The following is a 60,948-nucleotide window of genomic DNA, read 5'->3' as shown; positions in this document are numbered from 1 at the left end:
ACATAGACCTGAGCAGCCTGGACATCCTTCTAAGCACAGATTAACAGTCTTCAGCTTTCTGCCTTCCACATAACTGGCTGTGAGTAAGCGGTCGGTGCTTCGAATTCCTCATCTGTTCTCGCTCCAGTTTTGTTCCTGGTCGGGTACATGGCTCTGTGGGGTTAAGAGGAGGGAAAGGCACAAGTCTCCTGCTCAGAGTGGCTGTTTTGGGTGTAGTTGCAACAGGCTGCTTTCTAGTTGTGGTCCTGAAGGTGTAACGGAAGAAGGGTTATGGGTGGAGGTCTGGGGTGCGGTAAATGGGAGAAGAACTTATGTGATGTTGCCAACTGAGATGCTAACTCGTTTGTTTCTCCTCCACCCCCTTGTGCTGGGTTCAGGACCAAGAGAAAAGAAGTGGAAGGTCAGCGTCGGCTCACCTCATGTTATGGAAAGCGAGTGAGAGCGACGAGATTGCAAGCATTTTGGATGCCAGGCAACAGCCGTCCAGCTGGGAGCGGAGCAGCCGCCACTGTCAATGAGATAAGTATCTGTTTTGGTGATTGCTCTGCTCACTGCCCACCTGAATCCAGATACAAACGCCCCATTAGCTGGGACTGGGTTTGTAACAAAATATTCCTGACTAGGTGTGGTTCTGAAGGAGACAAGGTCCCCATTTTCAGGGGCTGCTCATTTCTTTGTTCACAAGCGCTGTGTCCTCTACAGAAAAAGTTGGATCCAGGAGGTTGATTCCAGGTGGCGAGTTGCTTGCCTTCCTCCTGTGTTTTTTTTTTTTCTCTCTCTCTCTCTCTCTCTCTCTCTCTCTCTTCTCCAGTACATTGGCCAACACACACCCTTTCTCTTTCTGTCCTTGCTTTTCCTTGTGCTGTCTCCCTTCGTACGACACGAGCACGTGTGCTCGGTGTGCATCCCCACAGGGTAGGTCTCAGGGGCCATGATGAAGTAGGAGGGGATGAAAATTGTGCAAGGTAGCGGGCGCGGAAGTGGAGGGGTGACTGTCAGTGTTAACTTGGTCTCTGTTCATCAAGTGGGGTAGATGTAGATGGGCTGGAAGAGGGAGGCAGGGATGAGGGCAAGATTTCAAGCATCAATAGAGATGTGTGTAGTTATGGCTCATGCTTGGCTTTTGCAGATCCATTTCCAGAGGAATTTCCCAGGAGCTGTAGCGGGAGGAGAGGTTGGCAGATGTGGACATGAAGAAACTGAACATCCTTCTAAGCAGACACGAACATTCCTAGGCTTTCTGCTTCCCACATAATTGGCTGTGAGTTAGCTGTTGGTGCTTTGAATTCCTCATCTGTTCTTGCTGTACTTTTCTTCACATGCCTTGTGCTTCCTCGTTGGGCATGAGGCTCTTTGGCATTAAGGTGGGGGAAGGGCCAAGAGTCTCCTGAGCAAAGTGACTATTTTGGGTGCAGTTACAATGGGTCCCTTCTAGTTGCAGGTGTAAAATAGTGATGGGAGATGGGTTGAGGGCATAACCGTGGGATACAGGAGCTGTAAAATGAAGACTATGCGACATTGCAGATGGAGATGCTGTTTTCTTTTTTTGCTTTTCTCCCCTCTGCTGGGTTTAGTACCAAGGAAAAAGAAGTCACACGTCAGAGTCTACTGCCCTCATGCGATGGATAGTGAATGAGAGCAGCGAGCCTGTGAACATTGTTCATGCCAGGCAAGAGCCGTCCATCTGGGAGGCGAGCAGAGGCCACTGTCACTGAGAAGTGTCTGGTTTGGTGACTGCTCTGCTCACGGCTCAGCTCCTGGTAGGGACGCCCCATTAGCAAGGTCTGGGTTTGTAAGAAAAGGTTCCTAACTAGTGGTTATGAAGGAGACAAGGTCCCCATTTTCAGGGGCTGGTAATTTCTCTGGCCAGGAGGGGTGTGTCCTTTGCAGCAGAAGGTTGGATCCAGGGGGAAGACTCCAGCTCTTGAGTTTCTTGACTCCCTCCCATGTTTTTTTCTCTCTCTCTCTCTCCTCTAATGTGTTGGGCAACACACACTCTGTCTCTGTCCTTGCTGCTTCTTGTGCTGTCTCCCTTCATAGGACACGGATAGGAGTGCTAGGTGTGCATGCCCACAGGCTAGATCTCGGGAGCTATGAACAAATAGGAGGAGATGAAAATCATGCAGGGTATTGGGCGCTAGAGTGGAGCGGTGTCTGTGGATGTTGACTCAGTCTCTGTTCATGGAGTCGAGCGGATGTAGATGGGATGTGAGAGGGAGGCAGGGATGAGGGCAAGATTAAATGCACCAGTAGTGCTGTGTGTAGTGATTTTTTTTTGCTTGACTTTATTAGTTTGCAGAGGAATCATCCAGGAGCCCTTGCTGGACGAAAATATGCAGAAGTGGACGTGAGCAGCCTGGACATCCTTCTGAGGAGACCTCAACAGTCTTCAGGTTTCTGCCTTCTGCCTAACTGGCTGTGAGTAAGCAGTGAGTGCTTGGAATTCCTCATCTGTACTCACTGTAACTTTCTTCATAGGCCGTTTCCTTCCTTGTTTGGTATAGGGCACTGTGGGATTAAGGCTGGGGAAGAGACCAAAGTCATACTTGCCAACTTTTACTGGGTAGATAAGAACCCTGAATTCACAGTATTCCAAAAATCAAGCTAATCCTATTTCCAATAAGGCCAAAGCAAGCCAATTCCTAAGAACCTCAGCACTCAATGACTAGATCTCTCCTGGCGTGCAGTCTGGGACTGTGGTGGGTCCGCTGTGCACCCCTGACTCTCTCCCCCCTTTGCCCCTGCTTGCCAGAAGCGGCAAGCTACAACGAGCAATAAGCTACAGGCCAAAAACAAGCCCAATTTCTGTGTTTTATTTTCCCCCTTGAGATTTGGTGTGTGTGACCAGAGTCTGCTGTGCAAAGTGACTATTTCGGGTGTCGTTGCAAGGGGTGCTTTCTACTTGTAGTCCTACCGGTGTAATGGGAATAGGGTTGAGGGCGGAGCCCCACTGTGTGCGGGAGGGGAAAATAAGAGCCTACCCAAAGTTGCTGACTGAAAGGGTAACTGATTTGTTTTTCCCCCTTGTGCTGGGTTTAGTAGCAAGAGAAAAGAAGTCACAGGCCAGAGTCTACTGCCCTCGTGCAATGGGAAGAGAGCAAGAGCGATGAGTCTGCAAGCGTTGTTAATGCGAGGCAGAAGGCGTCCATCTGGGAGCGGAACCGCCACCACTCTCAATGAGATAAGTATCGTCTTTGGTGATTGCTCTGCTCAAAGCCCATCTTGCTCCTGGTAGGGACGCCCCGTTAGCTGGGGCTGGGTTTGTAAGAAAAGGTTCCTGACTGACTGTGGTTTTGACAGAGAGAAGATCCCCATTTTTAGGGGCTGCTCATGTCTCTGGCCAGGACCAGTGTGTCCTTGGCAGCATATTAGATCCAGGGGGATGACTCCAGCTGGCGAGTTTCTTGACTCCCTCCCACGTTTCTTTCTCTCTCTCTCTCTCTCTCTCTCCTCTAATGTGTTGGCCAACACACACTCTGTCTGTTTGCCTTTCTCTCTGTCCTTGCCTCCTCTTGTGCTGTCTCCCTTCGTAGGACACGGGCAGGTGTGTTGCCTGTGCATCCCCACAGGCTAGGTCTTATGAGCTATGAACAAGTAGGGGACTGAAATGATGCAGGGCAGTGGGCGCTAGAGTGGAGCGGTGACTGTGGGTATTGACTGAGTCTCTGCTCTAGTGGGGCTGATGTGGATGGGATGGGAGAGGGAGGCAGGGATGGGGGCAAGATTTCACGCACCAATTGAATTTTTTTGTAGTGAGGGCTCTTGGTTGGCTTATTTGCTGCATTTGTAGAGGAATTGTCCAGGAGCAGCAGCCGGAGGAGAAATTGGCAGACGTGGGCCTGAGGAGCCTGGACGTTCTTCTAAGGAGACATGAACAGTCCTCAGCTTTCTACCTCGTGTATAACTGGCTGTGGCTAAGTGGCCAGTGCTTGGAATTCCTCATCTGTACTTGCTGTGATTTTCTTCACACTTTGTTTGCTTCCTTGTTGGGTATGGGGCTCTTTGGGATTAAGGCTGGGGAAGGGACCGGAGTCACAGTTGCTAACTTTCACTGGGGAAATAAGCACCCCCGACTTTGACAATAAGCCAAAAATCAAGATAAACCCATTTGTAAACAAGGCCAAAACAAGCCAATCCCTAAGAACCCCAACACTCAATGACTAGATCTCCCTTGGCGTGCAGTCTGGGACTGTGGTGGGCCCGCTGTGCACTTCAACTAGCCGTCCCCTTTGCTCCTCCTTGTCCGTGCTTGCTGGAAGCAAAAAGCTACAAGACGCAATAAGTTACAAGCCAAAAGGAAGCACAACTTCTATGTGTTTTCCCCACAGGTTTGGTGTGTCTGACCAGAGTCATCTGTGCAGAGTGACTATTCCAGGTGTCGTTGCAAGGGGTGCTTTCTACTTGTAGTCCTAAAGGCGTGATGGGAGGAGGGTTCAGGAAAGAGCCCCACCATGTGGGAGAGGCAAAAAGAAGCGGCTGCCCAACACTGCCAATTGAGATGGTGACTGACTTGTTTTTCAGCTGGATTTAGTACCAAGGGAAAAGAAGTGACAAGTCAGAGTCTACTGCCCTCATGCGATGGAAAGCGAGCTAGAGTGATGGGACTGGGAGAATTATTGGTGCCTTGAAAAAGCCGTCCAACTGGGAATGGAACAGTCATCACTGTCAATGATAAGTGTCTGTTTTGGTGATTGCTCTGCTCATGGGCCACCTTGCTCCTGAAAGGGATGCCCCGTTTGCTGAGGCTGTTTGTAAGAAAAGGTTCCTGACTAGCTGTGGTTTTGAGAGAGAGAGAAGATCCCCATTTTTAGGGGCTGCTCAGTTTTCTGGCCAGGAGCAGTGTGTCCTATGCAGCAGAAGGTTGCATCTAGGAGAATGAGTCCAGGTGGTGAATTGCTTGCCTTTCTCTCGTGTTTCTCTCTCTCTCTCTCTCTTCTCTAGTGTGTTGGCCAACACTTTTACTCAATCTGTCCTTGCCTTTCCTTGTGCTGTCTCCCTTCGTAGGACATGGGCAGGAGTGCTACGTGTGCATCCCCACAGGTCAGGTCTTGGGAGCCATGGAGAAGTTGAAGCAGAGAAAAATCATGAGGGGCAGTTGGTTCTGAAGTGGAGCAGTGACTCTGTTTACCTGTCTCTGTTCATGGAGTGGGGCTCAGGTAGATGGCCTGGGAGGAGGAGGATGGGATGAGGACAGGTTGTCATGCATGAATCGAACTGTTTGTACTGATGGCTCATGTGTGGGTTTTGCAGGTGCACTTCCAGAGGAAGTGTCCAGGAGCCCCAGCCCGAGGAGAAGCTGGCAGAAGTGGATCTGATCAGCCTGAACATCCTTCTAAGCAGACATGAGCAGTCCTCAGCTTTCTGCCTCCCGCATAACTACACTTCATTACTTCAGCGGCACAGCTGAAGCCTAAGATGAATGCAGGGTAGAGGCTTAGCACAGATGGCTGCTTGCCTTTAGGTGGGTTTGGTTTCTCGTAAACCTTTGCTGCTTTGTTCTGGGTGTGGGAGGAGAATTTCCCTATTGTGGGAGTAGCTGTGGGGTTACATCCAGGGGAATAGACAGTAGTCTCCTCTGCACAGTGACTCTCTTGGGTGCAGGTGCAACAGACTGCTTAACATACGAATGTAAGGATGGCAATGCTTGGTCAGACCCATGGTCCATCTAGCCCAGTATCCTGTCTTCTGACTGGCTAATGCCACGTGCTTCAGAGGGAATGAATAGAACAGGGAATCGAGACGTGATCCATCCTGTGTCGCCCATTCCCAGCTTCTGGCAAACAGAGGATAAGGGCACCATCCCTGTATGTCCTGACTAATAGCCATTGATGGACCTGTCCTCCATGAATTTACCTAGTTCCTTTTTTAACCCTGTTATAGTCTTGGCTTTCACAGAAGTCTCTGGCCAGGAATTCCAGAAGTTGAGTGTGCGTTGTGTGCTCTTTAATTTTATCTAGAAAGGTGTAATGGGAGATGAGCGAAGAAGAACCTACACAACACTGCAGATTCTGATGGTAACTTTTGTTTGTCTGTGGTACTAAGCAAAACACAAGAGGGAGAAAGAAGTCAAGGGTAAGAGCCCACCCCCGTTGTGTGATGGAAAGCACGCAAAAGCCGTGAGACAGCCAACATTATTGATGCCAGGCTATGCAGATGCTGTGGAGCTGGAAGTGGAGCAGCTGTCACTATCAGTGAGATAAGTGTCTGGTTTGGTGAGGACTCTGGTAACGGCCCACCCACCTCCAGGCCGGGACTTGTCGTTAGCAGGGGCTTGATTTGTAGGAAAAGATTCCTCAGTAGCTGTGGTTAGGAGGAAGACAAGGTCCCCATTTTCATGAGCTGGTCATTTCTCTGTCCACAAGCAGTGTGTCCTCCGCAGGAGAAGGTTGGATCCAGGGGGATGACACCAACTGGTGAGTTCTTTGCCTTCCTCCTGCGTTTCGCTCTCTTTCTTTGTCTCTCTCTCTCCTTTCTGTACTGTGTTGGTCTCTCTCTCTCTCTCCCCCTCCCCCTCCCCCCTTTCCTCTCCCTGTGCTGTCTCCCTTCCTAGGACATGGGCAGGTGTGCTAGGGGTGCATCCCCACAGGCTCGGTCTCGGGAACAGTGAAGAAGTAGGAAGGGACAGAAATCATGCAGGATAGTGGAGTAGAGTGGTGACTGTCCATGTTCACTCCATCTGTGTTCAAGTGGGGCTGATGTACATGGAATGGGAGAGGGAGGCAGGGATGAGAGCCTTCATAGAGCTCTGTGTAGAGAGAGTTCTTGCTTGGCTTTATTAGTTTGCAGAGTAATCATCCAGGAGGTGTCTCCAGAGGAGAAACTGGCAGAGGTGGACCTGAACTGAACTGCCTGGACATCCTTCTAAGGAGACATGAAGGGTCCTCAGCTTTCTGCCTCTCATGTAAGCTGTCACTGAACCATAGAATCTCAGGGTTGGAAGGGACCTGAGGAGGTCATCTAGTCCAACCTCCTGCTCAAAGCAGGACCAAACGCAACTCGGAATTCCTCATCTGTACTCGATGTAGTTCTCTTCACAGGCCGTGTGCTTCCTCATTGGGTACGGGCTCTGTGGGATTAGGGCTGGAACTCCTCGCCGGAGTATGTTGTGATGGCCAAGACTAAAATCGGGTTCAAAAAAGAACTAGGCAAATTCATGGAGGATCAGTCCCTCAATGTCTGTTAGTCAGGATGAGCAGGGATAGTGTCTCTAGCCCTGCTTTTCAGGCTGCTTAGCTTCTCTCCCCTTGGGTAGGGTTTCCCTCAGTCCTCTGTGCCGGGGGAGTGTCTCTGCTGTGCTTGGGCAGGGTTTCCCTTCCTCTGGGCTGCTTTTTAGCTGTAGTGCTAAAGCTGTAATGGGAGGAGGGTTGAGCCCTGAGGTACGGTAGATGCGAGAAGAAGAACCTATGTACGTTGCAGACTGAGATGGTAACTTCCTTGTTTTTTCCGATTGTCCTGGGTTTAGTACCAAGGGAAAAGAAGTCAGAAGTCAGCGTCTACTGCCCTCATGCGATGGAAAGCAAGCGAGAGCGATGGGAATTATTGATGTCACAAAAAAGCTGTCCAAGTGGGAGCGGAACAGCCACCACTGTCAATGAGGAAAGTGTCTGTTTTGGTGATTGCTCTGCTCACAGCCCACCTTGCTCCTGGTAGGGATGCCCCATTTGCTGGGGCTGGGTTTGTAAGAAAATGTTTTTGAGTAGCTGTGGTTATGAGGGAGACAAGGTTCCCATTTTCAGCGGCTGCTCAGTTCTCTGGCCAATAGCGCAGTGTCTTCTGCAGCAGAAGGTTAGATGCAGGAGGATGACTCCAGGTGGTGAGTTGCTTGCCTTCCTCCTCTGTTTCTCTCTCTGTCTTCTCTACTCTACTCTACTCTACTGTGTTGGCCAACACACATCCTCTCTCTCTCTCTCCCCCTCCCCACTTTCCTCTCTTTGTGCTGTCTCCCTTCACAGGGCATGGGCAGGAGTGCTACGTGTGCATCCCCTCAGGCTAGGTCTCTGGAGCTATGAACAAGTAGGAGGGGATGAAAATCATGCATCGTAGTGGGCGCTAGAGTGGAGGGGTGACTGTGGATGTTGACTGTCTCTCTTCAAGTGGGCCTGATGTAGATAGGATGGGACAGGGAGGCAGGGATGAGGGCAAGATTACCTGCACCAATTGAATTTTGTGTAGTGATGGCTCTTGCTTCGCTCATTTCCTGCGCTTGCAGAGGAATTGTCCAGGAGCAGCAGTTGAAGGAGAAAGTGGCGGACGCGGACCTGAGGAGCCTGGACATCCTTCTAAGCAGACGTGAATGGTCCTCAGATTTCTGCCTCCCGCACAACTGGCTGTGAGTAAGCGGTCAGTGCTTGGAATCCCTCATCTGTACTGGCTCCGGTCTTGTTCAGAGGCTCTGAATTTCCTCATTGGACATGGTGCTTTGTGGGATTCAGACAAGGCAAAGGCACAAGTCTCCTGTGCAGAGTGAGTATTTTGGATGTAGGTGCAGTGGGCTGCTTTTTAGTTGTAGTGCTAAAGCTGTAATGGGAGGAGAGTTGAGGGCAGAGCCCTGAGGTGTGGTAGATGGGAGAAGAAGAACCTATGCATGTTGCAGACTGAGATGCTAACTGATTGACTCTCCACTTGGTACTAAACCCAGCACTAGGGGGAAAAACGAGAGTCCACTCCGGACATGCCATGGAAAGGGAGCGAGAGCTGGGAGATTCTAAGCATTGTTGATGCCAAGGAAGAGCCATCCAGCTGGGAGTGGAGCAAGGACCACTGTCAGTGAGATAAGTGTCTTGTTAGGTGAAGGCTCTTCTGTGGTTATGAGGGAGACAAGGTCCTTATTTTCAGGGGCTGCTCAGTCCTCTGGCCAGTACCGGTGTGTCCTCTGCAGTGGAAGGTTGGATCCAGGAGGATGACTCCAGATGGTGAGTTACTTGCCTTTCTCCTGTGTTTCTCTCTCTCTCGCTGTCTCTTCTCTAGTGTGTTGGCCAACACTCTTTCTCTCTCTGTCTCTGTCCTTGCCTCTCCTTGTGCCATCTCCCTTCATAGAACAGGGGCAGGAGTGCTAGGTGTGTATCCCCACAGGCTTGGTCTCGGGAGCTATGAACAAGTAGGAGGGGATGAAAATCATGCAGGATAGTGGGCGCTAGAGTGGAGCAGTGTCTGTGGATGTTGACTCAGTTTCTGTTCATTGAGTCCCGTGGATGTAGATGGAATGGGAGAGGGAGGCAGGGATGAGGACATTCATAGAGCTCTGTGTAGTGATGGTCCTTGCTTGGCTTTATTAGTTTGCAGAGGAATCATCCAGGAGCCCTCGCCGGAGGAGAATATGCAGAAGTGGATCTGAGAAGCCTGGACATCCTTCTAAGGAGACATGAATAGTCCTCGGGGTTTCTGCATAACTGGCTGTTCCTCATCTGTACTTGCTGTAGTTTTCTTCATAGGCCGTGTGCTTCCTCCTTGGGTATGGGGCTCTGTGGCTGGGGAGGGGCCAGAATCTGCTCTGCAGAGTGACTATGTTGGGTGCCATTAAGAGGGCCAATGTAGACAGGAGAAAAGGGGCCTGAACCCTGATTACAGGGCTGTCACCCTTTCTTTAGTAAAATACGCCTTCTTTAAACTCGGTGTGTGCAGGGGGCGGGGGGAAGTCCCCAATGTGAAAAGATCTGGAAATGAACTGGTAAGGGAGGGATCCTGCTGAGTGTCTCCTTTCCGATCAATCCTCCATCTCTCAGCGACACCCTTCTGGACTTACCTTCCTACCTCACCAAGAAAATAACTTTGTGCTCCCTAATCTTAACCAGAAAAGACCTCTCTTCCTTGTGACGCAGTCCTGTTAGTAGGGTTAGGTGCACCCACGTGCTGGCTCTGAATACCACCGCATGTGCTTACAATACCTGAACATTAACACATTTCAGAAAGGATAGCCACATCAATCCCTTCGGATGTAGCCCTAGGAATCTCCTCTGTCTATCTCCAAAGAGAGACAAGGCCTGGAATTTGGACACAGCTGAGGGAGCTGTCCGAATGTCTACAGTTGAACACTCATCAGTGCGACGGTGTCTTTCTTGTACACAAGAAAACAAAGGGTCAAAGTTGTGGTTGGTTGAGCGGTGTAAATTGGGCAGGGCAAAAGGACTTGAGGAAGGATGAGGTGGAAGTGGGGGTCTGAAAGGAGCCCCCCACTCACCTGTTCATTTCCAGACGGTGTGACATTTGCATGGTTGGGCCATTTCTTGGCTTTTTTGAGAAAAGGGGCAAATTTTCCACGGCCTCCACCATCCTCTTACAGCTGCCCCTTCGCCACACCATGTTGCATCTGACCTGGATAGGTCGCAAGTAAGATTTCACTTCAAATCTCAAAAGTCCAGTAGAAATAATAGTGACAGGAAATTCCCCCACAAAGAGAAACGGAAGCTCAAGCCTTCTCAAGGGGTGGGGTGTCGCTCAGCCACAGGCACAAAAAGGCTCCCCTAGTTTAAGCGTGCGAGGGATAAGACCTTACACCCTGGTTACAGGGCAGTCATTTTGCCGGGAGTGTCAAAGTGACCTGTGGTTTAATTTGCTTGGCAAAAGAGACCCAAACCTTCCTTACAGGGTTGTCCTTAAGCCAGGGGCGTTCGAATGGGGCAGAGAGAAAAGCACTGTAAAGGAGAGACCTCCGTTCCCTCAGGAGCATGTGGTCTCTTTGCCCAGCAAGTGCCAGCGGCCCAAGAGGAGCTAGAAAGGGGAGACCTGCACTCTTCTCACAGGGATTGGTCAGTGGCAAAGAGCATTTTAAAGGCTAGTTCCTAAGGAGCTCAAAGCCACAGAGATCTTGTGGTGATCTGCGTGTAATGTAATATCTCATTGTAAGGTGACGGGGCCAGCAAGAGTTAATTAACTCACAAACTGACCTTGACCCATGGCCGAACTTTAAAGACTGGGTAGGAAGATCTGTAAAGGAATAGAGGTTTGAAATGCAGCCCGTATTGTTAGAGATAGAAGGGTAAATGTTAGCTCGGGTCTTGTCTATTGTTTATAGCTGTGATTCAAAGATCAAAAAACCAATATTAACATTTAGGAAGACACTGGAGTGAAATAGCGTTATTGTCTATATCAGGGGTTGGCAACCTTTCATAAGCGGTGTGCCGAGTCTTCATTTATTCACTCTAAGGTTTCGCTTGCCAGTAATACATTTTAATGTTTTTCAGAAGGTCTCTTTAGTTATATAATATATAGACATAGAAACTAGTGTTGTATTGTAAAATAAACAAGGTTTTCAAAATGTTTAAGTAGCTTTATTTAAAATTTAATTAAAAGGTTGATCTTACATCGCTGGCCTGTTCAACCTGCTGCTGGTCTGGGGTTCTGTTCTACTGGGCCGCCAGCAGGCTGGGTGGGGCAGTGCCCACATAGAGCAGGTAGCTACCTTCTCCCTCATTCTGGCCCATTCTCTTCCTCTCTCTGCACTGAGCTGAGGGTGGGAGGGGACGGAGCACAGGGCTGGGGGTGAAGGGTCTTGCCAGGAGCTAGAATGAGGGAGGGGGCTCAGGGTTGGGGCAGGAGGTCTGGGGGTGGGGGCACTTACCTGGGCAGCTCTCATTTGGTGTGAGGGGTGCAGGTGGGAATGTGAGTGGGGGTGCAGGAGCTCCCGTTTGGTGCTCAGGGTGGGGGTGGGATGTGCAGGGGTGCGAGAGTCAGGGCAGAGGACTGGGGGCATGTGCGGGGGGTGCAGGTGTCAGGGCGGGGGGGCTGGGTATGTGTGGGGGTGCCAGAAGTCAGGGCTGGGGTGGGGTGAAGGAGTCAACAGAGGGCTGGGTGTGTATGAGGGAGGTACAGGGCTCAGGGCAGGGGCCTGGGTGTGTGTGTGTGGGGGGGGGATCAGGGCTTAGGGCAGAGGGCTGGGTGACTGCCCCCCTCCGAACCCCCAACCGCCTCCGCTCCTTCTCCTCTGACTACCCCCTCCTGGGCCCCCTGCCTCTAACTGCCCCCCAGAACCCTATCCCCTAGCTAAGCCTCCCTGTTCTTGTCCCCTGACTGCCCCCCTAGGAGCCTACCCCCTACCTGTCCTCTGACTGCCACACCCCCACCCCCTGACAGGACCCCCAGAACTCCTGAGCCATACAACCCTCCCCCTGTCTCCTGACAGCCCCCCCCAAACTACTGCCTCATCCAGCCCCCGGAGCTCCTTGTCCCCTGCCTACCCCCTGACTGCCCCAACCCTTATCCACACCCTGAGACAGACCCCCGACCTCCCACACCCCATCCAACCACTCCCCACCCCCGACAGGACCCCCAGAAATCCTGAGCCATACAACCGTCCCCCTGCTCCCTGCCTGCCGCAACCCCCTCCACACCCCTGCCTCCTGACAGTCCCCCTCAAAACTTCTGCCTCATCCAACCCCCCCAGCTCCTTGTCCCCTGACCACCTCCTCCAGAGCCACGCCCCCCCCACCCTAACTGCTCCCGACCCCTATCTAGCCCCCACCCCCCAGAATTCCCATGCCCCATCCACCCCCCTATTCCCTGTCTGCTGCCTCCAGCGACCCCCGCCCCTAGCCACTCCCCGGGATCCCACCCCCATCCAACCAACCCTGCTCCCTGTCCCCTGACTGCCCCCCCCCTTACCAAAGCCCCCCGGCCCCAAATCCCCTTACCATGAGCCTCCAAGCAGAGCCAGCCTATGCTGCCCCACAGGAGCGTGCAGCCCCGGCCCCAGAGCTCTGCGTGCGGGGGCAGGGATCCGGGGGAGGGAAGAAGGCAGGGGAGGGGCCGGTGCCTTTCTGCGCTCGGCCCAGTGCTCCAACCCGCGAGCGCGGACCCTGCGGCTTGCCGCGCTGGCAGAATTTTTAATGGCACCCTGGAGTCCCGGCAGGCAGCCGTGTGCCATTGAAAATTGGCTCCCGTGATGTCTTTGGCACGCAGCTGCTGGAGGTTGCTGACCCCGATCTAGTGTCTCTGTGGCTCCATGAGGGAAATAACTAGTGAGACCGTGTGGCCATGTGGGGTAATGCGCAGAGCAGTTCCTGCATGGAGCAACAGTGACACCGAGTGGCCACACATGGTATTGCACAGAGCAGTTTCTGCATGGAGCAACACTGACACCGTGTGGCCACGCAGGGTAATGCACAGAGCAGTTCCTGCCTGGAGCTTCAATGACACTGTGTGGCCACGAAGGGTAATGCACAGAGCATTTCTCACGCAGCAACAGTGACACTGTGTGGCCACGAAAGGTAATGCACAGAGCATTTTGCGCATGGCGCAACAGTGACACCATGTGGCCATGCAGGGTAATGCACAGAGCAGTTTCTGCATGGAGCAACAGTGACACTGTGTGGCCACGCAGGGTATTGCACAGAGCAGTTCCTGCGTGGAGCAACAGTGACACCGTGTGGCCACGCAGGGTGATGCACAATTGCTCCATGAAGGAAATGCTTTGTCCAGTAGTCAGAGTGCCCACCCCAGGGGCGTCTCTAAAATTTCGTCGCCCCAAGCACGGCAGCATGCCACTGGGGGGGCGCGCTGGCGGTCACCGGTCCCACGGCTCCGGTGGAGCATCCGCAGGCACGCCTGCGGGAGTTCCACCGGAGTCGCCTGCTGCCCTCCCAGCGACAGGCAGAGCGCCCCCCCACGGCATGCTGCCCCAAGCACGTGCTTGGCGCGCTGGGGTCTGGAGCCGGCCCTGGCCCACCCGGTGTGTGTCTTGCTCCATGAGATAAATGCTGTCTCCATTCTCCCAAGAGGCCACCCTCTGACTGACACTGCTGCTCCATGAGGGAAATACTTTGTGCATTCACCCCGAGTCGACCCTCATTGTCACTGTCCCTTGATGAGGGGAAATGGTTTGTGAGTTATCTGGATTGGCCCCCAGGTTTCACTCTTGCTCTGGGAGGAAAATACTTAGTGACAACAGGTGGTCACTTGAGGTAATGCACCCAGCATCTCCTTCTGTGCATTCCAGCCTGCCCCCCACCGGGACACATTCAACCTCCTCCAACCTGCTCCGGCATCCCCACATTTGCCAGCACTCCGCTCACCCCACCTCAATCTGCCCCCTGCACGTGGCCCTCCAATCCACCCCATCTGTTCCCCATCTGAGGGCACCCCAACATCCTCCATGACACCCAATCCCTACACCTCAGCCCCAATTGGCTCCAACCTATTTCTCCTTTGCTGGGCCCCACTTCCCCAGCACCGCATTTCCCCATGCCACCCACAGCCAGCCAGGCTTCCCTCTCCAATTCCTGTTACCCTTCCCAGCCACACTGGGGCCTTTCAACCCCCTCCACCCTGCCCTTACTCTCCAAGGTTTATGAATCCCACATTCCCTCAGTACTGCTTGGGAACCCTAAACCCCTCTACCTCACAGTGCAGTCCCCACCCCCAGATATCATAGAACTAAGCCACTGATGCACGGACCCCAAATTCCTACTGAACGTCCATTGATCAGCCCCATGGACTCTCTCCTTTCCTCTCCTTGTGCTGTCTCCCTTCCTAGGACACGGGCAGGTGTGCTAGGTGTGCAGCCCCAAAAGCTGTGTATCGGGAGCTGTGAAGAAGTAGGAGGGGACAAAAATCCTGCAGGGTAGTGGATAGTGGAGTAGAGCGGTGTCTGTTGGCATTGACTCAGTCCCTGTTCATCAAGTGGGGCAGATGTAGATGGGACTGCAGAGGGAGGCAGGGATGAGGGTAAGATTAAACACAGCAATAGAGCTCTGTGTAGTGATAGTTCTTGCTTGGCTTTATTAGTTTGCAGAGGAATCATCCAGGAGCCCTCACCAGTTGAGAATATGGCAGAAGTGGATCTGAGAAGCCTGGACAGCCTTCTAAGGAGACATGAATAGTTCTCAGCTTTCTGCCTCCCGCTTAAGTGGCTATGAGTAAGTGGTCAGTGCTTTCAATTCCTCACCTGTACTTGCTGTAGTTTACTTCACAGACCATGTGGTTCCTTGTTGGGTACGGGGCTCTGTGGGATTAAGGCTGGGAAGGGACCAGAGTCTGCTGTGCAGAGCGACTCTGTCGGGTGTAGTTGCAAGGTGTGCTTTCTACTTGTAGTCCTAAAGGTGTAATGGGAAGAGGGTTGCGGGTGGAGTCCCGCTGTGCAGGAGAGGCAAAAAGAAGAGCCTACGAGACGTTGCCGACTGAGCTGGTAACTTATGTGTGAGAGTCTACAGCCCTCGTGATGGAAAACGAGTAAGAGTGACGAGACGGTGAGCGTTGTTGGTGCCAGGCAGCAGCCGTCCATTTGGGAGCAGAACAGCCGCTACTATCACTGAGATAAGTATCTCTTTTGCTGAGGGTTCTGCTCCTCCAGGTAGGGACACCCCATTAGCTGGGGCTGGGTTTGTAAGAAAAGGTTCCTGAGTAGCTGTCGTTATGAGGGAGACAAGGTCCCCATTTTCAGGGGCTGGTCAGTTCTCTGGCCAGTAGCAGTGTGTCCTCTGCAGTGGAAGTTAGATCTGGGAGGATGACTGAAGGTGGAAAGTTGCTTGCCATCCTCTCATGTTTCTCTCTTTCTTTTCTACTGTGTTGGCCAACATTCTCTTTCTGTCCTTGCCTTTCCTTGTGCTGTCTTCCTTTGTAGCACACAGGCAGGCGTGCTCGGATTGCATCCCCATGGCCTATGTATTAGGAGCCATGAAGAAGTAGAAGGGGATGAAAATAATGCAGAGTAATGGGCACGGGAGCGGAGTGGTGACTGTCGGTGTTAACTCGGTCTCTGTTCATCGAGTGGGGCTGATGTAGATGGGATGGAAGAGGGAGGCGGGGATGAGGGCAAGATTTCAAGCACCAATAGAGATGTGTGTAGTGATGGCTCATGCATGGCTTTTCCAGCTGCTCTTCCAGAGGAATTGTCCAGAAGTCCTTGACGGAGGAGAAGCTGGCAGAGATGGACCTGCTCAGCCTGAACATCCTTCTAAGCAAACATGAACAGTCCTCAGTTTTCTGCCTCCCGCTTCACTGGCTGTGAGTAAGAGGTCAGTGCTTTCAATTCCTTATCTGTACTCGTTGTAGTTTTCTTCACAGGTCTTGTGCTTCCTCATTGGTGTCACGGAGTTTGGGGGAGACAAGGCCCTGCACCCCTGGCTTCCTGCGATTCATGATGACTGTCAGCCAGCCAGTAAAACAGAAGGCTTATTTAGATGACAGGAACACAGTCCAAGTCAGGTGTTGCAAGTACAGATCACAGGACCCTTTCAGTTAGGTCCATCTTGGAGGGGCCCAGGGAGGCCAGAGCCCCGTCTGGGATCCCCTCCATTTTCCCAGCCAGCTCCAATCAGAGACTCTCCAGCCCCTTCTCTCTGGCCTTTATCTCTTTCCCGGGCCAGGAGGTCACTGGATCTCTTTGCAAAGGGGCCAACTGAAGGTGTCAGAGAACAGAGGAGGGGCCCAGGCCGTTAGTTGCCAGGAGAGAGTACCGGCCATTCTCTTTGCAGACAGTATCACAGGGGCCCTCTAAGGCTCTGCAAAAATCATACACCCTGATCCCCCACACCTAGATATTTAAGAAAGGCATAGGGGAAACTGAGGCACCCACACAGTATTCAGAGAAAACATTGCGAACATTCCCACTTGGTCACAGTTGGGTACGAGGCTCTTTGCTCAGTAGACTCTTGTCCCTTCCCCAGCCTTAATCCCAAAGTGACTATTTTGGGTGCAGTTACAATGGGTCCCTTCTAGTTGCAGCTGTAAAGTAGTTGAGGGTGGAGCCATGGGATACGTGAGCTGTGAAATGAAGACTACTCAACATTGCAGACAGAGATGCTAATTTACTTTATTCTTCTCCCCTCTGCTGCATTTAGTGCCAAGGTAAATGAAGTCACATGTCAGATTCTATTGCCCTCATGCGATAGAAAGTGAGTGAGAGCAGCGAGCCTGTGAGCATTGTTCATGCCAGGCAAGAGCCGTCCATCTGGGAGCCAAGCCGACGCCACCGACACTGAGATAAGTTTCTGTTTTGTTGAGGGTTCTGCTCACGCTCCATCTGACTCCACGTAGAGACACACCATCGGCTGGGGCTGGGTTGGTAAGAAAAGGTTCCTGACGAGCTGTGGTTTTGAGGGAGACAAGGTCCGCATTTTCAGGGGCTGCTCATGTCTTTAGCCAGGGCTGGTGTGTCCTCCTCAGCATATTAGATCCAGGAGGATGACTCTAGTTGGTGAGTTTCTTGATTCTATCCCACCGTTTTCTCTCTCTCTCCTCTAATGTGTTGGCCAACACACACTCGGTCTCTGTCTCTGTGTCTCTCTCTCTCTGTTTCTCTATCAGTTCTTGCCTCACCTTGTGCTGTCTCCCTTCAGAAGACATGGGCAGGTGTGGTAGGTGTGCATCCCCACAGGCTAGGTCTTGTGAGCTGTGAACAAGTAGGGGACCGAAATAGTACAGGGCAGTGGGCACTAGAGTGCAGGAGTGACTGTGGGTGTTGACTGAGTCTCTGCCCTTGTGGGGTGATGTAGATGGGGTGAGAGAGGGAGGCGGGGATGAGAGCAAGATTAAATGCACCAATAGAGCTCTGTGTAGTGACAGTACTTGCTTGCCTTTATTAGTTTGCAGAGGAATCATCCAGGAGCCCTCGCCGGACGAGAATATGCAGAACTGGACCTGAGCAGCCTGGACATCCTTCTAAGCAGAGATTAACAGGCCTCAACTTTCTACCTTCCACATAACGGGGTGTGAGTAAGCGGTCAGAGCTTGGAATCCCTCCTCTGTTGTCACTCCAGTTTTGTTCCTCGTTGGGTATGTGGCTCTGTGGCATTCAGATGAGGGAAAGGCACAAGTCTCCTGTTCAGAGTGGCTGTTTTGGGTGTAGTTGCAACAGGCTTCTTTCTAGTTGTGGTCCTGAAGGTGTAACAGAAGAAGGGTTACGGGTGGAGGTCTGGGGTGTGGAAAATGGGAGAAGAGCCTATGTAACGTTGCTGACTGAGATGCTAACCTGTTTGTTTTCCCCCCTTTGTGCTGGGTCAGTACCAATAGAAAAGAAGTGGAGGGTCAGTGTCTGCTTCCCTCCTGCGATGGAAAGCGAGTGAGAGTGATGAGATACCTGGCATCAGTAATGCTTGCTAAGAGCCATCCAGCTGGGAGTGGACCAGCCACCACTCTCAATGAGATAAGTGTCTGTTTTGGTGATTGCTCTGCTCACTGCCCACTTGGCTCCAGGAAATGCTCTCTGCATTGCCCAATGTGGCCACACAGTGTCACTGTTGCTCCGTGAGAAATGCTCTGTGCAATACCCTGCGTGGCCACACGGTGTCACTGTTGCTCCATGCAGGAACTGTTCTGTGCATTACTCTTCATGGCCACATGGTGTCACTGTTCCTCTGAGAGAAATGCTCTGTGCATTACTCTATGTGGCCACACGGTGTCACTCTTGCTCCATGCAGGAAATGCTCTGTGAATTTCCCTCCTCCTCCCCCGGCACCCCCAGCGCGCCTTCCCCCCCCACCCAGCCACAGCCCCCCCATCCCCATAGCATCCCCAGCACCTCCCTCACCCCGGTACCCCCCGCATCCCTCACCCAGCCACAGCTCCCCACCCTCCCAGCGCGCCTTTCCTCCCCCCAGCTCCCACAGCACCCTGCCCAGCCACACCCCCCGCGACCTCCCACGTGCCCCCGCACTGCTGTGAGCTTCCCCAACTCCTCATGGACCACCAACCTTCCCCACACACCTGCAGTGTGCCGCAAGCTTCCCTCCCCCCATGGGCCCCCACGGTGCCTCCAGCACACTGTAAATTTCCCAAGCCCCCTTGGTGCCCCCAGCCCCCCTGCATCCCTAGTGCGCCGCGACCTCCCCCACCCCCAACCTCCCCAGCTCCCCGTGACATTCTCTAAGCCCCCTCAGCCCCCCACAACCTTCCTCTTCCCTCCCACACCCCCCAGCCCGCCCCGACTTTCCTCATCCCCCCTTTAACCCCCAACCTGCTTCCCCAGTCCCCAACCTACCCACACACCCCGCCCCCTATGCCTGCAGCCTTCTCCAATCCTCTAGCCGAAACCAACCCACCCCCGTCTATCCCCCCATCCGTTGGGCCCCTCAGTCCTTTTCTTTCCCTCCAATACCTTCTAGGCCACCCCAACCTGCACCCCATCCCTACTTTCCCCCGTACATGCCTTCTCCCATAGCCCCCTTCGGACCCCTCCCTCCCTCCCCACCACTCGCCAGCCTGCAACAACTTTCCCCAACCTACACACCTGTATCCCCCAGTTCATTCCTCCATTCAAGGGACTCCTCTGACCCCATCTCTCTCCAACATCCTCCCAGCTCACCACAACCTGCGCCTCCACCTGTAGGGACTGATCAGCGCCCCTTCCTCCCCAACAGCCCCCCCAGTTCATTTCCCCCATCCATTGGGCCCCTCAGTCCCCTTTTTTCTTTCCTCCCACCGCAACTTGCACCCCACTCTGTCCCTAGATCTGTGGGCCCCCCAGTGCCCTTTTCTCCTTTGTCCAACATTCCCCAATCTGCACCCCCATTTCTCCCTCCACCCATGGGGCCCCTCAGCCCTTCTCTCTCCTTCCTGCCCAACACTCACCCTTCATAGCACACGGGCAGGCGAGCTAGGGGACGAAACCCGTGGGGAGCAGTGGATTGTAGAGTGGAGCGGTGACTGGTAGTGTGGGCTCAGTCTCTGTTCCTCGACTGGGGCGGCTGGAGATGGGATGGGAGAGGGAGGCAGGGATGAGGGTGTTAATAGAGCTCTGTGTAGTGATAGCTCCTGCTTGTCTTTATTAGTTTGCAGAGGAATTGTCCAGGAGCTGGAGCCGAAGGAGAAACTGGAAGAAGTGAACCTGAGCAGGCTGGACATCCTTGTAAGCAGAGATGAAGAGTCCTCAGCTTTCTGCCTTCTCCATGATTGGCTGTGAGTGAACAATTATGGCCTCTATCCCTCATCCGTACCACTCAAGTTTTCTTCAGAGGCCGTGAGCCTCCTTGTTGGCCATGGGGCTCTGTGGGATTATGACCAAGGGAAGGGACAACAGTCTCCTCTGCTCAGTGACTGTCTTGGATGCAGGTGCAACAGGCTGCTTAACATATGAACGTAAGAATGGCCAGACTGGGTCAGATCAAAGGTCCATCTAGCCTAGTATCCTGTCTACCGACAGTGGCTAATGTCAGGTGCCCCAGAAGGAATGAACAGAACAGGGAATTACCAAGTGATCCATCCACTGTCACCCATTCTCAGCTCCTGGCAAACAGAGGCCAGGGACACGATCCCTGCTCATCGTGACTCATAGCCGTTGATGGATTCATCCTCCATGAATTGACAGTAACTCTCCACTTAACATCCTCTCGCTTAACATTGTTTCAATCTTAGGTCCCTGCTCAATTACAAAACATGCTGTTTTTAAAGTTGTGCAATGCTTCGCTATAACAGCGTTTGGCTGCCTGCTTTGTCCACAGTCGGCAGCCCCCCATCAGCTCTCCTATGCCCCCCCCAGCACTTCCCGCCCGCCAGCAGACCCCGTGGATCAGTGCCTTCCCCCATCGCCTTCTGCCTGTGGCAATCAGCTGGCTTGTGGCGTCCGGGGACGGGGAGTGAAGACTCGTTGTGTAGGCTCCCCCTCCCTCCCCTGCTTCCAAACGCCGCAAGCCAGCTGATTGCTGCGGGCAGGAGCGAGGACGGGGTGTATGAAGTAAAGGGGAAGGAGGGGGGAGGAAGAAGCAGGTTAAGGGTGGGGGCTTGGGGGAAGAGGCGGCGTGGGTGGCCGAGGGTTGAGGCGCCCGACCCTGGTGCTTGCAGAGAGGGGAAGCTGCCGCTGCTCCTGTGCAACGTGCTTCTGCTAGCCTACCGCACCTCCAGCCTCCTTGCCTGCCTCATTGTCGCCAGTGCCAGTGGGCTGTGCCTGTGTGGGGTAAGGCGGGGGAACCCCCCCAACTATAGTACTGTATTGTATGGCAAAAAATAATTCCCTGCAGCGTAACCTCCCATTTACATTCATTCTTATGGGGAAATTGGACTTGCTTAACATCGTTTCACTTAAAGTCACATTCTTCAGGAACATAACGGGAACGTTAAGTGAGGAGTTACTGTACCTAGTTCTTACTTGAACCCCATTATAGTCTTGGCTTTCACAGCATTTTCTGGCCAGGAGCTCCAAAGGCTGAGTGTGTGTTGCGTGCTTTTTAATTGTATCTATAAAGGTGTAATGGGAGAAGAAGAACCTACACAACACTGCAGATTCTGATAACTTCTGTTTTTCCCTCTTGTGTTGTGTTTAGTACCACGGAGAAAGAAGTGAAGGGTAAGAGGCCACCCCAATTGTGAGATGGAAGGCGCCCAAGAGCCGTGAGACAGTGAGCGTTGTTGATTCCAGGCTATGCAGATGCCATGAAGCTGGGAGTGGAGCAGACGTCACCATCAGTGAGATAAGTGTCTGGTTTCGTGAGGACTCTTGTAACGGCCCACCTGCCTCCAGGCCAGGACTTGTCGTTAGTTGGGGCTGAGTTTGTAGGAAAAGGTTCCTGAATAGCTGTAGTTACGAGGGAGACAAGGTCCCCATTTTCAGGGGCTGGTCATTTCTCTGTCCACAAGCAGTGTGTTCTCTGCAGCAGAAGGTTGGATCCAGGGGGATGACTCCAGCTGGTGAGTTTCTTGACTTCCTCCCATGTTTTTCTCTCTCTCTCTCCTCTAATGTGTTGGCCAACACACTCTCTGTCTGTCTGTCTCTCTCTCTCTCTCTGTCCTTGCCTCTCCTTGTCCTGTCTCCTTTCGTAGGACATGGTCAGGTGTGGTAGCTGTGCGTCCGCACAGGCTAGGTCTTATGAGCTATGAACAAGTAGGGGACCAAAATCATGCAGGGTAGTGGGCGCAAGAGTGGAGTGGATACTCTTGATGTTGACTCTCTGTTTGAGTGTGTAATGCTGTCTGATGCATGGCTTTTGCAGCTGCGCTGGCAGAGGAATTGTCCAGGAGCCCTACCCGGAGGAGAGACTCTCAGAAGTGGACCTGATCACCCTGAACATCCTTCTAAGCAGACATGAACAGTCCTCAGCTTTCTCCCTCCTGCATAACTGGCTGTGAGTAAATGGTCAGTGCTTGGAATTCTTTATCTGTACTTGCTGTAATTTTCTTCAGACACCATGTGCATCCTCATTGGGTACAGGGCTCTGTGGGATTAAGGCTGGGGAAGGGACCAGAGTTGCAGTTGCCTGGGCTACTATGGTGATCCGAGGAATGGAAAACCTGTCTTATGAAAGGAGACTCAAAGAGCTTGGCTTGTTGAGCCTAACCAAAAGCAGGTTGAGGGGGGATATGATTGCTCTTTATAAATATATCAGAGGGATAAATATTAGGGAGGGAGAGGAATTATTTAAGCTTAGTACCAATGTGGACTCAAGAACAAATGGATATAAACTGGACACTAGGAAGTTTAGACTTGAAATTAGACGAAGGTTTCTAACCATTAGAGGAGTGAAGTTCTGGAACAGCCTTCAAAGGGGAGTAGTGGGCACAAAAGATAGCTCTGGCTTCAAGACTAAGCTTGATAAGTTTATGGAGGGGATGGTATGATGGGCTAGTCTAATTTTGGCAACTAATTGATCTTTGATTATTAGCAGGTAAATATGCCCAATGGTTTGTGATGCGATGTTAGATGGGGTGGGATCTGAGTGACTACAGAGAATTCTTTCCTGGATGCTGGCTGGTGAGTCTTGCCCACATGCTCAGGGTTTAACTGATCGCCATATTTGTGGTCGGGAAGGAGTTTTCCCCCAGGGCAGATTGGCAGAGGCCCTGGAGGTTTTTTGCCTTCCTCTGCAGCATGGGCCACGGGTCACTTGCTGGAGGATTCTCTGCAACTTGAGGTCTTCAAACCACAATTTGAGGACTTAAGTAACTCAGACATAGGTTAGGGATTTGTTATAGAAGTGGATGGGTGAGCTTCTGTGGCCTGCATTGCGCAGGAGGTCAGACTAGATGATCATAATGGTCCCTTCTGACCTTAAAGTCTATGAGTCTAAGCGAAAAATCAAGCTAATTCCATTTCAGAACATGCCAATCCCTAAGAACCCCAAAGATCTGTGACTAGATCTCGCCTGGTGTGCAGTCTGGGACTGTGGTGGGCCCGCTGTGGACTCTCTTCCCCTCTTTCCTCCTGCTTGCCCCCGATTGCTGGGAGCCGATCAATAAAAAAGGCAAGAAGCTACAATGAGGAACAACCTACAAGCCAAAAACCAGTCAACAAGCAACTCACGAGCCAATTAAGCCAAAAGCAAGCCCAATTGCTGCATATTTTTCTGGGGGTTTGGCATTTCTGTGCAGAGTCTGCAGTGCAGAGTGGCTTTTTCGGTGGTTGTTGCAAGGGGTCCTTTCTACTTTTTGTCCTAAATGTGTAATGGGAAAAGGGTTGAGGACGGAGTCCCACTGTGTGGGAGAGGTGAAAAAAGCCTACCCGACATTGCCGACTGAGAGGGTAACTTAATTATTTACCTCCTTTGTGCTGGTTTTAGTACCAAGAGAAAAGAAGTCACGCGTCAGAGTCTACTGTCCTCATACAATGGAAAGCGAGCAAGAGCGACGAGACCACGAGCATTGTTGATGCGATGCAAAAGCCGTCCATCTGTGAGTGGAACCGCCACCACTCTCAGTGAGATAAGTGTCTGGTTTGGTGGTTGCTCTGCTCACGGCCCACCTCCTGGTAGGGACACCCCTTTAGCTAGGGCTGGGTTTGTAAGAAAAGGTTCCTAACTAGTGGTTACGAGGGAGACAAGGTCCCCATTTTCAGGGGCTGGTCATTTTTCTGACCACAAGCAGTGTCCTCTGCTGCAGAAGGTTGGATCCAGGGGGATGACTCCAGCTCGTGAGTTTCTTGACTCCCTCCCATGTTTTTCTCTCTCTCTCCTCTGTGTTGGCCAACACACGCTCTCTGTCTGTCTGTCTTTCTGTCCTTGCCTCCTCTTCTGCCCGTGTCCTACCAAAGGAGACGGCACGAGTGCTAGGTGTGCATCCCCACAGGCTAGGTCTCAGGAGCTATGTACAAGTAGGAGGGGATGAAAATCCATGCAGGACAGTGGGCGCTAGAGTGGATCGGTGTCTGTCAGTGTTGACTCAGTCTCTGTTTATCGAGTCGGGTGGATGGAGATGGGATGAGAGAGGGAGGCAGGGATGAGGTCAAGATTAAATACACCAATAGAACTCTGTGTAGTGATGGTACTTGCTTGGCTTTATTAGTTTCCAGAGGAATCATCCAGGAGCCCTAGATGGGTGAGAATATGCAGAAGTGGACATGAGCAGCCTGGACATTCTTCTAAGGAGACATGAATAGTCCTGCGCTTCCTGCCTCCCGCTTAACTGGCTGTGATAAGAGGTCAGTGCTTTGAAATCCTCATCTGTACTCACTGTAGTATTCTTCACAGCCCGTGTGCTTCCTCGTTGGGTATGGGGCTCTGTGGTATTAAGGCTGGGGAGGGGCCAGAGTCTGCTGTGCAGAGTGACTATGTTGGGTGCCGTTGCAAGGGGTGCTTTTGGTTGCAATGCTAACGGTATAACGGGAAGAGGGTTGAGGGTAGTGCCGTGCCATGCGGGAGAGTTGAAAGGAAGAGCCTAGAAGACATTATGAACTAAGGTGGTAACTGATCTGTTTTCTCCCCTTGTGCTGGGTTTAGTACCAAGGGAAAATAAGTCATGTGCCAGAATCTACTGCCCTCATGCGATGGAAAGCGAAGGAGAGCGATGACACTGCGAGTATTATCGATACCACGCAAAAGCCATCCAACTGGGAGCGGAACAGCTGCCACTCTCAATGAGATAAGTGTCTGTTTTGGTGATTGCTCTGCTCACGGCCCTCCCTGCTCCTGGTAGGGACGCCACATTAGCTGGGGCTGGGTTTGTAAGAAAATGTTTTTGACTAGCTGTAGTTACGAAGGGCACAAGGTCCCCATTTTCAGAGGCTGCTCAGTTCTCTGGCCAGGAGCGGCAAGTTCTCTGCAGCAGAAGGTTGGATCCAGGAGGATGACTGCAGGTGGTGAGTTGCTTGCCTTCCACCCGTGTTTGTCTCTCTCTCTCTGTCTGTCCTCTAGTATGTTGGCCAACACACACCCTCTGTCTGTCTGTCTGTCTGTCTGTCTCTCTCTCTCTCTCTCTCTGTCCTTACCTTTCCTTGCGCCATTTCCCTTCATAGGACACGGGCAGGGTGCTAGGTGTGCATCCTCACAGGCTAGGTCTTGGGAGCCATGGAGAAGGAAGAGCAGAGAAAAATCATGAGGGGCAGTGGGTGCTGAAGTGGAGTGGTGACTCTGATTACTCATCTCTGTTCATCGAGTCGGGCTCAGGTAGATGACAAGGGAGAGGAAGGCAGGGATGAGGGCAAGATTTCATGCATGAATCGAACTGTTTGTACTGATGGCTCATGGGTGGGTTTTGCAGGTGCACTTCCAGAGGAAGTGTCCAGGAGCCCCAGCCCGAGGAGAAGCTGGCAGAAGTGGATCTGATCAGCCTGAACATCCTTCTAAGCAGACATGAGCAGTCCTCAGCTTTCTGCCTCGCACGTAACACTTCATGACTTGTAGCAGCACGGCTGAAGCTTAAGATAAATGCATGGTAGAGGCTGATTACAGGCGGCTGCTTCACTTTAGGTGGGTTTGGTTTCTTATAAAAGTTTTCCTTCTTGTTCTGGGTGTGGGAGAAGAATTTCCCTATTTTGGGAGTAGCTGTGGAGTTACATCCAGGGGAAGAGACAATAGTCTCTTCTGCATAGTGACTCTCTTGGGTGCAGGTGCAACAGGCTGCTCAACATACAAACATTAGAAGGGCAGTACTTGGTCAGATCAAGGATCCATCTAGCCCAGTGTCCTGTCTTCTGACAGTGGCTAATGCCAGGTGCTTCAGAGGGAAGGAATGGAACAGGGAATCGAGACGTGATCCATCCTGTGTCGCCCATTCCCAATTTCTGGCAAACAGAGGATAATGGCACCATCCCTGCCCATCCTGACCAATAGCCATTGATAGACCGATCCTCCATGAATTTACCTAGTTCTTTTTTGAAACCTGTTATAGCCGTGGCTTTCACAGGGTTCCCTGGCCAGGAATTCCAGAAATTGAATGTGCGTTGCATGCTTTTTAATTGTATCTATAAAGGTGTAATGGGAGATAGGCCGTACCGGGTCAGACCAAAGGTCCATCTAGCCCAGTATCTGTCTACCGACAGTGGCCAATGCCAGGTGCCCCAGAGGGAGTGAATCTAACAGGCAATGATCAAGTGATCTCTCTCCTGCCATCCATCTCCATCCTCTGACCAACAGAGGCTAGGGACACCATTCTTACCCATTCTGGCTAATAGCCATTTATGGACTTAGCCACCATGAATTTATCCAGTCCCCTTTTAAACATTGTTATAGTCCTAGCCTTCACAACCTCCTCAGGTAAGGAGTTCCACAAGTTGACTGTGCGCTGCGTGAAGAAGAACTTCCTTTTATTTGTGTTAAACCTGCTGCCTATTAATTTCATTTGGTGACCCCTAGTTCTTGTATTATGGGAATAAGTAAATAACTTTTCCTTCTCCACTTTCTCAACAGAAGAAGAACATATACAATATTGCAGATTCTGATGATAGCTTTTGTTTTTCCCATCTGTGTTGTGCTTAGTACCACAGACAAAGAAGTCAAGGGTAAGAGCCCACCCCTGTTGTGAGATGGAAAGCGCACAAGAGCCATGTGACAGTGAGCATTGTTATGCCAGGCTATGCAGATGCCGTTGAGCTGGGAGCGGAGCTGCCGTCACCATCAGTGAGATAAGTGTCTGGTTTGGGGAGGACTCTGGTAACAGCCCACCTGCCTCCAGGCTGAGACTTGTCGTTAGCTGAGGCTCGGTTTGTAGGAAAAGATTCCTGAGTAGCTGTGGTTAGGAGGGAGACAAGGTCCCCATTTTCAGGGGCTGCTCATTTCTTTGTCCATAAATGGTGTGTCCTCTCTAGCAGTCAGGGCCGGCTCCAGGCACCAGCTTATCAAGCAGGTGCTTAGGGTGGCAACTCCTGAGCGGGGCGGCACTTTCAGGTATTCGGCGGGAATTCGGCGGAGGGTCCCTCACTCGGAGCGAAGGACCTCCCGCTGAATTGCTGCAGATTGCGATTGTGGCTTTTTTGGGGGGGCTGCTTGGGGTGGCAAGACCCCTGGAACCGGCCCTGCTAGCAGTAGGTTGAATCCAGGGGGATGACTCCAGCTGGTGAGTTTCTTGCCTTCCTCCTGTGTTTTTTCTCTTTCTCTTCTAATGTGTTGGCCAACACTCTCTCCCTGTGTCTATCTCTCTCTGTCCTTTCCTCTCCTTGTGCCGTTTCCCTTCATAGGACACGGGCAGTGGTGCTAGCTGTGCATCCCCACAGGCTAGGTCTCAGGAGCCATGAAGAAGTAGGAGGGGATGAAAATCATGCTGGACAGTGGGTGCGAGAGTGGAGCGGTGACTGTCAGTGTTTACTCGGTCTGTATTCATTGAGTGGATTTCACGCACCAATAGAGCTGTATGTAGTGATGTCTCATGCTTGGCTTTTGCAGCTGCGCTTCTAGAGGAATCATGGAGGAGACGTGGACCTGAGCAGCTTGGGCATTCTTCTAAGCAGAGATTAACAGTCCTCAGCTTTCTGCCTTGCACATAACTGGCTGTGAGTAAGTGATACTGTATTCAAAGCACTGAACTCCTCACTTAAAGTCGCCCTGATTAACGTTACGTTGCTGATCAATTAGGGAACATGCTTGTGTAACATTGCGCAATGCTCCCTTATAATGTTGCTTGGCAGCTGCCTGGTTTATCCAGTCCTTGCAGGAAGAGCAGCCCGTTTCAGCTCGCTGGTGGGGGCTTGGAACCAGGGTGGACCGGCAGCCCCCCATCAGCTCCCCGCCCCGCTAAGTTCCCTGTGCGGCAGCCACCCAGCAGGCTATTAGTTGCTGGCAGTTCAGCTGTCCCTCCCCCCCCACTGCCATGTGCTCCTCCTGCCCTCTGCCTTGGAGTTGCTCCCCGGAGCCTCCTGCTTGCTGTGCAGGGGAGAGGGGAAAGGGGGGCTAATGTCAGGGTGTCCCCCTCCCCCTACTCCTGCCCCCCACTTATCCCTTCTCCATCTAGAACAGGGTGGGGACAGGACAGGGCTCAGGGTGGAGAGAGCCTGCTGCCCGCAGCTGCTGTCTCAACTTCCTGACCTACTTAATAAGGCAATGTCCTTAAAGTGTTGTCAGCGCACTTGAAGGGGCAATGTGCATGTCTCGCTCTCCCCCCCACACACACACAGGGTGTCTCTCTCTCTGCCATGCTGTCTCCCCTCCCTCCCTCCGTTCGTGCTGCCTTGTAGAGTGTGAGGTTGCATTAACAACAATGCGTTAACCCTTGAGGGCTCAGCTGAGTGCTAGTTCATCATTTAGCAGTAAGGCATTCCCTGGGAAATATCCCACCCTCTGACTGCACCACCTCAACCAAGCTTCACAATTATCATTACTGGTTACAGTATTAAATTGTTTGTTTAAAACTTACACTTTTAATTTCTCATCTTTACTTGCTCTAGTACTGTTCACAGGCCGTGTGCTTCCTCGTTGGGTACAGGACTCTGTGGTATTAAGGCTGGGGAGTGGCCAGAGTCTGCTGTTCAGAGTGACTGTCGGATGCTGTTGCAAGGGCTGCTTTTTGGCTGAAATGCTAAAGGTGTCATGGGAAGAGTGAGGGTGGAGCGCCGCCATGTGGGAGAGGTGAAAAGAAGAGCTAATGCGATGTTGCCCGCTTAGATGGTAAGTTATTTTTTCCCCTTGTGCTGGCTTTAGTACCAAGGGAAAAGAAATCAGGCATCAGAGTCTACTCCCTTCATACGTTGGAAAGTGATCGGACCGCGAGAGCTATTGATGCTATGGAAAAGCCGTCCAACTGTGAGTGGGTACAGCTGCTACTGTCAATGATAAGTGTCTGTTTTGGTGATTGCTCTGATCATCGCCCCTTTGCTTCTGGTAGCGATGCTCCGTTAGCTGGGGCTGGGTCTGTAAGAAAAGTTTCCCGACTAGTGGTTATGAGGGAGACAAGGTCCCCATTTTCAGGGGCTGCTCAGTTCTCTGGCCAGGAGCAGTGTGTCCTCTGCAGCAGAAGGTTAGATCCAGGAGAATGGCTGGCTGCAGGTGGAGAGTTGCTTGCCTTCCTCCTGTGTTTCTCTCTCTCTCTCTCTCTCTCTCTCTGTTCTCTAGTATGTTGGCCAACACACACCCTGTCTCTATCCTTACCTTTCCTTATGCTGTCTCCCTTCTTAGGACATGGGCAGGTGTGCTAGGTGTGCATCCCCACAGGTTAGGTCTTGGAAGCCCTGGAGGAGTAGAAGGGGATGAAAACCATGTTGGGCAGTAGGTGCTAAAGTGGAGTGGTGAATGTTGGTGTTAACTCGGTCTCTGTTCGTCGAGTGGGGCCGATGTAGATGGGATGGAAGAGGGAGGCAGGGATGAGGCCAAGATTTCAAGCACCAATAGAGCTGTGTGTAGTTATGGCTCATGCTTGGCTTTTGCAGCTGCGCTTGCAGAGGAATTGTCCAGGAGTCCCAGCCCAAGGAGAAACTGGCAGAAGTTTCTGAGCAGCCTGGACATCCTTCTAAGGAGACATGAACAGTCCTCAGCTTTCTGCCTTCTGAACAACTGCCTGTGAGTAAGCGGTCAGTGCTTTCAATTCCTTATCTGTACTTGCTGTAGTTTTCTTCACAGGCCATGTGCTTCCTCGTTGGGTACCAGGCACAGTGGTATTAAGGCTGTGGAAGGGACAGGAGTCTCCTGAGCAAAGTGACCATTTTGGGTGCAGTTACAATGGGTCCCTTCTAGTTGCAGGTGTAAAGTAGTAACGGGAGATGGTTTGAGGGCAGAGCTGTGGGATACAGGAGATGTGAAATGAAGAGACTATGCGACATTGCAGACCGAGATGCTATTTTTCTTGTCTTTTCCTCCCCTCTGCTGGGTTTAGTACCAAGGAAAAAGAAGTCACGTCAGAGTCTACTGCCCTCGTGCGATGGAAAGTGAGTGAGAGCAGCGAGCCTGTGAGCATTGTTCAGGCCAGACAAGAGCCGTACATCTGGGAGCCGAGGAGATGCTACTGTCACTGAGATAAGTGTCTGTTTTGCTGAGGGTTCTGCTCACGGCCGATCTGACTCCAGGTAGAGACACCCTGTTAGCTGGGGCTGGGTTTGTAAGAAAAGGTTCCTGACTAGCTGTGGATACGAGGGAGACAAGGTCCCCGTTTTCAGGGGCTGCTCATTTTTCTATCCACAAGTAGTGTGTCCTCCGCAAGAGAAGGTTGGATCCAGGGGGATGCCTCGAGCTGGCGAGTTCCTTCCCCTCCTCCTGCGTTTCTCTTTCTCTCTCTTTTCTGTACTGTGTTGGCCAACACACACTCTCTTTCTCTCTGTCTGTGTCCTTGCCTATCCCTGTGCTTTCTCCCTTTATAGGACACGGGTAGGTGTGGATCCCCACAGGCTAGGTTTCGGGAGCCAGGAAGAAGTAGGAGGGGATGAAAATTATGTGGGGTCGTGGGTGCGAGAGTGGAGGCAGGTATTGTAAAATATCTAGCACGGTAGCATGTTGGACAGTGATGGCTCTTGCATAGGTGGTTTGCTGTTCTTGCAGAGGCCCGCTCAAGGCCAATGGAGCCGCCCCAGACAGAGGAGAAGCATCTGGAGGAACCAGACCTGCACAATCTAAATGTTTTTCACTTGGCAGTGGAGCTAAGGAGTGCTCTCGTGATATTCGAGGAGCAGGTGTGTGTTTTTGTGAAATCTCTCTCTATCCAGTATCTGCTGTGATAGACCCAGGCCAGTTGGGAACAGCAGAGTAGTAGAAGGGAGATAAACCTGCCACTGGATAAGTAATTTTCTGTTCCCTGAGTGACCAGAGCAGGGGCTGCTCCAGGCTAATGAGAACACCTGACTCCAATTAACTTGCTAAGAGTCAGGTGAGGCTGTTAAGCATGTGACTCTAATTAAGCAGTCAGTGTTTGGAATCCCTCATCTGTAGTCGCTTCAGTTTTGTTCAGAGGCTGTGAATTTCCTCGTTGAACACGGTGCTCTGTGGGATTCAGATGAGGAAGAGGTACAAGTCTCCTGTGCAGTGTTAGTATTTTGGATGTAGGTGCAGTGGGCTGCTTTTTAGTTGTTGTGCTAAAGCTGTAATTGGAGGAGGGTTGAGGATGGAGCCCTGGGGTGCAGTAGATGCGAGAAGAAGAAACTATGCATGTTGCTGACTGAGATGGTAACTGATTTGTTTTCCCCCCTTGTGCTGGGTTTAGTACCAAGGGAAAAGAAGTGGAGGGTCAGAGTCTGCTCCCCTCATGCGATGGAAAGCAAGTAAGAGCGGAGAGACAGCGAACATTACTGATGCCAGGCAAGAGCCGTCCAGCTTGGAGCCAAGCAGCCGTCACCGTCAGTGAGAGAAGTGTCTTGTTAGGTGAGGGCTCTGCTCACTTCCCACTTGGCTTCAGGTACGGATGCCCAGTTAGCTACGGCTGGGTGTGTAACAAAATGTTCCTGACGAGCTGTGGATATGTGGGAGACAAGGTCCCCATTTTCAGCATCACCTCATTTCTCTGTTCACAAGCGGTGTGTCCTCTGCAGAAAAGCTTGGATCCAGGAGGATGATTCCAGGTGGCGAGTTGCTTGCCTTCCTCCTGTGTTAAGCTCTCTCTCTCTCTCTCTTCTCTAGTGTTGGCCAACACACTCTGTCAGTCTGTCCTTGCCTCTTTTTCTGATGTCTCCCTTCATGGCACACAGGCAGGTGAGCTAGCTGTGTGTCCCCAGAGGCCAGGTCTCGGTAAGCCTGGCGAAGTAGGAGGGGATGAAAATAATGCAGGGCAGTGGGTGTGAGAGTGGAGCGGTGATTGTCGCTGTTAACTCGGTCTCTGTTCATCAAGTGGGGCCGATGCAGACGGAATGGAAGAGGGAGGCAGGAATGAGGGCAAGATTTCAAGCATCAACAGAGCTTTGTGTAGTGATGGCTCATGCTTGGTATTTGCAGCTGCTCTTGCAGAGGAATTGTCCAGGAGCCCTAGCTGGAGGAGGAAGAGGCAGAAGTGGACCTGAGCAGCTTGGACATCCTTTTAAGCAGACACGAACAGTCCTCAGCTTTGTCTCTTGCATAACTGGCTGTGAGTAAGCGGTCTATACTTTGAATTCCTTCTCTGTACTTGCTGTCATAAGGCCATGTGCTTCCTTGTTGGGTACGTGACTATTTTAAGTGTAGGTGCAACGGTCTCCTTTTTCATTGTAGTGCTAAAGGTGTGATGGAAAGAGAGTTGAGGGCGGAGCTCCACCATGTGGGAGAGGGGAAAAGAAGAGCTGACGAGACATTGCCTACTGAGATGGTAACTTACTTGTTTTCCCCCCCCTTATGCTGGGTTTAGTACCAAGTGAAAAGAAGTCAGTCTACTGCCCTCATGCGATGGAAAGCGAGCGAGAGCGACGAGACCTCGAGCATTGTTCATGCCAGGCAAGAGCCGTCCATCTGGGAGCAGAACAGCTGCCACTGTCACTGAGAAGTGTCTGTTTTGCTGAGGGTTCTGCTCACGGCCCACCTGGCTCCAGGTAGGGACACCCCATCAGCTGGGGCTGGATTTATAAGAAAATGTTCCTCACTAGCTTTGGTTATGAGGGAGACAAGGTCCTCATTTCTGTGTCCATTAGCTGTGTTCCCTCCTCAGCAGAAGATTGGATCCAGGAGGATGACACCAGGTGGTGAGTTGCTTGCCTTCCTCCCATGATTCTCATTCTCTCTCTTCTCTAGTGTTGGCCAGCACACACACTCTCTCTCTGTCCTTGCCTCTCCTTCTGCTGTCTCCCTTCATAGCACACAGGCAGGGGTGCTAAGTATGCATCCCCACAGGCTAGGTCTCCTGGATCCATGAAGAAGTAGGAGGGGATGAGAATCATGCTGGATAGTGGATAGTAGAGTGGAGTGATTACTATCGGTGGTAACTGCATCTCTGTTCATCAAGTAGGGCTGATGTTGATGGAATGGGAGAGGGAGGCAGGGATGAGGGCATTCATAGAGCTCTGTGTAGTGATCATTCTTGGTTGGCTTTATTAGTTTACAGAGGAATCGTCCAAGAGCCTTAGCTGGGGAAGGGACAAGAGTCTCCTGAGCAAAGTGACTTCTAGTTGCAGGTGTAAAGTAGTAATGGAGGATGGGTTGAAGGCGGAGCCGTGGGATACGGGAGATATGAAATTAAGAGACTACGTGACATTGCTGACGGAGATGGTAACTTGTTCGTTTTTCCACTTCTGCTGGGTTTAGTACCAAGGAAAAAGAAGTCACATGTCAGAGTCTACTGCCCTCATGCGATGGAAAGTAATCAAGAGCGATTGGACCTGGAGAATTATTGATGGCATGAAAAAGCCATCCATCTGGGAGTGGAATAGCTGCTATTGTCACTGAGATAAGTGTCTGTTTTGCTGAAGGTTCTGCTCACGGCCCATCTGGCTCCAGGTAGTGACTCCGCATCAGCTGGGGCTGGCTTTGTTTAAAAAAAAGAAAAAAGTTCCTGAACAACACAGGTTATGAGGGAGACAAGGTCCCCATTTTCAGGGGGTGCTCATGTCCAGTAGTTTTGTGTCTTCTGCAGCAGAAGGTTAGATCCAGGAGGATGACACCCAGGTGGCAAGTTGCTTGCCTTCCTCCTGTGTTTTTCTCTCTTTTCTAATATGTTGGCCAACACACACCGTCTCTCTGACTCTGTCTGTCTCTCTCTGTCCTTACCTTTCCTTGTGCCATCTCCCTTCATAGGACACAGGCAGGGGTGCTCAGTGTGCATCCCCCCAGGCTAGGTCTTGGGAGCCATGGAGCAGTAGGAGCGGAGAAAAATCATGAGGGGCAGTGAGCGCTAAAGTGGAGCGGTGACTGTCTGCTTTTACCCAGTCTCTGTTCATCGAGTCAGCCTGAGGTAGATGGGATGGGAGACGGACGCAGGGATGAGGGCGTTAATAGAGCTCTGCATAGTGATAGTTCTTGCTTGGCTTTATTAGTTTGCGGCGGAATCGTCCAGGAGCCCTCACCGGAGGAGAAACTGGCAAAGGTTGATCTGAGTTGCCTGGACTTTATTCTAAGGAGACATGAACAGTCCTCAGCTTTCTGCCTCCCATGTAAGCTGTCAGTGCTTGGAATTCCTCATCTGTACTGACTGTATTCACAGCCCGTATGGTTCCTCGTTGGGTACAGGACTCTGTGGTGGTAAGGCTGGGGAGGGGCCAGCATCTGCTGTGCCGTGTGACTGTCGGGTACCGTTGCAAGGGCTGCTTTTTGGTTGTAATGCTAAAGGTGTGATGGGAAGAGTGGTGAGGGCGGAACCCCGCCGTGTTGGAGAGGCGAAAAGAAGAGCCAATGCGACGTTGCCCACTGAGTTGGTAACTTTTTTTCCCCCCTTCTGCTGGTTTTATTACCAAGGGAAAAGAAATCTCGCATCAGAGTCTGCTGTCCTCATGCGATGGAAAGTGAGTGAGAGCGATGGGACTGCAAGAGTTATTGATGCCACGCAAAAGCCGTCCAACCGGGATCAGAACAGCTGCCACTGTCAGTGAGATAAGTGTCTGTTTTGGTGATTGCTGTGCTCATGGCCCACCTTGCTCCTGGTAGGGACGTCCCGTTTGCTGGGGCTGTGTTTGTAAGAAAATGTTTTTGAGTAGCTGTGGTTGAGAGAGACAAGGTCCCCATTTTCAGGGGCTGCTCAGTTTTCTGGCCAGTAGCGGTGTGTCCTCCGCAGCAGAAAGATCTAGGAGGATGACTCAAGGTGGCGAGTTGCTTGCCTTCCTCCTGTGTTTCTGTCTCTGTTCTCTAGTATGTTGGCTAACACACACCCTCTTTCTATCTTTACCTTTCCTTGTGCCGTCTCCCTTCGTAGGACACGGGCAGGTGTTCTAGGTGCACATCTCCATAGATTAGGTCTTGGGACCCCTGAAATAGTAGGAGGGGATGAAAACCATGTGGGGCAGTGGGCGCTAAAGTGAAGCAGTGACTGTCGGTGTTAACTTGGTCTCCGTTCATCGAGTGGGGCCGATCTAGATGGGATGGGAGAGGGAGGCAGGATGAGGGCAAGATTTCAAGCACCATTAGAGCTTTGTGTTGTGATGGCTCATGCTTGGCTTTTGCAGCTGCTCTTGCAGAGGAATTGTCCAGGAGCCCTCGCCGGAGCAGAAACTGGCAGAGGTGCATCTGAGCAGCCTGAACATCCTTCTAAGCAGACACGAACAGTCCTCGGCTTTCTGCTTCCCGCATAACTGGCTGTGAGTAAGAAGTCGGTGCTTTGAATTCCTCATCTGTTCTTGTTGTACTTTTCTTCACATGCCGTGTGTTTCCTCGTTGGGCATGAGGCTCTTTGGCATTAAGGGGGGGCAAGGGCCAAGAGTCTCCTGAGAAAAGTGACTATTTTGGATGCAGTTACAAAGGGTCCATTCTAGTTGCAGGTGTAAAGTAGTGATGGGAGATGGGTTGAGGGCAGAACCGTGGGATACAGGAGCTGTAAAATGAAGAGACTACGCAACATTGCAGACAGAGATGCTATTTTCTTTTTTTGCTTTTCTCCCCTTTGCTGGGTTTAGTACCAAGGAAAAACAAGTCACACGTCGGCGTCTACTGCCCTTGTGCGATGGAAAGTGAGTGAGAGCAGCGAGCCTGTGAGCATTGTTCATGCCAGGCAAGAGCCGTCCATCTGGGAGCTGAGCAGAGGCCACTGTCACTGAGATAAGTGTCTGGTTTGGTGATTGCTCTGCTCACGGCTCAGCTCCTGGTAGGGACGACCCATTAGCAAGGTCTGGGTTTGTAAGAAAAGGTTCCTAACTAGTGGTTATGAAGGAGACAAGGTCCCCATTTTCAGGGGCTGGTAATTTCTCTGGCCACGAGGGTTGTGTCCTCTGCAGCAGAAGGTTGGATCCAGAGGGATGACTCCAGCTCATGAGTTTCTTAACTCCCTCCCGTGTTTTTTTCTCTCTCTCTCTCTCTCTCTCTCTCTCTCTCTCCTCTAATGTGTTGGCCAACACACACACTGTCTGTCTGTCTCTCACTCTGTCTCTGTCCTTGCTTCTTCTTGTGCCGTCTCCCTTCATAGGACACGGATAGGAGTGCTAGGTGTGCATCCTCACAGGCGAGATCTCGGGAGCTATGAACAAATAGGAGGGGATGAAAATCATGCAGGGTATTGGGCGCTAGAGTGGAGCGGTGTCTGTGGATGTTGACTCAGTCTCTGTTCATGGAGTCGAGCGGATGTAGATGGGATGGGAGAGGGAGTCAGGGATGAGGGCAAGATTAAATGCACCAGTAGTGCTGTGTGTAGTGATTTTTTTTTGCTTGACTTTATTAGTTTGCAGAGGAATCATCCAGGAGCCCTTGCTGGACGAAAATATGCAGAAGTGGACGTGAGCAGCCTGGACATCCTTCTGAGGAGACCTCAACAGTCTTCAGGTTTCTGCCTTCTGCCTAACTGGCTGTGAGTAAGCGGTGAGTGCTTGGAATTCCTCATCTGTACTCACTGTAATTTTGTTCATAGGCCGTTTCCTTCCTTGTTTGGTGTGGGGCACTGTGGGATTAAGGCTGGGGAAGAGACCAGAGTCATACTTGCCAACTTTCACTGGGGAGATAACCCTGAATTCACAGTATTCCAAAAATCAAGCTAATCCTATTTCCAATAAGGCCAAAACAAGCCAATTCCTAAGAACCCCATCACTCAATGACTAGATCTCTCTTGGCGTGCAGTCTGGGACTGTGGTGGGTCCGCTGTGCACCCCTGACTCTCTCCCCCCTTTGCCCCTGCTTGCCGGAAGCAGCAAGCTACAACGAGCAATAAGCTACAGGCCAAAAACAAGTCCAATTTCTATGTTTTATTTTCCCCCTTGAGATTTGGTGTGTGTGACCAGAGTCTGCTGTGCAAAGTGACTATTTCGGGTGTCGTTGCAAGGGGTGCTTTCTTCTTGTAGTCCTACCGGTGTAATGGGAATAGGGTTGAGGGCGGAGCCCCACTGTGTGCGGGAGGGGAAAATAAGAGCCTACCCAAAGTTGCTGACTGAAAGGGTAACTGATTTGTTTTTCCCCCTTGTGCTGGGTTTAGTAGCAAGAGAAAAGAAGTCACAGGCCAGAGTCTACTGCCCTCGTGCAATGGAAAGAGCAAGAGCGATGACTCTGCAAGCGTTGTTGATGCGACGCAGAAGGCGTCCATCTGGGAGCGGAACCGCCACCACTCTCAATGAGATAAGTGTCTTCTTTGGTGATTGCTCTGCTCAAAGCTCATCTTGCTCCTGGTAAGGACGCCCCGTTAGCTGGGGCTGGGTTTGTAAGAAAAGGTTCCTGACTAGTTGTGGTTACAAGGGAGACGATGTCCCCATTTTCAGGGGCTGCTCATGTCTCTGGCCAGGACCAGTGTGTCCTCCGCAGCATATTAGATCCAGGGGGATGACTCCAGCTGGTGAGTTTCTTGACTCCTTCCCACGTTTCTCTCTCTCTCTCTCTCTCTCTCTCCTCTAATGTGTTGGCCAACACACACTCTGTCTGTCTGTCTCTCTCTCTCTCTGTCCTTGCCTCCTCTTGTGCTGTCTTCCTTCGTAGGACACGGGCAGGTGTGTTAGGTGTGCATCCCCACAGGCTAGGTCTTGTGAGCTATGAACAAGTAGGGGACCGAAATGATGCAGGGCAGTGGGCGCTAGAGTGAAGCGGTGACTGTGGGTGTTGACTGAGTCTCTGCTCTAGTGGGGCTGATGTGGGAGGCAGGGATGAGGGCAAGATTTAACGCACCTATTGAATTTTTTGTAGTGAGGGCTCTTGGTTGGCTTATTTGCTGCACTTGTAGAGGAATTATCCAGGAGCAGCAGCCGGAGGATAAATTGGCAGACGTGGGCCTGAGGAGCCTGGACATTCTTCTAAGGAGACATGAACAGTCCTCAGCTTTCTGCCTCGTGCATAACTGGCTGTGGGTAAGTGGTCAGTGCTTGGAATTCCTCATCTGTTCTTGCTGTGATTTTCTTCACACTTCATTTGCTTGCTTGTTGGGTGTGGGGCTCTTTGGGATTAAGGCTGGGGAAGGGACCAGAGTCACAATAGCTAACTTTCATGGGGAAATAAGCACCCCGACTTTGACAAAAAGCCAAAAATCAAGATAAACCCATTTGAAAACAAGGCCAAAACAAGCCAATCCCTAAGAACCCCAACTCTCAATGACTAGATCTCCCCTGGCGTGCAGTCTGGGACTGTGGTGGGCCCGCTGTGCACCTCAACTAGCCGTCCCCTTTGCTCCTCCTTGTCCGTGCTTGCTGGAAGCAAAAAGCTACAAGAAGCAATAAGTTACAAGCCAAAAAGAAGCACAGTTTCTACGTGTTTTCCCCACAGGTTCGGTGTGTCTGACCAGAGTTGTCTGTGCAGAGTGACTATTTCAGGTGTCATTGCAAGGGGTGCTTTCTACTTGTAGTCATAAAGGCGTGATGGGAGGAGGGTTCAGGGCAGAATCCCACCATGTGGGAGAGGCAAAAAGAAGCGTCTACCCAACATTGCCAATTGAGATGGTGACTGACTTGTTTTTCCGCTGGATTTAGTACCAAGGGAAAAGAAGTGACAAGTCAGAGTCTACTGCCCTCATGCGATGGAAAGCGAGCGAGAGTGATGGGACTGCGAGAATTATTGATGCCTTGAAAAAGCCGTCCAACTGGGAATGGAAGTGTCATCACTGTCAATGAGATAAGTGTCTGTTTTGGTGATTGCTCTGCTCTCGGCCCACCTTGCTCCTGAAAGGGATGCCCCGTTTGCTGAGGCTGTTTGTAAGAAAAGGTTCCTGACTAGCTGTGGTTTTGAGAGAGAGAAGATCCCCATTTTTAGGGGCTGCTCAGTTTTCTGGCCAGGAGCAGTGTGTCCTACGCAGCAGAAGGTTGCATCTAGGAGAATGAGTCCAGGTGGTGAATTGCTTGCCTTTCTCTCGTGTTTCTCTCTCTCTCTTCTCTAGTGTGTTGGCCAACACTCTTTCTCAATCTGTCCTTGCCTTTCCTTGTGCTGTCTCCCTTCTTAGGATATTGGCAGGCGAGCTAGGTGTGCACCCCCACAGGTTGTGTCTTGGGAGCCATAAAGAAGTAGGAGGGGACAAAAATCATGCAGGGCAGTCGGTGCGAGACTGGAGTGGTGACTGTTGGTGTTGTGGGGCTAAGACAAATCGAAAGCGACGCAGGGAAGAGGGCCTTAATTGGGCTCTATGTAGTGCAGGAGTTCTCAAACGGGTTTAGGTCCCGTCAGGGGGCTGCAAGTTTGTTATTTGGGGGGTTGTGAAATGTCATCCTCCATCCTAAACATCACTTTGCTTCCAGCATTTATAATGGTGTTGAATATACAAAAAGTGTTTTTAATTTATAAGGGGAGGGTCACACTCAGAAGCTTTCTATGTAAAAGGGATCATCAGTACCAAAGGTTGAGAACCACTGGTGTAGTGATAGTTCTTGCTTGCCTTTATTAGTTTGCAGAGGAATTGTCCAGGAGTCTCAGCTGGAGAAGAAGCTGGCAGAAGTGGACCTGAACTGCCTGGACATCCTTCTAAGGAGACATGAACAGTCCTCAGCTTTCTGCATTCTGGATAACTGGCTATGAGTAAGAAGTCAGTCTTTTCAATTACTTATCTGTACTCACTCTTGATTCCTTCATAGGCCATGTGCTTCCTCGTTGGGTACGAGGCTCTTTGCTCAGGAGACTCTTGTCCCTTCCCCAGCCTTAATCCCAAAGTGACTATTTTGGGTGCAGTTAAAATGGGTCCCTTCTAGTTGCAGCTGTAAAGTATTAATGGGAGATGGGTTGAGGGCAGAGCTGTGGGATACAGGAGATGTGAAATGAAGAGACTGTGACATTGCAGACGGAGATGGTAATTTTTTTTTCCCTTTACTACTTCCTTGGTACTAAACCCAGCAGTCACACACAGAGTCTACTGCCCTCATGCGATGCAAAGTGAGTGAGAGCAGCGAGCCTGTGAGCATTGTTCATGCCAGGCAAGAGCCGTCAATGTGGGGGTCGAGCAGACGCCACTGTCAGTGAGATAAGTGTCTGTTTTGCTGAGGGTTCTGCTCGTGGCCCATATCAGTTTCTTGCCTTTCTCTGTGTTTCTCTCTCTCTCTCTCTCTCTCTCACTCTCTTCTCTAGTGTGTTGGCCAACACTTTCTGTCTCTGTCCTTGCCTCTCCTTGTGCTGTCTCCCTTCATAGGACACGGGCAGGAGTGCTAGGTGTGCATCCCCACAGGCTAGGTATCAGGAGCTATGAAGAAGTAGGAGGGGATGAAAATCATGCAGGGTAGTGGGCGCTAGAGTGGAGCGGTGACCGTCAGTGTTGACTCAGTCTCTGTTCATTGAGTCGGGCTGATGTAGATGAGATGGGAGAGGGAGGCAGGGATGAGGGCATTCATAGAGCTCTGTGTAGTGACAGTTCATGCTTGGCTTTATTAGTTTGCAGAGGAATCGTCCAGGAGCCCCAGCCGGATGAGAATGTCAGAAGTGGACCTGAGCAGCCTGGACATCCTTCTAAGGAAACAAGAATAGTCCTCAGGTTTATGCCTTCTGCATAACTGGCTGTGAGTAAGGGCTCAGTGCTTTGAACTCAGTCATCTGTACTCACTGTAGTATTCTTCATAGACGGTGTGGTTTCTTGTTGGGTACAGGGCTCTGTGGGATTAAGGGTGAGGAGGGGCCAGAGTCTGCTGTGCAGAGTGACTCTGTTGGGTGTTGTTGTAAGAGGTGCTTTGTACTTTGAGTCCTAAAGGTGTAATGGGTAGAGGGCGGAACCCCGCTGTGCGTGAGAGGGGAAAAGAAGAGCCTACGAGACATTTCTGACTGAGACAATAGCTTACTTGTTTTATCCCCTGGTTTTAGTACCAAGCAAAAAGACGTCACATGTCAAAGTCTACTGCCCTTATGTGACGAGTGATGAGACTGTGAGCGTTGTTGGTGCCAGGCAGGAGCCGTCCATCTGGGAGCAGAACAGCTGCTACTATCACTGAGATAAGTATCTGTTTTGCTGAGGGTTCTGCTCACGGCCCACCTGGCTACAGGTAGAGACACCCTGTTAGGTGGGGCTGGGTTTGTAAGAAAAGGTTCCTGACTAGCTGTGGTTTTGAGGGAGACACGGTCCCCATTTTCAGGGGCTGATCATTTCTCTGGCCAGGATCGGTGTGTCCTCGGCAGGAGAAGGTTAGATCCATGAGGATGACTCCAGGTGGTGAGTTGCTTGCCTTCCTCCTCTGTTTCTCTCTGTCTTCTCTACTCTACTGTGTTGGCCAACACTCTCTCTCTCTCTCTCTCTCTCTCTCTCTCTCTTTGCTGTCTCCCTTCATAGGGCACGGGCAGGAGTGCTGTGTGCATCCCCTCAGGCTAGGTCTCTGGAGCTATGAACAAGTAGGAGGGGACGAAAATCATGCATCGTAGTGGGCGCTAGAGTGGAGGGGTGACTGTGGATGTTGACTGTCTCTCTTCAAGTGGGCCTGATGTAGATAGGATGGGAGAGGGAGACAGGGATGAGGGCAAGATTACCTGCACCAATTGAATTTGGTGTAGTGATGGCCCTTGCTTCACTCATTTCCTGCGCTTGCAGAGGAATTGTCCAGGAGCAGAAGCTGAAGGAGAAAATGGCAGATGCGGACCTGAGGAGCCTGGACATCCTTCTAAGCAGACATGAATGGTCCTCAGATTTCTGCCTCCCGCACAACTGGCTGTGAGTAAGCGGTCAGTGCTTGGAATCCCTCATCTGTACTGGCTCCGGTTTTGTTCAGAGGCTCTGAATTTCCTCATTGGACACGGTGCTCTGTGGGATTCAGACGAGGCAAAGGCACAAGTCTCCTGTGCAGAGTCAGTATTTTGGATGTAGGTGCAGTGGGCTGCTTTTTAGTTGTAGTGCTAAAGCTGTAATGGGAGGAGGGTTGAGGGTGGAGCCCTGAGGTGTGGTAGATGCGAGAAGAAGAACCTATGCACGTTGCAGACTGAGATGCTAACTGATTTGTTTTTCCCCCTAGTGCTGGGTTTAGTACCAAGTGGAGAGTCAGAGTCCACTCCGCACATGCCATGGAAAGGAAGGCTCTGCTGTGGTTATGAGGGAGACAAGGTCCCTATTTTCAGGGGCTTCTCAGTCCTCTGGCCAGTACCGGTGTGTCCTCTGCAGCGGAAGGTTGGATCCAAGAGGATGACTCCAGGTGACAAGTTGCTTGCCTTCCTCCCATGTTTCTCATTTTCTCGCTCTCTGTCTCTCTAGTGTGTTGGCCAACGCTCTCTCTTAATCTGTCCTTTCCTTTCCTTGTGCCATCTCCCTTCTTAGGACACAGGCAGGCCTGTGAGGTGTGCATCTCCACAGGTTAGGTCTTGAAAGCCCTGGAGTAGTAGGAGGGGACGAAAACCATGCGGGGTAGTGGGTGCGAGAGTGCAGCAGTGACTGTCGGTGTTGAATCGGTCTCTGTTCAAGTGGGGCTGATGTAGATGGGGTGGAAGAGGGAGGCAGGATTGAGGGCAACGTTTCAAGTACCATTAGAGCTGTGTGTAGAGATGGCACATGCTTGGCTTTTGCAGCTGCACTTCCAGAGGAATTGTCCAGGAGCTCGAGCCAGAGGAGAAACTGGCAGAGGTGGATCTGAGCAGCTTGGACATCGTTCTAACCAGACAGGAACAGTCCTCAGCTTTCTGCCTTCTGAACAACTGGCTGTGAGTAAGAGGTCAGTGCTTTCAATTCCTTATCTGTACTCGCTGTAGTTTACTTCACAGGCCTTGTGCTTTCTCGCTGGGTACAGGACACTGTGGTATTAAGGCTGGGGAAGGGACAAGAGTCTCCTGAGCAAAGTGACTATTTTGGGTGCAGTTAAAATGGGTCCCTTCTAGTTGCAGCTGTAAAGTAGTAATGGGAGATGGTTTGATGGTGGAGCCTTGGGATATGGGAGATGTGAGATGAAGAGACTACATGACATTGCAGATGGAGATGCTAGTTTGTTTGTTTTTCTCTCCTCTGCTGGGTTTAGTTCCAAGGAAAAGTAAGTCACATGTCAGAGTCTACTGCCCTCATGCAATGGAAAGTGAGTGAGAGCAGCGAGCCTGTGAGCATTGTTCATGCCAGGCAAGAGCCATTCATTTGGGAGCCTAGCAGATGCCACTGTCAGTGAGATAAGTGTCTGTTTTGCTGAGGGTTCTGTTAACAGCCCATCTGACTCCAGGTACAGACACCCTGTTAGGAAACTCTTCTGACAAACCAGCCCCAGCTGACTAGCTGGGGATACAAGGGAGACAAGGTCCCCATTTTCAGGGGCTTGTCATTTCTCTGTTCACAAGCAGTGTGTCCTCCGCAGGAGAAGGTTGAATCCAGGAGGATGACTCCAGATGGTGAGTTACTTGCCTTTCTCCTGTGTTTCTCTCGCGCGCTCTCTCTCTCTTCTCTAGAGTGTTGGCCAACACTATCTTTCTCTCTCTGTCTCTGTCCTTGCCTCTCCTTGTGCCGTTTCCCTTCATAGAACAGGGGCAGGAGTGCTAGGTGTGCATCCCCACAGGCTTGGTCTCGGGAGCTATGAACAAGTAAGAGGGGATGAAAATCATGCAGGATAGTGGGTGCTAGAGTGGAGCAGTGTCTGTGGATGTTGACTCAGTCTCTGTTAATTGAGTCCGGGGGATGGAGATGGAACGGGAGAGGGAGGCAGGGATGAGGACATTCATAGAGCTCTGTTTAGTGATGGTCCTTGCTTGGCTTTATTAGTTTGCAGAGGAATCGTCCAGGAGCCCTCGCCGGAGGAGAATATGCAGAAGTGGATCTGAGAAGCCTGGACATCCTTCTAAGGAGACATGAATAGTCCTCGGGTTTCTGCATAACTGGCTGTTCCTCATCTGTACTTGCTGTAGTTTTCTTCACAGGCCGTGTGCTTCCTCCTTGGGTACGGGGCTCTGTGGCTGGGGAGGGCCCAGAATCTGCTCTGCAGAGTGACTATGTTGGGTGCCATTAAGAGGGCCAATGTAGACAGGAGAAAAGGGGCCTGAACCCTGATTACAGGGCGGTCACCCTTTCTTTAGTAAAATACGCCTTCTTTAAACTCGGTGTGTGCAGGGGGCGGGGGGAAGTCCCCAATGTCAAAAGATCTGGAAATGAACAGGTAAGGGAGGGATCCTGCTGAGTGTCTCCTTTCTGATCAATCCTCCATCTCTCAGCGACACCCTTCTGGACTTACCTTCCTACCTCACCAAGAAAATAACTTTGTGCCCCCTAACCTTTACCAGAAAAGACCCCTCTTCCTTGTGACGCAGTCCTGTTAGTAGGGTTAGGTGCACCCACGTGCTGGCTCTGAATACCATCTCATGTGCTTACAACACCTGAACATCAACACATTTCAGAAAGGATAGCCACATCAATCCCTTCGGATGTAGCCCTAGGAATCTCCTCTGTCTATCTCCAAAGAGACACAAGGCCTGGAATTTGGACGCAGCTGAGAGAGCTGTCCGAATGTCTACAGTTGAACACTCATCAGTGCAACGGTGTCTTTCTTGTGCACAAGAAAACACAGGGTCAAAGTTGTGGTTGGTTGAGCGGTGTAAATTGGGCAGGGCAAAAGGACTTGAAGGATGAGGTGGAAGTGAGGGTCTGAAAGGAGCCCCCCACCTCACCTGTTCATTTCCAGACTGTGTGACATTTGCATGGTTGGGCCATTTCTTGGCTTTTTTGAGAAAAGGGGCGAATTTTCCACGGCCTCCACCATCTCCTTACAGCTGCCCCTTCGCCACACCATGTTGCATCTGACCTGGATAGGTCGCAAGTAAGATTTCACTTCAAATCTCAAAAAAGCCCAGTAGAAATAATTGTGGGGGAATTTCCTGTCACGAAGAGAAACGGAAGCTCAAGCCTTCTCAAGGGGTGGGGTGTTGCTCAGCCAGAGGCACAAAAAGGCTCCCCTAGTTTAAGCGTGCGAGGGATAAGACCTTACACCCTGGTTACAGGGTAGTCGTTTTGCCGGGCGTGTCAAAGTGACCTGTGGTTTAATTTGCTTGGCAAAGGAGATCCAAACCTTCCTTACAGGGTGGTCCTTAAGCCAGGGGTGTTCGAATGGGGCAGAGAGAAAAGCGCCGTAAAAGAGAGACCTCTGTTCCCTCAGGAGAGCGTGGTCTCATTGCCCAGCAAGTGCCAGTGGCCCAAGAGGAGCTAGAAAGGGGAGACCTGAACCCTTCTCATAGGGATTGGTCAGTGGCAAAGAGCATTTTAAAGGCTAGGTCCTAAGGAGCTCAAAGCCACAGAGACCTTGTGGTGATCTGCGTGTAATGTAATATCTCATTGTAAGGTGATGAGGCCAGCAAGAGTTAATTAACTCACAAACTGATCTTGACCCATGGCCGAACTTTAAAGACTGGTTAGGAAGATATGTAAAGGAATAGAGGTTTGAAATGCATTCTTCATTGTTAGAAGGGTAAATCTCTATGTTAGCTCAGGTCTTGTCTATTTCTATAGCTGTGATTCAAAGATCAAAAAAGCAATATTAACATTTAGGAAGAAACTGGAGTGAGATAGCGTTATTGTCTACATCAGGGGTCGGCAACCTTTCACAAGTGGTGTGCCGAGTCTTCATTTATTCACTCTAAAATGTATTACTGGCACGCGAAACCTTAATGTTTTTCAGAAGGTCTCTTTAGTTATATAATACAGCACTAGTTTCTATGTCTATATATGGTAAAATAAACAAGGTTTTCAAAATGTTTAAGTAGCTTGATTTAATTTTAAATCAACATTTTAATCTTATGCCGCTGGCCTGCTCAACCTGCTGCTGGTCTGGGGTTCTGTTCCACTAGGCCGCCAGCAGTCTGTGCGGGGCCCTGCCCACATACAGCGGGTAGCTACCTTCTCCCTGGTTCTGGCCCATTCTCTTCCTCTCTCTGCACTGAGCTGAGGGTGGGAGTGGACCAAGCACAGGGCTGGGGCTGAAGGGTCTGGCCAGGAGCTAGAATGAGGGAGGGGGCTCAGGGTTGGGGCAGGCGGTCTGGGTGTGGGGGCACTTACCTGGGCAGCTCCCATTTGGTGTGAGGGGTGCAGGTGGGGATGTGCAGGGGTGCAAGAGTTAGGGCAGAGAACTGGGGCCATGTGAGGGGGGTGCAGGTGTCAGGGCAGGGGGGCTGGGTATGCGTGGGGGTGCCAGAGTCAGGGCTGGGGTCGGGGTGGGGGTGAAGGAGTCAACAGAGGGCTGGGTGTGGATGAGGGAGATACAGGGCTCAGGGCAGAGGGCTGGGTGACTGCCCCCCTCAGAACCCCCAACCCCCCTCCGCTCCTTGTCCCCTGCCTACCCCCTCCTGGGACCCCTGCCCCTAACTGCCCCCCAGAACCCTATCTAAGCTTCCCTGCTTCTTGTCCCCTGACTGCCCCAACCCTTATCCACACTCCGAGACAGACCCCCAGACTCCCACTCCCCATTCAACCACTCCCCACCCCTGACAGGACCCCCAGAACTCCCGACCCGTACAACCCCCTCCCCCTGCTTCCTGCCTGCTGTAACCCCCTCCACACCCCTGCCTCCTGACACATCCAACCCCCCCCAGCTCCTTGTCCCTTGACCCCTATCCAGCCCCCACCCCCTGACAGACCCCAGAATTCCCATGCCCCATCCACCCCCCTGTTCCCTGTCTGCCGCCTCGAGAGACCCCCGCCCCTAGCCACCCCCGGGATCCCACCCCCATCCAACCAATCCTGCTCCCTGTCCCCTGACTGCCCCCCCTTACCAAAGCCCCCCAGCCCCAGATCCCCTTACCATGAGCCTCCAAGCAGAGCCAGCCTATGCTGCCCCACAGGAGCGTGCAGCCCCGGCCCCAGAGCTCTGCATGCGGGGGCAGGGATCCGGGGGAGGGGCCGGCGCCTTGCTGCGCTCGGCCTGGTGCTCCAGCCCGGGAGCGCGGACCCTGCGGCTTGCCGCGCTGGCAGGATTTTTAATGGCACCCTGGAGTCCCGGCAGGCAGCCGCCTGCCATTGAAAATTGGCTCCAGTGATGTATTTGGCACACGGCTGCCGGAGGTTGCTGACCCCTGATCTAGTGTCTCTGTGGCTCCATGAGGGAAATAACTAGTGAGACCGTGTGGCCATGTGGGGTAATGCACAGAGCAGTTCCTGCGTGGAGCTACAGTGACACCGTGTGGTCACGCAGGCTAATGCACAGAGAATTTCTCTCAGAGGAACAGTGACATCGTGTGGTCATGCAGGGTAATGCACAGAGAATTTCTCTCAGAGGAACAGTGACACCGTGTGGCCACGCAGGGTATCGCACAGAGCATTTCCTATGTGGAGCAACAGTGACACCGTGTGGCCACGCAGGGTATTGCACAGAGCAGTTCCTGCGTGGAGCAACAGTGACACTGTGTGGCCACGCAGGGTAATGCATAGAGAATTTCTCTCAGAGGAACAGTGACACCGTGTGGCCACGCAGGGTATCGCACAGAGCATTTCCTGCGTGGAGCAACAGTGACACCGTGTGGCCACGCAGGGTATTGCACAGAGCATTTCCTGCATGGAGCAACAGTGATACCGTGTGGCCACGCAGGGTGATGCACAGTTGCTCCATGAAGGAAATGCTTTGTCCAGTAGTCAGAGTGCCCACCCCAGGGGCGGCTCTAACAATTTAGCCACCCCAAGCATGGTGGCATGCCGCGGGGGGCACGCTGGCGGTCACCGGTCCCACAGCTCCGGTGGAGCATCTGCAGGCAAGCCTGCAGGAGGTCCACCGGAGTCGCCTGCTGCCCTCCCAGCAACAGGCAGAGCATCCCCGCGGCATGCTGCCCCAAGCATGCGCTTGGCGCGCTGGGGTCTGGAGCCAGCCCTGGCCCACCCGGTGTGTGTCTTGCTCCATGAGATAAATGCTGTCTCCATTCTCCCAAGAGGCCACCCACTGACACTGCTGCTCCATGAGGGAAATACTTTGTGCATTCACCCCGAGTGGCCCCTTGTTGTCACTGTCCTTTGATGAGGGGAAATGGTTTGTGAGTTATCTGGATTGGCCACCCAGTTTCACTCTTGCTCTGGGAGGAAAATACTTAGTGACACCAGGTGGCCACTCGAGGTAATGCACCCAGCATCTCCTTCAGTGCATTCCAGCCTGCCCCCCACCGGGACCCATTCAACCTCCTCCAACCTGCTCCAGCATCCCCACACTTGCCAGCACTCTGCTCGCCCCACCCCAATCTGCCCCCTGCACGTGGCCCTCCAATCCACCCTATCTGTTCCCCATCTCAGGGCACCCCAACATCCTCCATGACACCCAATCCCTACACCTCAACCCCAATTGGCTCCAACCTATTTCTCCTTTGCTGGGCCCCACTTCCCCAGCACCGCATTTCCCCATGCCACCCACAGCCAGCCAGGCTTCCCTCTCCAATTCCTGTTACCCTTCCCAGCCACACTGGGGCCTTTCAACCCCCTCCACCCTGCCCTTACTCTCCAAGGTTTATGAATCCCACATTCCCTCAGTACAGCTTGGGAACCCTAAACCCCTCTACCTCACAGTGCAGCCCCCACCCCCAGATATCATACAACTAAGCCACTGATGCACAGACCCCAAATTGCCTACTGAACGTGTCCATTGATCAGCCCCATGGACTCTCTCTCTCTCCTTTCCTCTCCTTGTGCTGTCTCCCTTCCTAGGACACGGGCAGGTGTGCTAGGTGTGCAGCCCCAAAAGCTGTGTATCGGGAGCTGTGAAGAAGTAGGAGGGGACAAAAATCCTGCAGGGTAGTGGATAGTTGAGTAGAGTGGTGTCTGTTGGCATTGACTCAGTCTCTGTTCATCGAGGGGGGCAGATGTAGATGGGACTGCAGAGGGAGGCAGGGATGAGGATAAGATTAAACACAGCACTAGCGCTCTGTGTAGTGATAGTTCTTGCTTGGCTTTATTAGTTTGCAGAGGAATCATCCAGGAGCCCTCACCAGTCGAGAATACGGCAGAAGTGGACCTGAGAAGCCTGGACAGCCTTCTAAGGAGACATGAATAGTTCCCAGCTTTCTGCCTCCCGCTTAAGTGGCTATGAGTAAGCGGTCAGTGCTTTCAATTCCTCATCTGTACTTGCTGTAGTTTTCTTCACAGACCATGTGGTTCCTTGTTGGGTACGGGGCTCTGTGGGATTAAGGCTGCTGAGAGGCCAGAGTCTGCTGTGCAGAGCGACTCTGTCGGGTGTAGTTGTAAGGTGTGCTTTCTACTTTTAGTCTTAAAGGTGTAATGGGAAGAGGATTGAGGGTGGAGCCCTGCTGTGCAGGAGAGGCGAAAAGAAGAGCCTACGAGACGTTGCCGACTGAGCTGGTAACTTACTTGTTTTATCCCCTGGTTTTAGTGCGAAGGAAAAAGACTTCATGTGTGAGAGTCTACAGCCCTCGTGATGGAAAACAAGTGAGAGTGACGAGACGGCGAGCGTTGTTGGTGCCAGGCAGCAGCCGTCCATCTGGGAGCAGAACAGCCGCTACTATCACTGAGATAAGTATCTCTTTTGCTGAGGGTTCTGCTCCATCAGGTAGGGACACCCCGTTAGCTGGGGCTGGGTTTGAAAGAAAAGGTTCCTGAGTAGCTGTCGTTATGAGGGAGACAAGGTCCCCATTTTCAGGGGCTGGTCAGTTCTCTGGCCAGTAGCAGTGTGTCCTCTGCAGCGGAAGTTAGATCCGGGAGGATGACTGTAGGTGGAAAGTTGCTTGCCATCCTCTCATGTTTCTCTCTTTCTTTTCTACTGTGTTGGCCAACATTCTGTCTCTCTCTGTCTGTCTGTCCTTGCCTTTCCTTGTGCTGTCTTCCTTCGTAGCACACAGGCAGGCATGCTCGGATTGGATCCCCACGGCCCATCTATTAGGAGCCATGAAGAAGTAGAAGGGGATGAAAATAATGCAGAGTAATGGGCACGGGAGCGGAGTGGTGACTGTCGATGTTAACTCGGTCTCTGTTCATCGAGTGGGGCTGATGTAGATGGGATGGAAGAGGGAGGCAGGGATGAGGGCAAGATTTCAAGCACCAATAGAGCTCTGTGTAGTGATGGTACTTGCTTGCCTTTATTAGTTTGCAGAGGAATCATCCAGGAGCCCTCACCGGACGAGAATATGCAGAACTGGACCTGAGTAGCCTGGACATCCTTCTAAGGAGACTTGAATAGTCCTCAGATTTCTTCCTTCTGCATAACTGGGCTGTGAGTAAGAGGTGAGTGCTTTCAATTCCTCACTTGTATTTGCTGTAGTTTTGTTCACAGGCCGTGTGCTTCCTCGTTTGGTACGAGGCTCTGGGATTAAGGCTGGGAAAGGGACAAGAGTCTCCTGAACAAAGTGACTATTTTGGGACATAGTGTACTTAGGATCTCCCCTCTTTTCCAATGGCTATTTTTTTTACCTAAGGTCCTTCACCAAAGGCTCTTATCAAAGGCTTTCTGGAAATTTTTCATGGATTAAGAACTGGATGAAAGACAGGGAACAAAAGGTAGGAATAAATGGTAAATTTTCAGAATGGAGAGGAGTAACTAGTTGTGTTCCCCAAGGGTCAATCCTAGGACCACTCCTATTCAATTTATTCATAAATAATCTGGAGAAAGGTGAGGTGGCAAAGTTTGCAGATGATACTAAACTGCTCAAGATAGTTAAACCCAAAGAAGACTGTGAAGAACTTCAAAAACATCTCACAAACTAAGTGTTTGGTCAGCAAAATGCCAAATGAAATTTAATGGGATAAATGTAAAGTAATGTATATTGGAAAAAATATCCCCAACTATACCCACAATATGATGGGGGCTAATTTAACTACAGCTAATCAGGAAAGACATATTGGAGTCATCATGGATAGTTTTCTGAAGATGTCCACGCAGTGTGCAGCGGCAGTCAAAAAAGCAGACAGGATGTTTGGAATCATTAAAAAAGTGATAGAGAATAAGGCAGAGAATATCTTATTGCCCTTATATAAATCCATGGCCCACCCACATCTCGAATACTTTGTACAGATGTGGTCTCCTCATCTAAAACAAAGATATACTGATACTAGAAAAAGTTCAGAGATGGAAAACTCAAATGATTAGGAGTTTGGAAAGTTGCCCATATGAGGAGAGCTGAAAGAGGCTAGGACTTTTCATCTTGGGAAAAGAGGAGATTAAGGGGGGATATGATAAAAGTATATAAAATCACTAGCGGTGTGGAGAAAGTGAATTAGGAAAAATGTATTTACTTTGTTCCCATAATATAAGAACTAGGGGCCACCAAATGAAATTTAATGGGCAACTGGTTTAAAATAAATACAAGGAAGTTCTTCACACAGCACACAGTCAACCTGCGGAACTCCTTGCCTGAGGAGGTTGTGAAGGCTAGGACTAACAGCATTTAAGAAAGAACTGGATCAATTCATGCAGGTTAAGTCCATTAGCCTGGATGGGTAAGGAATGGTGTCCCTAGCCTCTGTTTGTCAGAGGGTGGAATGGATGGCAGGAGAGAGATCACTTGATCATATACCTGTTAAGTTCACTCCCTCAGGCACCTGGCATTGGTCACTGTCAGTAGGCAGGATACTGGGCTGGATGGACCTTTGGTCTGACCCACTATGGCCATTCTTACGTTCTCTCTTCTCCATGACTGGCTGTGAGTGAACAGTTACGGCACTCTATTCCTCATCTGTACAACTCTAGATTTCTTCAGAGGTTGTGAGCCTCCTCGTTGGGCACGGGGCTCTGTGGCATTATGACCAGGGAAGGGACAATAGTCTCCTCTGCACAGTGACTCTCTCTTGGATGCAGGTGCAACAGGCTACTTTCTTCAGACAGTGGCTAATGCCAGGTGCCCCAGAGGGAACAAACAGCAGATGGATCACTTGCTTATTCCCTGTTCTGTCACTCATTCCCAGCTCCTGGCAAACAGAGGATAAAGGCACCACCCCTGCCCATCTTTACAAATAGCTGATGGATCTCCATGAACTTCTCTAGTTATTTTTTGAACTCCATTAAGCTTGACCTTCACATAATTCTCTGGCGAGGAGATCCACAGGTTGAGTGTGCTTTTAATTGAATCTGTAAAGGTGTAATGGGAGATGAGAGAAGAAGAACCTACACAACACTGCAGATTCCGATGATAACGTTTGATTTTCCCTCCTGGTTGTGCTTTGTAGCAACGAGAAAGAAGTGAAGGGTAAGAGCCCACCCCCGTTGTGAGATGGAAAGTGCACAAGAACCATGAGACAGTAAGCATTGTTGATGCCAGGCTATGCAGATGATGTCGAGCTGGGAGTGGAGCAGCCGTCACCATCAGTGAGATAAGTGTCTGGTTTGGGGAGGACTCTGGTAACTGCCTACGTGCCTCCAGGCCGGGAATTAACGTTAGCTGGGGCTCGGTTTGTTGGAAAAGAGTCCTGACTAGGGAGACAAGATTTTCAGGGACTGGTTATTTCTGTGGCTAGGAGTGTGTGTCCTCTGCAGCAGAACATTGGATCCAGGGGGATGACTCCAGCTGATGAGTTTCTTGCCTTCCTCCCATGGTTTTTCTCTCTCTTTCTCTGTACTCTAGTGTGTTGGCCAACTCTCTGTCTCTCTCTCCTCTCCTCTCCTTGTGTTGTCTCCCTTCATAGGACACGGGTAGGCATGCTACTTTGCATCCCCACAGGCTGTGTCTCGGGAGCTAGGAAGACGTAGGAGGGGACAAAAATCATGCGGGGCAGTGGGTGCGAGAGTGGAGCGGTGACTGTCAGTGTTAACTTGGTCTCTGTTCATCGAGTGGCGCCGATGTGGATGGGATGGGAGAGGGAGGCAGGGATGAGGGCAAGATTTCAACCACCAATAGAGCTTTGTGTAGTGATGGCTCATGCTTGGCTTTTGCAGCTGCGCTTCCAGAGGAGCTGTCCAGGAGCCCCAGCCCGAGGAGAAAGTTGCAGAAGGGAACCTGAACAGCCTGGACATCCTAAGCAGACATGAACAGTCCTCAGCTTTCTGCCTCCTGCATAACTGGCTGTGAGTAAGGGGTCAGTGTTTGGAATTCCTCATCTCTATTCGCTTCGGTTTTGTTCAGAGTCTGTGAACTTCCTCGTTGAACATGGTGCTGTGTGGGGTTCAGACTAGGGAAAGGCACAAGTCTCCTGTGCAGAGTGAGTATTTTGGATGTAGGTGCAACAGGCTGCTTTTTAGTTGTGGGGTAAAGCTGTAATGGGAGGAACTGTTGAGGGTGGAGCCGTGAGGTGTGGTAGATGCAAGAAGAACCTATGCGTGTTGCAGACTGAGATGGTAACGGATTTGTTTTCCCCCTTGTGCTAGGTTCAGTACCAAGGGAAAAGAAGTGGAGGGTCAGAGTCCGCTCTCCTCCTTTCATAAGATTTGATGCGTCTGGCCAGAGTCTGCTGTGCAGAGTGAGTATTTCAGGTGTTGTTTCAAGGGATGCTTTTTGGTTGTAATGCTAAAGGGTGTGATGGGAGGAGGGTTCAGGGCAGATCACCACTGTGTGGGAGAGGCAGAAAGAAGAGCCTCCCCAACATTGCCAACAGAGATGGTAACTTGTTTGTTTTTTCCCCTTCTGCTGGATTTAGTACCAAGGGAAAAGAGAGCTCGCATCAGTCTACTGCCCTCATGCGATGGAAATCAAGCGAGAGCAATGGGACCACGAGAGTTATTGCTGCCATGAACAAGCCGTGCAACTGGGAGAACAGAAGCGAATCTCAATGAGATAAGTGTCTGTCTTGGTGATTGCTCTGTTTTTTGAGTAGCTGTGCTTATGAGGGAGACAGGGTCCCCATTTTCAGGGTCTGCTCAGTTCTCTGGCCAGTAGCACTGTGTCCTCTGCAGCAGAAGGTTAGATCCAAGATGATGACTGCAGGTGGAGAGTTGCTTGCCTTCTTCCAGTATGTGTGTGTGTGTCTCTCTCTCTCTCTCTCTCTGTTCCCTGCTATATTGGACAACACACACCCGTTCTCTATCTTTGCACTATCTGCCTTTGTAGGACATGGGCAGGCATGCTAGGTGTGCATCGCCACAGGTTAGGTCTTGGGAGCCCTGGAGTAGCAGGAGGGGACGAAAGTCATGTGGGGCTGTGGGTGCAAAAGTGGAGCAATGACTGTTGGTGTTAACTCGGTCTCTGTTCATCGAGTGGGGCCGATGTAGATGGGATGGAAGAGGGAGGAAGGGATGAGTTCAAGATTGCAAGCACCAGTAGTGCTGTGTATAGTGATAGTTCTTGTTTGGCTTCATTAGTTTGCAGAGGACTCGTCTAGGAGACTTAGCTGGATGAGAATATATCAGAAGTGGATCTGAGCAGCTTGGGCATCCTTCTAAAGAGACGTGAATAATCCTCATGTTTCTGACTGGGTAAGAGGCTCTGGTATTAAGGCTGGGGAAGGGACAAGAATCTCCTGAACAAAGTGACTATTTTGCGTGCCGTTACAATGGGTCCCTTGTAGTTGCAGTTCTATAGTAGTAATGGGAGACGGGTTGCGAGCGGATCCGTGGGATATGGGAGACATGAAATGAAAAGACAACAACACATTGCAGGCGGTGATGCTAATTTTTTGGGTTTTTCCCCTTTGTCCTGGGTTTAGTACCAAGAGAAAAGAAGTCAAGTGTCAGTCTACTGCCATGACATGGTGGAAAGTGAGTGAGAGCAGCGAGACTGCGATCATTGTTGATCCCAGACAAGCGCCATTCATCTGGGAGCTGAGTAGAGGCCACTGTCAGTGACATAAGTGTCTGGTTTGGGGAGGGCTCTGCTCACACCCCGCCTGAGTTGAAGTTGGGAAGCCTGGTAATGTAGGGCTGGGTGTGTAGGAAAAGGTTCCCCACTAGCTGTGGGTTACGAGGGAGAAAAGGTCCCATTTTCAGAGGTGGCTCACTTCTCTGATCAGGAACAGTTTCTCCACCGCAGCAGAAGGTTGTATCGAGGAGGATGACTCCAGGTGATGAGTTGCTTGACTTCCTCCCATGTTTCTCTCTCGCTCTCTACTCTAGTGTGTTGGCCAATACACTCTCTCTCTTCGCCCCCTTTCTTGCGTCGTCTCCTTTTATAGAACACTGGCATGTGTGTATTGCATGTCTCGTGAGCCATGGAGTAGTAGGAGGGGATGAAAATCATGGAGGGCTGTCGGTGCGAGTGGAGCGGTGACTGTCAGTGTTAGCTTGGTCTCATCGTGGGGGGCCGATGAAAGTAGGATGGAAGAGGGAGGCAGGGATGAGGGCAAGAGCTTTGTGTAATGATGGCTCATGCTTGGCTTTTGTAGCTGTTCTTACAGAGGAATTGTTGTTCTGGAGCCGTAGCTGGAGGAGAAACTGGATCTGAGCAGCTTGGACATCGTTCTAAGCAGACATGAACAGTCCTCACTTTCTGCCTCCTGCATAAATACACTTCATGACTTCTAGCATCACAGCTGAAGCCTAAGGTAAATGCATGGTAGAGGCTGAGTACAGGCGGCTGCTTCCCTTTAGGTGGGTTTGGTTTCTCATAAAAGTTTTCCTCCTTGTTCTGGGTGTGGGAGGAGAATTTCGCTATTGTGGGAGTAGCTGTGGGATTACGATGAGGGGAAGAGACAATAGTCTCCTTTAGTGTGACTCTATTGCAGGAGTCCCCAATGCGGTGCCTGTGGGTGCCATGGTGCCTGTCGAGACAGCTATGTGCACCTGCCTACTAATTGCCAAACAAGCAGCCGCCGAAATACCACCCAAAACCAGCGTCATCAAGAAGTGTTGTTGCCGAAATGTTGCTGATTTTCGGCGGCGGTGCCTCTCAATAACGCTGGTTCTTGGTGGCTGCTTGTTTGGTGACCACGCTCCTCGGTGGCTAGTTGTCCGGCGCCCGCCACACTAAAAGGTTGGGGACCCCTGCTCTATTGGGTGCAGGTGCAATAGACTGACCAAGCACTGCCATTCTTACGTTCATGTGTTATGCAGACCAAGGGTCCATCTACCCCAGTATGCTATCTTCTGACTGGCTAACGCCAGGTGCTTCAGAGGGAATGAACAGAACAGGGAATAGAGAAGTTCATCCTGTGTCGCCCATTCCCAGCTTCTGGCAAACAGAGGTTAAGGGCACCATCCCTGCCCATCCTCACCAATAGCCATTGATGCACGTGTCCTCCATGAATTTACCTAGTTCTTTTTTGAACCCTGTTATAGTCTTGGCTTTCACAGCATTCTCTGGCAAGGAGCTCCACATTTCGAGTGTCGGTTGTGTGCTTTTTAATTGTATCTATAAAGGTGTAATGGGAGATGAGAGAAGAACCACCTACACAACACTGCAGATTCCGATGATAACTTTTGTTTTTCCCTCTTGTGTTGTGCTTAGTACCACAGAGAGAGAAGTCAAGGTCCCTGTTGTGAGATGGAAAGCACACAAGAGCCGTGAGACAGCGAGCGTTGTTGATGCCAGGCTATGGCGATGCCGTCGAGCTGGGAGCAAAGCAGCCATCACCACCAGTGAGATAAGTGTCTAGTTCGCTGAAGACTCTGGTAACAGCCCACTTGCCTCCAGGGTTGGACTGGTCGTTAGCTGTGGCTCGGTTTGTAGGAAAAGATTCATGACTAGCTGTGGTTACGAGGGAGACAAGGTCCCCATTTTCAGGGGCTGGTCGTTTCTCTGTCCACAAGCAGTGTGTCCTACGCAGCAGAGGGTTGGACCCAGGGGGATGACTCCAGCTAGTGAGTTTCTTGACTTCCTTCCACGTTTTTCTGTCTCTCTCCTCTAATGTGTTGGCCAACACACACTCTGTCTGTCACTCTCTCTCTGTCTTTGCCTTTTCCTTGTGCTGTCTCCTTTCTTAGGACATGGGCAGGTGTGGTAGGTGTGCATCCCCACAGGCTTGGTCTCGGGAGCTATGAACAAGTAGGAAGGGACCGAAATCCTGCAGGGTAGTGGGCACTAGATTGCAACGGTGACTGTGGGCGTTGACTGAATCTCTGCTCTATTGGAGCTGAAGTGGATGGGAGAGGGAGGCAGGGATGAGGGCAAGATTTCGTGCACCAATTGAATTTTGTGTAGTGATGGCTTTTGCTTGGGTTACTTGCTGCATTTGCAGAGGAATCATCCAGGAGCAGCAGCCAGAGGAGAAATTGGCAGACATGGACCTGAGCAGCCTGGACATCCTTCTAAGCAGAGATTAACAGACCTCAACTTTCTACCTTCCACATAACGGGGTGTGAGTAAGCGGTCAGTGCTTGGAATTCCTCCTCTGTTGTCACTCCAGTTTTGTTCCTCGTTGGGTATGTGGCTCTGTGGGATTCAGACAAGGGAAAGGCACAAGTCTCCTGCTCAGAGTGGCTGTTTTGGGTGTAGTTGCAACAGGCTTCTTTCTAGTTGTGGTCCTGAAGGTGTAACGGAAGAAAGGTTATGGGTGGAGGTCTGGGGTGCGGAAAATGAGAGAAGAACCTATGTAATGTTGCTGACTGAGAAGCTAACCTGTTTGTTTCCCCCCTTTGTGCTGGGTTAGTACCAATAGAAAAGAAGTATCAGAGGGGTAGCCGTGTTAGTCTGGTTCTGTAGAAGCAGCAAAGAATCCTGTGGCACCTTATAGACTAACAGACGTTTTGCAGCATGAGCTTTCGTGGGTGAATTTCGTTGCATCTGAAGAAGTGGGTATTCACCCACGAAAGCTCATGCTGCAAAACGTCTGTTAATAGAAAAGAAGTGGAGGGTCAGCGTCCACTTCCCTCATGCGATGGAAAGCGAGTGAGAGCGATGAGATAGCAAGCATTACTGATGCCAGGTAAGAGCCGTCCAGCTGGGAGTGGAGCAGCCACCACCTCATTGAGAGTAAGTGTCTGTTTTGGTGATTGCTCTGCTCACGGCCCACTTCGCTCCAGGTAGGCACATCCCGTTAGCTAGGTCTGTGTTTGTAAGAAAACATTCCTGACTAGCTATGGTTCTGAGAGAGACAAGGTCCCCATTTTCAGGGGCTGCTCACTTCTTTGTTCACAAGCGCTGTGTCCTCTGCAGAAATCGTTAGATCCAGAAAGTTGATTCCAGGTGGCGAGTTGCTTGCCTTCCTCCTGTGTTTTTCTCTCTGTCTCTCTCCTCTGGTACGTTGGCCAACACACACCCTCTTCTGTCTTTCTGTTCTTGCCTTTCTTTGTGCTGTCTTCCTTCATAGGACACGGGCGAGGTGCTAGGTGTGCATCCCCACAGGCTAGGTCTTGGGATCCATGGAGAAGTAGAAGCGGAGAAAATCATGCGGGGCAGTGGGCGCTACAGTGGAGCAGTGACTGTCGGTGTTGACTCGGTCATGGTTCATCGAGTTGGCCTGATGTAGACGGGACGGGAGAGGGAGGCAGGGATGAGGGCAAGATTACTTGGACCAATTGAATTTTGTGTAGTGATGGCTTTTGCTTGGCTTTTTTCTGTGCTTGCATAGGAATCGTCAAGGAGAAGGTGGCAGACATGGAGCTGAGGAGCCTGGACATCCTTCTAAGCAGACATGAACAGTCCTCACCTTTCTGCCTCTCGCATAACTGGCTGTGAGTAAGCTGTCAGTGCTTGAAATTTCTCATCTGTACTCACTGTAATTTTCTTCACAGGTCTTGTGCTTCCTTGTTGGGTATGGGGCTCTGTGGAAGTAACATTGGGGAGGGGCCAGAGTCTGCTGTGCAGAGTGACAGTCAGATGCTGTTGCAAGGGCTGCTTTCTGGCTTAAATGTTAAAGGTGTGGTGGGAAGAGTGTTGAGGGCGCAGCCCCGCCATGTGGGAGAGGCGAAGGGAAGAGCCTGGAAGACATCGTCGAGTAAGGTGGTAACTGATGTGTTTTCCTCCCTTGTGCTGGGTTTAGTACTAAGGGAAAATAAGTCACGCGCCAGAATCTACTGCTCTCATGCTATGGAAAGCAATGAGACTGCGAGTATTGTCGATGCCACGCAAAAGTCATCCAACTGGGAGGGGAACAACTGCCACTCTCAATGAGATAAGTGTTTGTTTTGGTGATTGCTCTGCTCATGGCCCTCCCTGCTCCTGGTAGGGACACCACATTAGCTGGGGCTGGGTTTGTAAGAAAATGTTGTTGACTAGTTGTAGTTACGAAGGACACAAAGTCCCCATTTTCAGGGGCTGCTCAGTTCTCTGGCCATGAGCGGCGAGTCCTCTGCAGCAGAAGGTTGGATCCAGGAGGATGACTGCAGGTGGTGAGTTGTTTGCCGTCCTCCCGTGTTTTTCACTCTGTCTCTCTCTGTTCTCTAGTATGTTGGCCAACACACACCCTCTCTCTGTCTGTCTCACCTTTCCTTGTGCCATCTCCCTTCAAAGGACATGGGTGGGGTGCTCAATGTGCATCCCCACAGACTAGGTCTTGGGAGCCATGGAGAAGGAAGAGCAGAGAAAAATCATGAGGCAGTGGGGCTGAAGTGGAGCGGTGACTGTTTACTCATCTCTGTTCATTGAGTTGGGCTCAGGTGGATGGCATGGGAGAGGAAGGAAGGGATGAGGGTAAGATTTCATGCACGAATAGAACTTGTTGTACTGATGGCTCATGCATGGGTTTTGCATGTGCACTTGCAGAGGAAGTATCCAGGAACCCCAGGCCAAGCAGAAACTGGCAGAATTGGACCTGATCAGCCTGAGCATCCTTCTAAGCAGACATGAACAGTCCTTTCCTTTTTGCCTCCCACTTAACTTGGTGTGGGTAAGCGATCAATGCTTTGAATTCCACATCTGTACTCGCTGTAGTTTTCTTCGCAGGCTAGAAGCCCAACAATCTGCAAGCCAAAAACTGTCCAACAGGAAACTCAGAAAGTAAATAAGCCAAAAACAAGCCCAATTTTTGCAGTTTCTTTGCAGGTTTCTCATGTCTGAGCAAAGTCTGCTGTGCAGAGTGACTATTTCAGGTGTCGTTGCAAGAGCTGCTTTCTATTTGTAGTCCTAAAGGCGTGATGGGATGGGGGTTCAGGGCAGAGAACCACTGTGTGGGAGAGGCAGAAAGAAGAGCCTCCCCAACATTGCCAATGGAGATAGTAACTTTGGCTGGATTTAGTACCAGGGGAAAAGAAATCTTGCATCAGAGTCTACTGCCCTCATTAGCACAAGCTCCAGAGTTTCTCTCTGCAGGTCCCTGTCTGATCCTTGGGGTCAGCCGAGATGGTGGCCTCACACAAGGCTAATCTGAGGTGATCCCTTAAAGCCAGGACTTGTCTGAGCAGGGGTCAGGTTGCCTAGACTGCTATGACTAGTGTGATTGTACTGGGGGGTTGGTGGCTGCATCAAAGCCTGGGCAGGAAGAGGTGCATGAAAGGGAGTTCACCTTGTCCTGATTAACCAACTGTGTCCCCTCCTTCCCCCGACCAGGCCCCCAGCGAGTACGAGACCAGCCCCGAGCAAGTCGTCTACTGCATCGCCCACCTCACCCGCAGGCAGCAGGATGTGCTGTGGGTGGTGGCCGTGACCTCGGCAGGACGCAGCAACATCAGTGCAAAGGTCACTGGGAAAGGTGCGGCAGGGCCGGTGGGGTGGGGTGGGCAGATGGGATGGGGCAATGGGGCTGAGTGGAGGGGAGCTGGGTGTCTCTCTGGGTAACAGAGTCCTGGGAGAGGTGGAAGGGTCGGGTCGTCTGGCATTTAGATTTGGCTCAATATAGAGGCTGGGGGGCCCACTACGCACTCTGCATCCAGGCTCGGGTTTGACATGTGCCCTGGTGCTGGCTCTGGGTCGGCCCCTCGTCTCCAGGACTAGCCGTAGCCGGCACCTCGCGATGCACCGGCTACTCCGTCTGCCCATGGGCTTGGAGCAGGTTCTGCGGCATCGACAAAGGTGCTGAATCTCAGCCCCGGTGCAGCAGGGTGGGGTCTGCACTGGTGGGATAGGCAGGCTCTGTGTGCCTGGCTCGTCCGGCCAGACTGATGTTCCTTTCTTCCCAGCCCAGACCATCTCCTTCGGCGGCACCGTCACCATTCCGTGGATAAGGACGTGAGGCTGCCGTGCAGTGCAGTTGGGGAGCCGGCCCCTGTCATGAAATGGACCAAGGACAGGTAACTAAAACCTCCCTTTTCCCCACTGCGCAGCCCCTCGGGAGGAGCCCTGATCCTGTGAATGGGATTCTTCCATCCTAAGTGCAGGACTCTGCACTTGTCCTTGTTGAATCTCATCAGGTTTCTTTTGGCCCAGTCCTCTAATTTGTCTAGGTCCCTCT

The 60,948-nt window shown here is 51.4% G+C and overlaps 5 long non-coding RNA genes across 22 annotated transcripts; all 5 read left to right on the top strand.

Moving 5' to 3' along the window:
- Nucleotides 1-4,510: 4,510 nt before the first annotated feature.
- LOC123354269 lies at nucleotides 4,511-8,838 on the top strand. Of its 5 annotated transcripts, none has more exons than XR_006574700.1 (6): nucleotides 4,511-4,885; nucleotides 5,005-5,461; nucleotides 5,958-6,901; nucleotides 7,463-7,646; nucleotides 8,210-8,463; nucleotides 8,639-8,838. It is a non-coding gene; the product is annotated as an uncharacterized LOC123354269 (long non-coding RNA). The 5 variants fall into 5 exon arrangements; XR_006574699.1 differs by lacking the exon at nucleotides 4,511-4,885 and having other exon boundaries at nucleotides 4,934-5,156; nucleotides 5,251-5,461; XR_006574698.1 differs by lacking the exon at nucleotides 4,511-4,885 and having other exon boundaries at nucleotides 4,934-5,461; nucleotides 5,958-6,413; nucleotides 6,780-6,901.
- Nucleotides 8,839-19,595: 10,757 nt separating this feature from the next.
- LOC123354271 lies at nucleotides 19,596-23,865 on the top strand. 2 transcript variants are annotated; one of them, XR_006574715.1, is made up of 4 exons: nucleotides 19,596-19,827; nucleotides 21,203-21,552; nucleotides 21,855-21,986; nucleotides 23,418-23,865. It is a non-coding gene; the product is annotated as an uncharacterized LOC123354271 (long non-coding RNA). The 2 variants fall into 2 exon arrangements; XR_006574716.1 differs by having other exon boundaries at nucleotides 21,855-21,997; nucleotides 23,418-23,477.
- A 134-nt stretch (nucleotides 23,866-23,999) lies between these two features.
- LOC123354273 lies at nucleotides 24,000-26,975 on the top strand. Of its 2 annotated transcripts, XR_006574717.1 has the most exons (4): nucleotides 24,000-24,274; nucleotides 24,573-24,931; nucleotides 25,333-25,541; nucleotides 26,550-26,975. It is a non-coding gene; the product is annotated as an uncharacterized LOC123354273 (long non-coding RNA). The 2 variants fall into 2 exon arrangements; XR_006574718.1 differs by lacking the exons at nucleotides 24,000-24,274; nucleotides 24,573-24,931 and adding an exon at nucleotides 25,051-25,238.
- Nucleotides 26,976-29,515: 2,540 nt separating this feature from the next.
- LOC123354270 lies at nucleotides 29,516-41,083 on the top strand. Of its 12 annotated transcripts, none has more exons than XR_006574706.1 (6): nucleotides 29,516-29,558; nucleotides 29,872-30,061; nucleotides 30,531-30,661; nucleotides 31,189-31,346; nucleotides 40,341-40,465; nucleotides 40,764-41,083. It is a non-coding gene; the product is annotated as an uncharacterized LOC123354270 (long non-coding RNA). The 12 variants fall into 12 exon arrangements; XR_006574707.1 differs by lacking the exons at nucleotides 29,516-29,558; nucleotides 29,872-30,061; nucleotides 30,531-30,661; nucleotides 31,189-31,346 and adding exons at nucleotides 36,320-36,380; nucleotides 36,988-37,341; nucleotides 37,723-37,846; nucleotides 39,367-39,504; XR_006574702.1 differs by lacking the exons at nucleotides 29,516-29,558; nucleotides 29,872-30,061; nucleotides 30,531-30,661; nucleotides 31,189-31,346 and adding exons at nucleotides 36,320-36,380; nucleotides 36,988-37,341; nucleotides 37,686-37,846; nucleotides 39,367-39,504.
- A 168-nt stretch (nucleotides 41,084-41,251) lies between these two features.
- LOC123354274 lies at nucleotides 41,252-42,469 on the top strand. Its single transcript, XR_006574719.1, has 3 exons — nucleotides 41,252-41,735; nucleotides 41,900-42,076; nucleotides 42,447-42,469. It is a non-coding gene; the product is annotated as an uncharacterized LOC123354274 (long non-coding RNA).
- The last annotated feature ends 18,479 nt before the right edge of the window (nucleotides 42,470-60,948 follow it).

Source organism: Mauremys mutica, chromosome 21 (genome assembly GCF_020497125.1).
Source record: "Mauremys mutica isolate MM-2020 ecotype Southern chromosome 21, ASM2049712v1, whole genome shotgun sequence".
Lineage (NCBI taxonomy): Eukaryota > Metazoa > Chordata > Testudines > Geoemydidae > Mauremys > Mauremys mutica.
Note: the sequence above shows the minus strand (reverse complement) of the source record. Positions and strands in the feature narration are given on the sequence as shown.